Raw genomic sequence first — 58,743 nt, 5'->3', positions numbered from 1 at the left:
AATTTAAGGTCAACTTTGAAGTGACCTTGAGACCACACCCTTTGCCCCAGGATGATGCCTTGAACAATTTTTCATCTAAAACCTATCCTTATCTTGATCCATAAGTTTGGTGATAATTTGCCCAGTGGTTCTTGAGAAGAAATTTTTTTAGCAACCACTACTTTTGTTTGTATTTTCCTCATTATCTCCCCTTGTTAAAGGGTCACAATCCTAGTTTTAGTTTAAATAAAAGCCCTTGGGTCAAGGATACCCTGTGACAAATTTGACAAAAATTGGCTAAGGGGTTCTTGAGATATAGCCCTTTTCCCAAAAAGTTGACGCATACCTCACGCTAAACATAGCCTTCGGCTCAGAAGAACTAAAAATCAACAGACCGGGACCAAATTCAAACTTGGTCTGTAAATTGTTATGGCAAAGTAATGTATCAAATATGAAATGAATATCTGCAAGCACAACCAAAAAAGTCCGGAAAACTGATAATTCACGCTATATTTCTACGTCCAAGGGCTGTAAGTCAGTGAAAAATCAACGGACCGAGACGAAATTTGAACTTGATCTGTAACTTATTATGGCAAAGGAACCTACCATATATTTAATAAATATTTGAAAGAACAGAGAAAAAGTGCGGAAAACTGGACGGACGGAGTGTAAACCTAAAGTCCCCTTCGACTTCGTCAGTAGAGGACTACTGGACTTTTGCGAGAACGACTGACTTTCACAGTCAACGGCTGACTTGGACATTCAAACCTGAATATTGTATGCACGATATCGTTAAATATATGTAATGTCGAATTGTTGGAAAGTATATAGGGAACTTCTGCCTCGCTCTTGAGCTAGCATGTTTAGTGATTTATCTTGATCACGCAAGTTAAGGAAAGGCAAGCGTGTTCAAACCGCTGCACGTTACAAAATGGTGACAGTGTAGTGACTGGTGTTTGGCTGTCCAGAGGCTTGCTTCAGGTAGAGTACGTTTGGAACTCTGGGACTGTGTGTCCTTATACGCACGTTGTTTCGTCCTGGGACGACGACGGTTGTCGTCGTGAACGGCAGATGCTTTTGTAAAGAGGTGCCAAAAATCAGAGAAGACCCATGCTAAGCTTCGGGACGAAGCTTTCCTGAGCGGGGGAAGTGTAGCAGACAGTATGTAGGGATTTTCTACGGCCTCGCTAGTGAGCTAGCGTTTCTAGTGATATGGTAGAGTATATCTCTAAGTAACGGCGAGCGTGTTCAGATCGCTGCATGTTACAATATTATTAGGTAGGCCTATTACGTTTCAAACCATTTGAACTTCTTTCATTTATCTGACAATTATCAAAACATAAAACCACAAGGCTATTGATTCATGCATGCATACCTGGGTGTAAAATTTGAACTCGCACAGATACCTTGATTCGTTGTTTAAACTTTACGAAAAAGTCATTGCATCATGATAAATCGAATGTAAACTTATTATGCAGGAGTTTTGCGTTTTATTTTATAAAAATGTACGAAGGTCTTATACAGCTTTATTCAATCAAACATACACAGGTACAGCACAGAAGATGATAAACATTCGGAATTACATATGCATCTGCACTGATGCACATCTGCAGCTCTCTGGGAAAATATTTGGACATACCAGAGAGCTACAGATCCACCCATTATAAAAACCTTCGATTTACGGCGCAGGTCGATGTATTATTGGATCATAATATAAAAAAATTCCTAACATATTTTCCCAGTATATTTCTTAAAGCCGCATGTGAACCGAAAACTCATATCTTCAATTGATTCCGTTTGTAGAGATAGCCATGTTAGGTAGCAGTCAATTCGAACCCCGTTAATTTTTATATCTATTAATTCTATCCAATATGAAGTACGTAAATATTGAAAAGTAACTCTAGTACGTTATGAAAGTCATGAGTCTGTCCCCCGTCTCCGATTAATCTTTTCAATACTGACATATAAAAACAGGGCTTGGCGGGGATGGAACTGGAATTGTTTCATCTAAAATATTTAACTAACAAGAGGCCCACGGCATAGCATTGAAGGAGATCTATGCTATTTAAATGGTTTACACATAAATACTAATTCCTAGTTTGGCCCCATCCTGGAGTCAAAACGTCTACCCCGGATATCATGAAATTTACAATTTCGGTAGAGTCTTTCCAGCTCTACATGACCAGATCTATGTATTCAGTTTTTCTTACGAATGTAAGGAAAAATTTTTAACATTGGTCAATTTTTGCTCCAATCTTAAGGCTCCGGGGGTGCAGAAGTCCTGTAATTTATACTTTTTACCCCCTTGTCCTAAAGATGCTTCATACCAAATTTGAAAAAAGGCAGTTATCAGGAAGAAGTTAAGAATGGTCAAGTGTTCGCGCACGACGACGGATGCTGACCAAATGCATTAGGTCAGGTGACCTAAAATATTTAGGGATATTATGTCACATGGAATTTGCTGTTTTAGAAAGTGAGCGAGTATGGAAATGAACCGGAACAACTCTATAATATTTGGACAACTTGACCATTTCTGTACATTGCATCGGTTCATCGCTTATTCATGTATGTAGATGCAATGTGAAGATAACGAACAGTGATCAATCTCATAACTCCTACAAGCAATACAAAATAGATAGTTGGGCAAACACGGACCCCTGGACACACCAGAGGTGGGATCAGTTGCCTAGGAGGAGTAAGCATCCCCTTTCACGAAAAGGTTTCCGTATTATATGCTCGTGTCAAAGTCAGCCGTTGACTGTAAAAGTCAGCCCATCTCGCAAAAGTCCAATAAAATATCGAAGTATGAAACAGAAGTGGACGACTCTGCGGTGTCTCTTACTTCGAGTTCTATGAGATATATCGAATCGATGCATGAATGAAAATTATTATTATTATTTTTATTAATAGATGCTACGTCATTGATATATCTAAATGTCGAATTGAAGGCCACAGCAAGAGAGTTTTTCTTCTCACGTAGAGGTTTTTGAATAAAATCTGCATCATACGAAAAAAGATGAGCTAACAAAGGAGTACAATTCGTGTCCATGGGGATTCTAACAGACAGTTTAAAGACCTGATCACCATATATCACAAATATATTGTCCATGAGGAACTCTAGCATATTTTTTATTCCAACTTCAGAGTACTTGTGAGTGGAATCAAAGTGGTGTTTAACAAAGGAAATTTTTGGATGACTTATCACTAGATAGAATTTTGTGTTGTAGAAGCAACTGTCTATGATGTGAAAAGGTCAAATCTTTTATTTATCGTGAGTAATGGTCGTGTAAAGTGTTGAAAAGTGATACGTTTTGATGTTGAAAGGAGAAAAGTTTTGCGATTTGAAGTTTACTAAAAGTGAATTTTTAGAATCCACACCTGATTTACACCACTTCTGGCATATGTAGTCGCACAGTATGTTTGGAGTTTCTCCTTCACGGCTGTTAATATTTCCGTGAGCAGCAAAGATGAGGGCTTGTTAGAATATTTACTGGATTCAGCAATGTATCTTTGAAAGGGTTTTTATGTAGTTTAGGAATTCAGTATAGGTACGGTAACTCATATTCATCCGACCCATTGACTGGGGTATTTAATGTGTCTAACACTGTAACATGGTTTTGAAGAATTTCGTCTTTTGAAAGGGCAGTTGGAGTATAAGTACGATTACCAAAAGTGGAATTAATTCCACATTCGTTTAAAATACAGTTGTAATAATGAACCTTACAATCACACACCCCTTCCCAAAACGGAATATATCGTTTAGTGTGGATTCGTCTTCCGCTCCTTATACAAAGTTTGTCCAGTTTGTAACTTTTGTTGTCTTTTGACCTAAGCCTTTAATATTAGGTACATGTATGTGCGTATACCTTGACAAAAAGTGTATTGCGTACCATGTTTGATGACCTTTTATCTTTTATGTAAAAGTCAATATAATTTGGTCGCATATTTTGTCCGGACCATAACTTTTTTGTCCTCTTACATAGGTTGGTTGCTTGATTGATTTGATGTTTTCCGCCACACTCAACAGTTTTTCAGTTATCTGGTGACGCCCAGTTTTTATTGCTGGAAGAGGGAACCCAGATACAATGTACCTGGGAAGAGACCACCGACCTTCCGAAAGTAAACTGGGAAACTTTCTCACTTACCGGCGCGACTCTTGCATATGCTTTTGATATTTCAGTTGTGGGTATACCATGATAAGACAATGTCTCGTGTACCCTTTAGATGACCTTTGGCCTTGATCTTTTCGATAAAGGTAAAATAAATGAGGTCTAGGGATTTGGTATACCATGATAAGTGAGTGTTGGGTGTAATTTTTAATGACCTTCACCTTTAATGTAAAGGTCAAATAATTGAATTTTTGTTCTCTGGACCACAACTTCTTGGCTCAGCTGAGCTGAAAGCTCAAGTGAGCTTTTCTGATCACCTGTTATCCGTCTGTCTGTAAACGTTTTACATTTTCGACTTCTTCTTCAGATTCAATGCGCCAATTTCAACCAAACTGGGCCAAAGGCATCCTTGGGCGAAGGGCGTTCAAGTTTGTTCAAATGAAGGGGAGATAATCACACAAATACCAAACTAGGGTGGGGTCATTTAAAAATCTTCTCAAGAACTGAAATTTACATGAATTATTCATAGCTCAGATTCAGTTTTGTTAATATCATGTCCCCCGAAGGTAGGATGGGACCACAATAGGGTATCAAAGTTTTACATTGAAATATATAGGGAAAATCTTCTTAAGACCCGGTGAGCCAGAAAAGCTAATATTGACATAAAAGCTTCCCGACATAGTGCAAATTCGAGGTTGTTAAAATAATGTCCCCGGGGTAGAATGGGGCCACAATAGGGGATCAAAGTTTTAAATACAAATATGTAGGGACAATTATCTTCTCGAGAACCACTTACATGTAGACAGGAAAGCTGATATTTACATGAAAGCTTCTTAACATAGTGCAGATTCACGTTTGTTAAAATCATGGCCCCGGGGTAAGTTGAGGCGACAATAGGGGATCATAGTTTTACAATACAAATATATATCGGGGATTTTTTTAAAAAAAATCTTCTTCTCAAGAACCACTGAGCCAGAATAGCTGAGATTAACATGACAGCTAACTGACATAGTGCAGATTCAAGTTTGCACTCATGACCCCGGGGATTGGATGGGACCACAATAAAGGATCAAAGTTTTACATAACTAATAAATAGAAAAAAAATATTGAAATATATTCTCAACAAGAACCATTGGGCCAAAGAAGTTAACATTTGCACGAAACTTCCTCACATAGTGCAGATTCAAATTTGTAGATATCATGATCCCCAGGGGAAAGATAGGGCCAAAGTAGTAGGTCAAAATTTTACATACAAATATAAAGAGGAAATCTTCCGAAAAATCATTGGGACAGGAAAGTTTCTGTTTATATGAAAGTTTCCTGGCATACTGTAGATTCAAGTTTATAGAAATTATGGTTCTCGTGAGTAGGTTTGGGCTACAATGAGGATCAAAGTTTTACATGCGAATGCATAGGAAACATCTTTAGATATGAGTCAAAGTGACTCGGGTGAGCGTTGTAGCCCATGGACCTCTTGTTTTACCTTCCGATTGTATACTTCCCATAAGGATCCGGGTTAGAATTGGTCCTCAGTACCCTTTGCTTGTCGTAAGAAGCGACTAAATGGGGCGGTCCTTCGGATGAGACAGGGACAATCGAGGTCCCGTGTCACAGCAGAAGTGAGATCATAAAGATTCCTCTCTGCTCAATGGCCATAAGCGCCGAGTACAGGCCAAATTTGCAACCCTTTAATCGTCAATGGTGACGCCTCCATATGAATGAAAAAATTTCGGGAGGGACGCTAAACAATATACAATCAATCATATACTTTTTAGCTCTTCTGAGCCAATGGCTCAAAGAGCTAATGCTATGGCCATTTGTGCGGTGTGCGTAAACTTTTTAGAAAAAGGGCTATAACTCAAGAACCCCTTGGCCAATTTTTTTTCAAATTTGTTACAGGGTATCATTGGCCCAAGGGCTTTCATACATACTAAATACTAAATAGAGGGATGTGACCCTTTAACAAGGGGAGATAATCAGGAAAATACAAACAAAAGTAGTGGTTGCTAAAAAATCTTCTTCTCAAGAACCACTGGTCAGATTATCACCAAACTTACACATAAGGATGAGGATATGTTGTAGATTAAAAGTTGTTCAAGGCATTACCCTGGGGCAAAGGGCGTGGTCTCAAGGTCACTTCAAAGTTGACCTAAATTTATATTTCCTTAAATCTTTGATATTTTAGTCATTATAAGGACTAGGATCATCAAATTTTGACAGTTGATGCATCTTAGGACCTTGTGTCAAGTTGTCTCAAAAGTAGGTCACGGTAACCTACTTTTTGAATTTTGCAGGTATTTATTTTAAAATTAATTTTGATGCATATCTTGGACACTTTGAAGCCTATGATCATCAAAACTTGTCAGTTGGTGGATCATGGGACCTTGAAATTCGTCAACTGAAAAATAGGTCACCGTGACCTACTTTCTGAATTTTATGGCTTATCATTTATAGATATATTTTAAGTTGTTATTTCAAATACCGAGAGGTTTAGAATCATCAAATCTTGTAAGTTGATGCATCTTGAGGCCTTGAAACATATTTATAAAAAAAAAAAAGTAGGTCACAGTGACCTACTTTTTGAATTTTGCAGGTATTCAAATTTTACATTTTCAATTTTAGATGCATATTTTGGGCACTGTATAACCTAGGATCATCAAACTTTGTGAGTTGATGCGTCTTCAGTCTTCGGTTTGTGTCGACCAAAAAGTAGGTCACCGTAACTTACTTTTGGTATTTGACAGCTAAATTACTATATTTCAGACACTATTTGACCTACAATCATCAAACTTTGTCAGTTGATGCATCTTGAGTCTTCGGAGTGTATCGACCAAAAAGTAGGTCACTGTGACCTACTTTTGGCATTTGACAGTTATATTTATATATTTCAGTCACTAATTGACCTACAATCATCAAACTTTGACAGTTGATGCATCTTGAGTCTACGGAGTGTGTCGACCAAAAAGTAGGTCACCTTGACCTACTTTTGGAATTTGACGGCTATATTTATATATTTCAGATACTATTTGACCTACAGTCATCAAACTTTGTCAGTTGTTGGGTCTTGCATGTTCGAAGGGTTTCGACCAAAAAGTAGGTCAACTTGACCTACTTTTGGAATTGGACGGCTATATTTATATATTTCAGATACTATTTGACCTACAGTCATCAAACTTTTTCAGTTGATGGGTCTTGCATGTTCGGAGTTCGCTGACCAAAAAGTAGGTCATCATGACCTACGATTGGAATTTGACAGCTATATTTCAATATTCAGATACTAATTGGCTTAAAATCATCAAACTTTGTCAGTTGATATTTCTTGGATTCTCAAAATGTGTAAACCAAAAAGTAGGTCACATTGATCTATTTTTTTTTTAATTCTTAGGATTTAACTAAAGATTTAGAATACTAAGAGGCTAAGAATAGAAATGGTTGGGTTGTACAATTTATCAGAAGAGCGATTCTAGGCCCTTGGGCCTCTTGTTTAATTCACGATGGATGATATAAATTCCTGATCTCAATCAAAGCACCACTCGTTGTTTTTTGTTTGTTGTTGTTGGTTTTTTTTTAAATTTAGATGACGACATGCAACAGCTATAAACTTTATTAGACAATTAGCTACAGGTTAGTATTTTTATATTTGATATATTGTTCCTTTTCATGAGATTTTTCAGTAACAATCAGTACCGCCACGGGTATATATGAATCTGAAAGAAAATATGAAACAGTTAAATTTTAGTTGAATTCTGGATTGGCCTATAACATGAAGGTTGAGATACTTAATGAGTGTTGTGATTCAACTGGTTTCTTTAAATCTGAATTTTGATTGGTTAATGCTCTGAGCTTTGGGGCAGTTAAGGTTGATTGATCATCATGTGATGTCATAGGTTTTTGCAAAAATCTTAATAAATTAAACTTTGCGCATGTTAGAAATATATCTTTCTGAGGAATTGTATTCACTGGATATAATAAAAAAATCGGGTAAACTATTAATACTGAAAAAGTTTATATATTTTCCATAGATAACAATTATTTGTGATTAAAATAATTTTGTCAAGGGCAATAACTCCTATGCTGGAATTTCCTCTACTGGATGTCTATTATACATTGGTTTACCTAATATCCACAATTAATCTATACATATTTATGAATTATCAGTTTTTAAAAACTGTTGGTATTTAAATTTTGTCATTTCAACAAGTTTTTATCTATTTTTATTATTCTGTTTAACGAAAATGTGTAATTTTCTGATGTTGATGTATACTACTGTTTTTATATGTCTGACATTTTTAAAAAGGTGACAGCATATATATTTTTTTGGTTATTAATTAAATTAAACTATATTGGGTGTAAAGTAGTAGAGTTTTTCCACTTTTAACCATTAATATTGGTAAGTCACATGAGAATGGAGCTATCTTAAACGGGCATCTACTTGACGGAAAGTCTTCTATTGTGAAATCATAATACAATGACAGGAACGATAACGTCAAGAGTAAATATTTAGTAACGTATTAGAGAAACACAAAGTAAAACTCATTGAAATAAGAAGTAAACATCAAGCAAAATTGAATTAGGGAACATGACGGACCTCTGGAGATACCAGAAGTGGGATCAGGTACTTGTATTCTCATGATGTCTAGGTCCATGTGATTTGAAATTTTACACATGGATGAAAGGTGAAGATGACGAACAGTGATCAATCTCAAAAATCCCATAAGCAATACAAAATATATTTCTTAAGGAAGTATCGAAATACTAGAAAAATTGAACCTGGTTCAAACCATAAACATGTGTTGAAGATGGGCCCACAAGAATAACAAAATTCGGATTCACTATTTCACATAGGTAAACACAGTAGCTAATCATTCAATGTGGTTCATCGATCTCCCGATTCTCTTTGATGCGGTACTTTGTTGTCCTTTAGTGTTATCAGAACCTGCACAAGGGTTTTCAACAATCATGATTTGTAAACATTGAAACATTGCAGAAATTGTGTATTTTGGCACAACGTACATCCGGTTTATAGAATGGTGGATGGGCGGGCGTTCCTGTATTAGGGTAATCATTTTGTGTAACCAACTCCTCTCACATCTCTTACTTGGCATTCCTCAAACTTTGTACAGTTGTTATAGACACATTGAAGATGTGCATGTGTCTTTTTGAAAGTGATCAGACATTTTTGTCGAAACTTTGCATGTAGTTGAATTTTGTCATTTTAAAAAACATTTTTCCTACTTTGTGTAACCAACATATTTTAAAGCAACTCGGCCAGTTCTGTTGTTGAATAGATGTTGTGGTTTAAAGTTTGTACGACAAGGGTGCCTCAACAGGCCTTATCGGTCACCTGAGTATCAGTCGCACTGATCCCAAGGGCTATGGAATCTAAAAAAAATCCCTGCTCTGCATATCTAAGATAAATTCTAGTATTCAGCAACAGTAGAAATTATATGCCTTCTTAAAACTAAAATGCACCCTAGAGTACCAATACTTTTGAGAGAGATTACATGATATAAAATAGTTTGGACTCGTCCCTGGGGTTGAGAAATTGTCAATTTTGGTAAATCCATTTCTGCTTTTCCAAAATATGCATTTACTTTTTGAAACCGTACAAGAAAGCTTGGAAGTCTTTCAAATAATAAAAAACAATACCACTATAATTATGTTGGTCCTTACCCCCTGTGGTTTAGAGGGGACCCAGGTTAGAATAGGTCCTCAGTACCTCTTGATTGTGGTACGAGGCTACCAAATGAGGCAATCGTTCGGGTGAGACCGTATAAACCGAGGTCCCTTGTCACAGCAGGTGTTACTGAGGACCTATTCTAACCCAACTCCCCACGGGATAAGGGCTACCTGCTAATTCTAAATATCCATTTAGTAGTAATGGTATTAAGGATAATATTTTTAAATGTATATACATAAACACTATAACTCATGGTAGGCTACTTCGGAACCTCTACCCTAGGGATCATTAATTTTACAATTGCCGTAGTCCTTCCTGCTCAACACCACTATGCATTCAGTTTTTGATACACATGTGCAATTGTAGAGAAGATGGTGTTTTTTTTAAATTTGGTTATTTTTTCCTGTCTCTATGGCCCGAGGATTTCTGAAATTTATAATTCATGCCCCCCCCCCCCCCCCCCCCCCCCAGTCCCAAAGATGCTTCATATCAAATATGAATAGAACTGGTATGGTACATAGAGTTATCAAGAAATTAAAAATGTTCAACATTGTTAAATGATGATGAATGACGCCCGACGCTGACCAATTGCAACAGATCACACGAGTAAACTCAAAACTAAAATTTCCAAGCTAAAATTGAATCCCTTCGAAATCTAATTTTTTACAGCATAATAGAATAATAATTACACGTATATGTCACGTTCGGGCGGGCAGGGTGTATCGCATAGTTGTCCTGGTAAACACTGATATCCTTCCACGAAGTGTGATCCCCAAGGACAGCATGAAAGGAAACTGCGATTATCTTGACAAAAGAAGTAGGCGCGACAACCACCTTCTGGCCATCCGTAAAAGAACCCATCTAGGGCGCCTATACAGGGGTCTGCATCTGTCAATAAAAACTCCCTGATAAATGGCTAGAAAGACGCTAGATTAAATACCCTCTGTTTGTGTAATGTAGTGCATATGGTACAAACAATACGTCAGGTTCGAGATAAGAGCTCTCCGGTGTAGGAGGTGCATTTAGTGGAAATTTGAAAGCCTAATTGGGACAGAGTGGACGAGTCAGAGAGAAGGACGATAAAATGTATTAAAAGCGGTTTCTCTTTGAATATGTAAATGTAGGAAATACAAAATACTATAAAAAGAAATATTTCACTAAAGTGGAAATATAAAAACATGTTACATTTGCAAGAAATATCTTGGGTATATGTACGAGCAACGGAATAACGTGATATAATAAGAATTCCATGTATTTAATTACTCCCCGACTACTTATCACTTACTTAGGTTGTATATCATTCGAATTTGGGTGATCAAATTGGGTATGAGAAGCTTCCTGAACACATGCATGAAACAAGTTGGTTCGAGCCTTACTATGAACGAGAGTTCTCCAAAGAGAAATGACTCGGATGTATCTCGAAACTGGCGTATTAGAATATCAATATGGTTGTTTGAAGTACTCAACATTTGAAAATTACTACAACTTATTTGTATTTCGCTCAAAATATTCAAACTTATTGTTGAAGCTATGACGAATCTCAGGTAAACAATTATTATACGGGAACTGCAGAATTCGTGGGGACCAATTTCCTTGGAGTGCCGATATTTTATATGTACAATGTCGTTGAACAGTTATTTAGTGGAAAAGGTTTCTGTAGATTTAAACATTATATAGACTGTGTATTTCATTGTGGTAATCGATGTTACAGTGATCATAGGCGCCTGGGTCAAGGATATTACAATATAAACTATATACAAGATAAACAATGGAGAAAATTCGAGCTACGAATAAATGTTTTTCTCCGATCTATGGTGTCTCTTTTTACATTAAAAAATTATTTTCAGGAAGCTTAACTACGTGTGTCATTACCACAGATCTCTGGTATATGTGTGTGCCTTGTATTTCCATTTCACACTTGACCTTGTTGTAGGGACAGGGCTTGAATACGATATGTCTCCTGTCCGATTCCATTCACTTTGTGAATAAAATATAGTTTAAATTAAATCTGATTTTAATATCTACGTTTTAAGAAAATGTCTTGCTCCACTGATTCACAATTTACCCCTTTCGGTACCCCACGAGAGATATTTGTCGATTTAAAGTTATTATACCCCCCGCAAACGGAGGGGGGTATATAGGAATCACTCTGTCTGTCTTTCCAGATTCGTATCCGGGCCATAACTTTGTTCTTTGACATAGGCATATCATATTTGGCACACAGATGGATCACAATGAGACGATATATCGAGTACCTTCATGACCTCCATATGACCTTGACCTCAAGCTCAAAATTAAATGTTTTTACAATGGATTAGCGTCGGGGCCATGACTTCTTTGTTCTTCGACATAGGCATACCATATTTGACACAGGAGTGTATCACCATGAGACGATGTGTCGTGTACCTTCATGACCTTGAACTTTGACCTCAAGGTCAAAATTGATTTTTAAGGTTTTGACAGTCATACCATACGACATGGGTGTATCACCATGAGACTGTCATGTACATCCATGACCTCTATATGACCTCTGCCCTTGATGTCAAGGTCAAATTGTAGGTCTCTCTCATTCATTCCCGTCTGCACCACCACATTTTTCTTTCGATATAGACTTTTCTTTTTGGTGTATGTTTAAGTCTCCATAAAACAAGGTCATTCAGTCAGCATACAAATATGTTGGGGGCGGGGGTATCCTTTTTGAGTTTTATTCAGTTTTTTATACGCAGCCTTAATATTCTGCCCTCAGATAGAAGTTTATAATAATTGTGATCTCTGGAATTTCGGGGGGGGGGTACCATCCTGTAAATGTAGAGTACTATCTTTCATAGGCGTAGCTTGGGTTCGAATATTACCGAGGCAAGGGGGTCTGGGAGGCTGCGCCCCCCAGAAGCTATCGACATTTTACATGTAACAACGTAAAAGGTGTTTCAGAGCCCGATTCACTCCCGGTAATTCTGTACTGATTAAAATCCTCTATTAACAGCTGTATGTCCGTTGTATATTTTTAATATTTTTTTTCTCTCTCGAGTCATCTCATTCAAATCTCTTATCACGGAAGTGCGTAAAACAGTACAAAACTCGAAACGGAATAAGGCCTATCCGAAATGATCTTGAGTTCCGAAAGATGCAAGGGCTATGTAAACCACGTAGGATATCGGGAGTATGAGGATATCGGGAGTACTAGCGCTATATCTATCTGCCTTTGAGGTTTCCTTACCTCATTTGTTACTTATGTGAAATGATTAAAAAGGAAACAGTCACGTAGAATCAGGGGAAAGGGGGTTGGTTGGTTCTGACACGTGACCTCGGGTTTTGCTCTCATCCGAAGGACCGCCCCATTTAGTCGCCTCTTACGACATGCAATGGGTTACTGAGGACCTATTCTAACCCGGATCTCCACGATAAAGATCCATCCCTGCTCAAAGGTCCCAAGTGCAGAACATAGGCCTGAATTTTGTCATATTAACTACCTGCATAGTATAAGGAATTTATAGTAAAATTTTAGGATGAACTACTACTTCAAATTATTCCACTTACCTTGAAAGTAGGCCTTCTGGGTGAAAACACACAACAATGTCATTAAAGGCAACAGACGCATGTTGACCAAACCACTGAAACAGACGGGAAAACGTTCATTTCAGAGACGATTTATCAACAAGTGTTGTGGTTTCCAAGATATAGCGGCAGAGCACAATGTTGGCTCTTCTCTCTCTGAAACTGAATAAACTGATTGTATCTTCTTTAATGTATCTCTGTAGAATTTTGAACTCATGGTGACGTCACCAAGACCGATGAACGGCTTCACATTTTGGCCTTTGCTCGGCGCTTACGGCCACTCAGCAGTGAGGGTTCTTTATCGTGCCACACCTACTGTGACACGTCCGCGACATCCGTGACATAGATTTACTGTTTTCCTCTTAATGCAAGGTGAAGATAATGAACAGTGATTAATCTCATAACTCCTACAAGCAATACAAAATAGATAGTTGGGCAAACACGGACCCCTGGACACACCAGAGGTGGGATCAGGTGCCTAGGAGGAGTAAGCATCCCCTGTTGACCAGTCACACCCGCCGTGAGCCCTATATCCTGATCAGGTAAACAGAGTTATCCGCAGTCAAAATCAGTGTGCCAAGAACGGCTTAACAATCGGTATGAAACACATCAGACAGCATTTGACCCTTTAATTATACCCTAAACAAAAAATTGCCACACACTACTATAAGTGATATTATACAATGATGTAAATTAGCTGACTGTGGTTGTTTGAGAAGCAATTAATAAAAATACATTTGATAAAAAATAATATAACCTGGTTTATAAAATCACAACCCCCAGCGTAATAAAACGTAGCCACGGTCAACATTATATACCTATGGATGACATTACGAAAGAAATGTTAACAATTATAAAGTTAAAGTTATATAATAAACTATAACAAGCATTCTGGGAGTATTGCATAATCAATACATGTCCTCAATTAGCGCCCCTATTAATTGACGGATGCAATTCGAGATAATTCACATTAAATGCTGTTTGACCTTGAAGTGTGACCTAAAACACTGATTCGACGTCGCCACATTTACCAGAATTGAATTAGTATGATGTTTTGTTAACACATGTAGGTTTTAAAGACTAATATATAGATAGAACATTCATATACATGTAATATATCTTAAATGTAACATTATAACAATCACATGTGTATCAGGCTAGCTTAATAGCCCTTTTAAATTTCAATGTGTCAGTATCACCCATAATTCTGTTAACAATCGGTAAAGCGTGACACATTGGTACTGAGCCTTTCCCGGATGTGCCGTCGTGGAATGAAGCACGATTTTCTTAGCAGCAAGTTTGAGGTTGTTTTTGGTAGTTCTACGTGACTATTTCATAACTCGAACACGAACAAAAAAAACGTGCATTATGAATTTAGTAATGTGAAGCCGATGAAGACTCCACGAAGGACTGTCATACCACCCGTTGATGAGGTCGGGGATTACATCCCCGGAAAACTCGTCGGTGAGTGATCAGTGCAATAGAAGGACAGTCCATGAAATACGGAATTCATTGAGGGTCAAAGGAGAGCTAAATGGAACACTTTGATCATTGAGTGTTAACCATGAGCATTATGCGAGTGAGTTATTGTAAATGTATACATTTATTTTTCTGTTTGTGTAAATAAATTCATAAATTGGAACAGTCTTGAGAGTTATTTGGAGATGGCCTGACTCATCCACGGTACAAACATGGTAAATTTGGGTTTGATATACCTGATCAGGATATTGGGCTCACGGCGGGTGTGACCGGTCAACAGGGGATGCTTACTCCTCCTAGGCACCTGATCCCACCTCTGGTGTGTCCAGGGATCCGTGTTTGCCCAACTATCTATTTTGTATTGCTTATAGGAGTTATGAAATTGATCACTGTTCGTTATCTTCACCTTGCATACTATAATTATCCCCTCGCACAACTAGTTGCGGAGGGGATATAGCATCGCTACTGTGCGTGTGTCCGTGTCCGTGTTTGTCCATTACAGCTTGTGGGCAAGATTTAAAGAGAACCTTTGTACTAACGATTCTCAGCCTTCGCATACATATGTGGCATTGTAAAAAGACGAACCCTGTTCATTATCAAGTTAAGCGGTGAAATATTTCTTACAATATCGCGTCTTTACTACCTAAAAACCGTGAGATTTTATGTCGACAATACTCACTTCCGGTTAATGCAAACTGGTACCGTGTCAAGTTACGATTCTGGTCGCTTCGGTTGCACCATTTAACAGGGAGCCAGTTTAAACAAAACGAGACAGCTTACGTCTGCTGCAGGTAAGTTTGTATTTGTGGATTGTCATATTAGGCCTAGTGCACGTTGGCGTGCTCAAAGACAGTCTGTAGGAATTAAAAGCGCTATCTCTGACACTGAGGAATTAAAATAATTTGATGAACATCGCGGTTTCATTACCAGATTGCCCCACGTGCTTACAATACAGAATTAATTCAGATCACCACACGAATTAATTCTTGAGCCGTGCGTAATTCTTGAAAGCTATAAAGATATTTCACAAGATTCGTCGACCTCTTAACACCGGTATATTGTCTTTTTACATAACGAAAAAATATTGTTTCCGTGGGAATATTCTGAGTTCATGCATTCTGCATACAACAACTGTGAGGTATATTCAGGTAAGTAAATTACTGAAATTTAGTGCATACGAGATATGTTTCTGCTAGGAATAAGGGAAACTGCCCAATCACGTATGTATATGCCCCCCCCCCCCCCCCCAAGATAATATGCACCTTGATAGGTTTATTAAAATTGCCATATTAATTATCCCCCCCCCTAACCACCTAATGATGTTATAAGTATCTGAATTTTAATCAATAATAAATAGCTATATATATTTAACAAAAACCTATATGTGAATAATTATATAAAATGGGAAGAATAAGGAAACTGCACAATCACATCCCCCCCCCCCCCCCCCCCCCCCCCCCCCCCCCCCCCCCCCCATGATATGTACCTTGATAGGTTTATTAAAAATAGCATGTTAATTATGACCACCACCACCAAATGATGTTAGAGGTATCTGAATTTTAATCAATAATAAATAGCTATACAGTATAATCTGTCTAAACTGGCTGTGTGTGGTTCCAAAGAAATTGGCCGGTTTACACAGAGTACTGAGTGCAGAATGTTGAAAAGTATGAGAGTTGCTTCCCTTGTATTCGCTGTCTATTATGCATACATGTGTAATGATTACTAACGTTTTATTATATCACAAAAGAATTCAAAATGTGAAACTATAAATGTCAGTGTTTCATCGTCGAGTTCTTTTGAAAAGATTCAATTTTTATTTAACGGTATAAAAATCTGGGAATTATTATATTATATATATATACATATATATATATATATATATATATATATATATATATATATATATATTAAAAGAAATAGAATAAACAGTACACAAAGTTAAAAATTTAACGCAAGCGCTTTCATTTTATAATCCTCAGGCGTTACATTTTAAAATCCTTCCTAATTGTGACTCTTATAATTTAATAGGAAGTCAATAAATGTATGAACGTATTCATAAATTAATCAGTATGCTATTTTTTTATGATTTGACTTGTATTGGGCAGATTTTTTAATTGTACGTTATATATTTCAGAAAGCACTTGCACCAGGGCATCCCGTGTAGCGGCTTTACACTTGCACCAGGGCATCCTGTGTAGATAGAGCAGTTGTATAGGAGTTGTTACTCAACACAGGGACATAATTATTAATTAATTAATTAGATAAATGCAGTAACAAGAGTATCGCAAATGGTGCATTATACACCCGTGATAATGCTTACATAGGGTGTTTTTCTTCAACCATATTTTGTAGAAATTTGCTTACGGTATTATCAGGCTGTTACATACTTTCTTTGCATAATGTGAACCAAGGGTCTTAGAAAACTGTGACAGGAGGAAGATAGACAAACCAAGAGTTCTGTTTGTAATATATTTCCCTAAATCTGACCAAGTTCAACAACCTCTCAATATTCAAAACGTCAAAGAAAATTAAAAACTATTGAGAACCATAATCCTTGCACTATGCATGTTATTTACAAAGACCCTAGCTTCTAAACTCTGAGAACCACCGCGGTTGTCTAGAGGTAGAACGTTCGCACCGCAAGCGGAAGGTTGGGGTTCGAATCCCAGCCGCGACAGATCGAAGTCCTTTAAAAAGGTAGTGTCAGTTCCATCACCAAACGCTCAGCTCACGGGTCCTTGGAGTTTATCTTAAAAACGGATATCCCATGTCGCAGTAGGTGTGACACGCTAAAGAACCCTCGCTGCTTAATTGCCATAAGTGCCATGCATAGGCCTAAATTTGAAGCCCCTCGCTGTTCTTCGTGACGTCTCTATATGAGTGCAAGTCCTCGAGAGGGACGTTAAACAAGAAAAAGTCAATCAATCTAAAGTTTAAAAGAAATTATAAGGACAAACCATGTTCTTTATTTAATATCATGTACTATCTATGCAATGATTCCTCAAACTGATTAAGTAGAATAACCTGCGATTTTCCCAACAATTAAAGAAAATGAAAAACCTTGACACTAGCATCCCTCCAATACTCATATAAACACTTTGTAAGATAAGGAGATTTTCACTTAAAAACTGGCAGGAGTTCACCGAACAAATAATGTACTCTCTTTGTAATATTTCCTGACAACGGACAAAGTTCAGCAACCTGTATTTAAAAAAGAAGAAAATTAAAAATTGTGGGAGGAGTTCGCCGGACAAATTATATACCTTCCATATAACAACCATTTTCAAATAAAGGGGCATAACTCCTACAAGAGAAACGTAAATGGATCAAAATTGCAACATTATCTAGAATCATTCACAAAAAAGCTACATAGCAAGTGTCAGCTTGATATATGGCAGAAATGAAATGAGAAACAGAAAACCCCGAACTGTAGTACAGACATCGCTGTACCATAATACGCCCGTCTGAAGACGAGCGCATAAAAAGTAGTAGTCACTACAACCTTTTTCTCCAGAAGCATTGCTAAGAATTTAATCATTTTCAGTCTTATGTCAATTCTATATATCCCTGTGAACTCGAAATAAAAAAAACTCAGATTCCTCCACATCTGATTCGAACTTACATGATTTTTTAAAAATGAATGTTGAAGGAAAACTAACAGCTAAACTGTATGACAAACGGGATAATTTCAGCTTCTCCATCGTCAACTTCCCATATTTTTATGTAGCAACATTCCATTATCATCTGTATTTGGTATTTCTACCTCCCAACTGATCCGGTTTGATCAGGGTTTTTTATGTTAGAGGGGTTTCAACTGTCTCGTTGAAAGTCAGCATTTCGCAAATGATATTCTATGGTCGTTATAACGATTTAATTTGCCTATACAACCTATCATTGGGTAAAATGTTGTCTGACGTGTTTCATGCCGAATGTTTGGCCGTTCTTGGCACACTGGTGTTTTGTTTTTTGTTGTTATACCCCCCGCAACAAGTTGTGGGGGGGGGGGGGGGGGTATACTGGAATCGGGTTGTCCGTCTGTCCGTCCGTCCGTCTGTAGACGCAATGGTTTCCGGACTCTAAAGCATTATCCTTTCCACCTACCGTCACCATATCATACATATGGACTACCCATGGGAGGAAGATGTTCCCTATCGATTTTGGGGTCAAAGGTCAAGCGCACTGGACATTGAAGTAGTAATATGGTTTCCGGGCTCTAAAGCGTTATCCTTTCCACCTACAGTCCCCATATCATACATATGGACTACCCATGGGATGAAGATGTTCCCTATCGATTTTGGGGTCAAAGGTCAAGCGCACTGGACATTGAAGTAGTAATATGGTTTCCGGGCTCTAAAGCGTTATCCTTTCCACCTACAGTCACCATATCATACATATGGACTACCCATGGGATGAAGATGTTCCCTATCGATTTTTGGGGTCAAAGGTCACGCGCACTGGACATCGAAGTAGCAATATGGTTCGGTATGTCATGCCATTTGTTTTTTACACTCAGAAAAGAGGTAGTTTATACCTATTACCAACACCAATACCCTTTGGGAGATTGGGGTAAGCGGGGGGGGGGAGGGGGGCATTCTTAGTTAGCATTGCTCACAGTACCTCTTGTTTCTTCTGTTTTTAAGTTTAGATAATATAAGTACATGTAATGTCATTAATACAATCCTTGAAAACATTTTATAATACTTCAAATGTTTGCTACGGATTTGATGGTTTTCATAAAAAAAATTATTTTCCTTTCTGTTGTAAGCAAGGTGAAGATAACGAACAGTGATCAATCTCATAACTCCTACAAGCAATACAAAATGGATAGGTGGGCAAACACGGACCCCTGGACACACCAGAGGTGGGATCAGGTGCCTAGGAGGAGTAAGCATCCCCTGTTGACCGGTCACACCCGCCGTGAGCCCCATATCCTGATCAAGTAAACGGAGTTATCCGCAATCAAAATCATTGTGCCAAGAACGGCTTAACAATCGGTATGAAACACGTCAGACAGCATTTGACCCAATGCGAGGTCGTATTGACGAACTAGATCGTTATAACGACCATAGAATTTGCGAAATGCTGACTTCAATCGAGACTGTTGAAATCCCTGTACCATCAACTTGTTTGTCAGTAGCTTACCTCGATTTAAAAACTGACTATACCCAGAACAAGCTCTTGCATATCGAATTAGTTGAGATATATAAACACCATATGCAGGTGATAATGGAATATTGCTACATAAATGTGGGAAGTTGACGATGGAGAAGCAGAAATCATCCCGTTTGTCATACAGTTGAGTTGTCAGTTTGCCGTTAATGTCTACTTTCAATAAAATATCTAAGTATGAAGCAGAAGTGGACGACTCTGTGGTGTCCTTTATTTCGAGCTCACAGCGATATATCAAATCGACATATGAATGAAAGCTATCATTGTTAATAGACAAAACGTCATCGATATATCTAACAGTCGAATTGAAGGTCACAGCGAGAGATTTTTTCCTCTCACGTAGAAGTTTTTGAATAAATTCTGCTTCATATGAATATAAAAGCAGGTCAGCTAACAAAGAAGCACAATTCGTGCCCATGGGAATTCCAACAGACTGTTGGAAGACCTGATCACCAAAGACCACGAAGATATTGTCAATGAGGAACTCTATCATATTTTTTTATTTCAACTTCAGAGTACTTGTGCGTGGAATCAGAGTGGTGTTTAACAAAGTAAGTTTTTGAATGACTGATCACTAGATATGAGTATTTCCGTTTTCCGTTTTTGTTGAAGAAGCAACTGTTTATGATGTCAAAAAGTCTAGTCTTTAATTTATCGTGAGGAATGGTCGTGTATAGTGTTGAAAAGTCATAGGTTTTAATGCTATTGATTTGGGAAAAATTCTGTTGTAACTTCGACAAAAGGTCGTGGAAACACTCAATCAATTCAGCAACTATCGAATTATTTCATAAAATTAACTTGAAACACTTATCATTACATTAACAATTTCCTATGTACAATTCATAAATCTAGAATTACGAATTATTTTAATATATGGCAATTACTATGACCATCACACGTAGATAAACATCTGTTGATGAAAATCGACGGAATGCTTGAAATTCCCTCTCTAAATAACAATATATAAAGATAGACACTTTGTATCGATGCCAGAAACTTGTTACAATGCTTCATGTTCTTACTTCCGGTTTTGTCCTCTGTGATGTTCTCTTATGTGGAGGTGCCAGAGGCCTTCTTATTGAAAGCTCCATTCATAGATTTGTGTCTAAACGTGCAGGTAAGTTTACGTCTCTGTTACCAGATAAACCCTCTAAAAGTTCTCATCATACAAGGTATTCATTCACCGGCTGCTGGTTTGATCATACAATGCAAAAATGAAAAAAGTACTCTGTTGTTTGCTTGTTGTAGGAGTGTTTTAGAAGTTCCTGTAGGTTGTGATAAGCCCGTGGTGACTATCAGTAGGTTGTGATCAGCCCGTGGTGACTATCAGTAGGTTGTAATCAGTCCGTGGTGACTATCAGTTGGTTGTGATCAGTCCGTGGTGACTATCAGTAGCTTGTAATCAGTCCGTGGTGACTATCAGTTGGTTGTGATCAGTCCGTGGTGACTATCAGTTGGTTGTGATCAGCCCGTGGTGACTATCAGTGGGTTGTAATCAGCCCGTGGTGACTATCAGTAGGTTGTAGGTTGTGATAAGCCCATGGTAACTGTAACTGTCTGTGCATTGTAATACAGTAAAATTCAGAGTTTGATGTTTTCCGCCACACTCAACAATTTTTCAGTTATCTGGTGGCGCTTTTTATTGGTGGAAGAGAGAACCCAGATACAATATACATGGGAAGAGACCACCGACCCTCCGAAAGTAAACTGGGAAACTTTCTCACTTACCGGCGCTAGCGGGATTCGAACCCGCTCCGACCATAGGTGAGAGTCCGTGTGATTTTGAGCGCGATGCATTACCCACTCGGCTACAGAGGCCCAAAATTCAAAGAAAATCGATGTTAATGTATAAACGACAGTAAGATAGCGTAGTGTTTCGTGGTGATTAATTTCTCACCGTTGAGACTCATGTTTACTTTTCGGGATCGGCAGTGGTGTATGTGAGAAGGTATTGTAGTCAGACACTCGGGTCGGGATCGGCAGTGTTTATGTAAGAAGGTATTGTAGTCAATCTTGAGACGTTGTGTATGAATTAAAAGTACCATTCGTCAGCAAGCTGTGGGTGATTAAGATAATTTGATAAACATCGCAGTTTCATGGCTACTGGTGGCAGTTAACAATATAGAATTAATGTGTGAGACTTTGAGATACGTAATTCTTCAAAGCATAAAGTCACTGGGAAATGCGGGTTAGAATATATCCTCAGTACCCCTTGCTTGTCGTAAAAGGCGACTAAACGGGGCGGTCCTACGGACGAGATCGCAAAAACGAGGCCCTGTATCACAGCAGGTGTGGTACGATAAAGATCCCCCTCCCGATCAAAATTTTGCAGCCCTTCACCAGCAATGGTGATAATATACAGAACAAGCTTTTTGCGTATCGAATCAGTTGAGAGAAATAAACACCATATGTAGATGATAATGAAATATTGCCTCATAAATATGGAAAGTTGACCTCGGAGAACCTGAAATCATCCCGTTTGTCATAAAGTTGAGTTGTTAGTTTACCGTTAATACACATGCACATATCCTTGTAACTATGAATAATTAATGCAAATTAGGTGACCTATGACGTCGCAACATGGAAGCGGGTCGTATATTGATACGACCCTATCAGGTATGCGCATATCTTTTTTCAGACGGGATTTTCCCGTTGCACATGCGCACTGATCAGAAATTGAGAGAATATAAATAAGCGCTTCGTTGGGGGAAAAATTATAGAAATTGACCAAGAAATGAATTTTTAATGATTTTTTGAATATTTTCGACTGGTTGTGATTAAAGAGATTGATATACTCCCAGCTCGGTGATTAAACTAATAATTGTTATGTGGATATTTTGATTTGAATCTTCGATTTTTGTAAGTAGCTTGAATTTCCTCTGACGATTAAGTTGCAGTAAGTCCGATTCAGAGTTTTTCCTCATTTTCTGGGTAAATCCTATTTCCTTACAGCGAATTTTGCGAAAAATACTACTTCCGGTTGATTTATTTTCATTATTAAACGTAATTTTTCGTTAGATTTTACAAAATTTCTCGGCTTTTGAAATGATATTTCAAAGAGAATTTGATTCAAATGTGCAGTCTTATCTCTAAAGTTTTCAAATTTAAGGAATACACTTCATTTTAGTTCCCATTTTTATACAAACCTCCATACAATAAAAGAAAATCGTCAGTTATCTTCGTCAAGATTCAAGAATGACTTGTTCTGGCAGATGGGGCAGTGCCTGTCTGAACTGTTTTACTTATTGCCCTTACACCACAGTCAACAATGTTTATTGTCCACTTGCTTTCATTTCTATCAAAAATTTAAAAATCATCTGATGTCAGGGTTTTACCCAGCATTTAGATGTTACTACCCATTTTATATTTAAGGTTTTTTTTTTTTTTTTAGAATGCAGTCATTGAGCTTCCAGGGGATGGTGGTGGGGGACATCCATGGAATATAATATCCACAGATTATAACAGCCATATAAATTGATTGATTACTCATTTTATATATATTGTAAGTCTGATAATTATAGAAAATGATTTGGAATATATAAAAAAAAAATGATTGTTGTTGAAAACTTTCATACAATTTTGTCAAGTTTCTACAAATGAAGGGGATTTTTTTTATCTATGGAAGGGGAAATATCCAGTTGTTGCCAAAGGGGAAAGGTACCTTATACCGGTAGTAAAAACAACCTAGTTAAATCCCCATACAATATTTTGTACAAAGACTTCAAGCTCTTGACTGAAGAGGAAGAAATGCTGATCCTCAAGAGATTATTTTGCCATATTTGTATTGAGACATCAGATTCCGTAACAAGGAAATTAAAATTTGCTGAAAGGTCAGGATGATTCTTTGATTCGTTTGGCACCTAGCGCCCCCAATGAGCATGTAACTAGATTACTTCACCGTTTGATAATTCTTCTAGTTTTAATTTCATATATGAATTTCCTTCTTGAAGTGGATAATTAAAATTCTTCATTTCCAATTCTACCTTGCGCCGTGAACGTAGCCTTACTAGACTCAGGGAAGGTAGAAATCGCCAAGACATCGTTTACTGAAAATTTATATACACGTGCTTCCGCTTCTAAAAATACACCAGATGTTGATATTTTCTTACCCATTTACGTATGGCACATGCCCAAAAACACGCATATTAAGTACATCCGGTAGGAGCATGATTAGTTCAAGGAAAGTTCTATGTGACATGTATCTACTTTCAATAAAATATCTAAGTATGAAGCAGAAGTGGATGACTGTGGTGTAAAATAACGGTATTTGTACATTGACCCATCCCTCATGCAGTATACAACTGTATCTAATATTTCTTTATTGCAGTGAACCTGACGTACGATGGCTGTGAGTACTGTGTGACAAATAAATTACAAAATCTGCCACCGTATCCGGTTGGTATTTTCCGAGTGATTACTACACCCAACTTTGCCTGTTCGTATATCACACTCAACTGCACACTCAGGTGATGTATTGCGATATTATTTTGGTCGCCCAGTTACATTTGAACATCTCTTCGTGTTCATCTTAAATACCACCGAACCAATTTCTTTCTATACAATTAAGTGCCTATTGTTATCTGTTTTTGTCGTCGTGCGTAAACTTTTCACGTTCATCTCTAGAACCACTGGACCAATTTTAACCAACAGCCACCAAGCATTTTTGGGGTATTTAAGTTTCTTGATGTGAATGTGATTGTTTCCATCCAAGGAAAAATAATCAAGAAAATTCTTCTCAGGAACCACTGGGTTAGAATGTTTCCTGACAGTGTATATTTAAAGGTGTTCAAATCATGGATATCTGGATTGAGTGGACCTAGCTAGTTATATAGCTGCTGTTCTTGCTGGTCTCAAAAACTAAAACGTATAGCAGTAGGTCACCTGAGTGACTCGGGTAACTGAAATGTTTCAGAAACGTGTATGCTCCCTGATACAAAATTGAAAAAAAGGTTATACACATGTATCATTTAATTGAAGACAGTGACAAAACAATTCAAGATATTGAACGGACAATTAGCTTCCTATGTCCAGAGGGGATTCACCCTCGACCATGTGACCTCAAAATGAATAAGGGCAATCTACATTGTACTTCTTAGGATGTACCATCTTTGCTGTCATATTCTCAAAATATAGAAACAACATGTACACTTTGACCATTGACCGAGTGAACCCAAAATTGATAGGGTTCACTTTCCCCATACCATGTACCAAGTTCGATGTCTGTCGACGAAAGGGGTTTAGGATATTGAGCGAATATCTTCCTATGTCCATAGTGGATTGACCCCTAACCTCAAAACCAATAGGGTAATATACTCTTGAAGATGTACCAAGTTTGATGACTGTCAAGCGGATACGACTTGGTCTACAGCCCGACAAGTGTAAAACAATATGCCTCCTCTTAAACAAAGCGGGACATAAAATAGCTCAAACGTTGCGTGTGACTTTAAAATTATTTCCTCTATTGAATATTCAGAAGTACCTATTACAGAAACTGCTTATAGTGCTGATAAGCAAAGCTTCAGATACTAAATTGTAAAAACCGGTCGTGGTAACTGTGATCGGGGCGCTCGTTCTGCAAAAGGGGCATCCAGGTTCGATTTTTAACAACGGCGGCATGGGTAAAATAATCTTTTCTCAAAAGCATCCCCTGCCGACCGGCCATGAGCCCTATATCTTGATCAGTTAAATGGAGTTATCCATAGTCAAAATCAATGTGCCAGGGACGGTCGAACAATCGGTATGAAAAAATTGCATATGACCCAATGATAGGTTGTAATGGCAAACTAGATTGTTATAACGACCACATAATTTGCAAAATGCTGACTTTATACGAAATTTTTGAAACCCCGGCACCATCAACTTGTATGTCAGAAGTCAGGCTTCGATTTGAAAACTAACCTTACGCAGAACAAGGTCTTGTGTATCAAATCAGTTGAGAGATATATACATCATATGTGATAATGAAAACATAGAGCAATTTTCATTGAATTTAAAATTTGGATATTAAAAATATTAAAAATGGTGATATATTGAAATATTTTAAACATCTCATAACTCCTATAATGTTTACAAAATTAAGAGTTGGTTAAATACTGACCCTTGGACGTACCAGAGGTAACATCAAGTGCCTAAGAGGAGTAAGCATCCACTGTCGACCGGTCACACCCACCTTGAGCCCTAAAGCTATATATCGATCAGGTAAATGGAGTTATTCGTAGTCAAAATCAGTATGTTAAGAACAGCCTACCAATCGGTATGATTCGCGTCAGACAGCTTTGACCCAATGACAGGTTGTTTCGGCAAACTAGATCATTATAGCGAACATAGAATTTGTGAAATGCTGACTTTTAAGGATATTGTTGAGACCCCGTGTTTGTCAGTAGTCTATCTCGATTTAAATAAAAACTGATCATATGCAGAACAAGCTCTTGCGTATCGAATCATTTGAGAAACTTAAACACCATATGCAGGTGATAATGACATACTGCTACATAGATATGAGAATATGGAGATATTGTTGGTTTTACGACTTAGTTATCTTCATGATTAGCGCAAATGTTCATAGATATATATAGTCATTTCTAGACTTACTGCAGATCAATATATAATCATACCGAATAGTATTATTATAAAAACAAACCATGAACATACACATTATGAATGGTACTTTATACATTGAGGAGAAAGATGGAGACAATATTCAAGATCGATGTGACCGAGGTATTATTGGATATATGATACCAAAATAATGACTGTCTTGCTGAAGTAGGTTGATTGATTGGGGTTTTACGCCGTTTTGGTTAACTAATTCAATTATGTTTGGTTTTGAGTGTTTGAGTTTCCCTGACGGCCCCCATTGAGCCTACTCTTTTTCGAACATCAGGGAAACGATATTTTGCGTGCCAAGGGGGTTGTTGATCCTTGACACGGGACACCCTTTAACGTCCCATCCGATGGATATAAAAGTTAAAAATACATCTATGTAAACAGGTTAAAAAACAAAAAAATAATTCGTGTATATAAACAGTTGCATTTTAAAAGTTTTCAAATGTTTCTGTAAAAGTCGCATTCTTGTAAATATTGTATAATATAATGATTGTCGATATTTCTTTCATTGATTGCACACCACTAAAAAGTATATTTCGTATGGGCGTAAAATCACTACATTCTAAGAGAATGTGATGAATAGTTAATGTACATTTACAAGATATGCATTCAAGCTGAGGTTCTCTGTTTAGTAGGTATGAATGTGTCAATTTCGAATGTCCAATGCGTATTCTTGAAATAATCACTTCGTCTTGGCGTTTCATTACGTTGTTACACGATTTGTTTACTTTATTATACCCCCCGAACGAAGTCATATAGAGGTCATGAAGGTACGCGACACATCGTCTCATGGTGATGTATGTTCCGTGGTCATTCTGGTTAGAATATGCCCTTAGTGTTCCTATAGTGTAGCATGTACACATTCAACAAAGTCCCATAACTCCTGTAAAATTTGTCGAATCAAAATGGCGGTGCTCCATTCGGTGACTCAAAAATCCTACAAGATTTGAACCAAATCCGTTTAGCGGTTTCGGAGGAGTTGCGTCCACAAAGTGAAGAAAAGAAGAAAAATTTACAGTGAAACAATATATCTCCTCCTGCGAAGGGGAGAGACAATTGTCCATTGTAAAATGATTGACCATGTACGATGAAGTAAATTCCAATGTTATGCATTAGTTGGGACAAAAACAATATTTTTAGTTGCGTTTCGACATCATATGGAATGTTGATTATTCAACTGTTATTCGATTTGTTGCTCTATTCAATTCATTCAAAATGAAATGTACGCGTCTGTATCGCTATTTCGCGGTAGCTCAGTGGTAGAACGTTCAATTCGTTGCCAGGAGGTCAAGACACGCTCGTGCTAAGCCAGGTAAAACCTAAGACATAGGTTGTGATTGCTTCTTCGCAAAACGTTCAGCATTTAGAAGCGACAATCACGACTCTTACGTATATGACCTTAAAAATGGAGGTGTCGTGTCGCGGCAGGCGTTAGCACGTCAACGAACACTCACTCCTACGGCCCTGGGATCATATTTACTAAAGTTCGTAGACGTAAACGTAGGATTTATGTCTGACTTAAGATTAGAGTTACGTACTCGTGAAATGGTATTCACAAAACCGTTCTTAGCCGCAAACGTAACTTACGAATTCTTAAATGTACAATTGCACGTACGCGTGCGCAATGGCTATTTTCACTTCAGTCGAAAACAGTAATCTAACGATAGGCCTATCGTCTGACGATCTTAAGCATGTCGAGCAAGAAACAGCGGAAACCGACTTTTTCTGATCTGGAGGTGGAGGTGTTGGTGGACGCTGTTTCCATTAATTACAGCATTCTATATGGGAAGTTTTCCTCCTCGCTGACCAATGCGGAAGACTGCAACTTGGCAGCAAGTCACTGACAAGTGGGATTTTACTGATAATGGGTGTAAACTATATTCAATACAAAAACAATTTGGCACTTTGTAATGCTCCAGTCATCACTCCTGTTCACGATTTTCTGATTACGTAAATTGTGAATGTTCCAAGCAATTTTAAATTGGGCTTATTACTATTAGCACATTTGGCATAGATCTAGGCTTGTGTAGAAAAATCATGACACTCACCTGTAGGGGAAAAAAATCTAGGGCTTTTTTTCATTTTTCTATGCAAGCCGCTGTGACTTACTTAACTTGCTACGGAAGAAAAATATACTTCCAAACCACAGGTGCTTGGGTCATAATATATTAATACACATCTAACCTTATACAAATGTTAATAATCAATATGTAAATAATTATTTGTGTATTCATATATTAAGACCCAAACATAAAAATGGTCAATAACTAGGCCTAGTATTAGAACTGATGAAGTTTATTTTACAATTTCCACAATACATAAAAAAAATAATGTGCTGTAAAAGTGCATGGCTCCTTGTATCAATGCTTGTAGGAGTTATGAGATTGATCACTGTTCGTTATCTTCACCTTGCATACATATATCAGAGTAAATGCAGTAAGTCTTCAATGTACGAGAGATGTGGTTGAAGTCAAGAAGAAATGGCAGGACCTGCAGTCAGCTGCCAAAAAAAAAGGAAGCAGAGAGGAGAAAAAGATGATGCAGACTGGGGGTGGTCCATTGGACCATCCATCAATGAACCTGTGGGAAGAGAAAGTGTGTTTACGAATATGTTCGTTTTTAATGTTAATTTTTATTTATATGTATTTTGTTTTATGCACATTTTTAAAAGCATGTTTCAAATAATGATGGAAATTCATGGAGAGTCTTGACCAAGGAAGGTAAGTTGATTTCATATAGCATTTTAATACTGTTAAAATGGTGTAAACTTGCACATAGCACATCTCAAATTAAAAAAAGGGGGGGGGGGTAGGGGAATTATTCATTTGGGTTGTCAAATTAACCATTAGTAACTAGGTAACAAAATTGGCAAACTTGGTATACATACTGATACAAAATTTCCTAGTATAAAATCCTTTCACATCTCTTTGGTTATAAACCAACCAACCTACCATGGTGTAAGAAGACTATATACATAAGCTAGATGCCATGATGTGAAGTTTGAGTCTGCCTCATGTTTTGAATCACTCAACATACTAAGTAGTTCTTGGATTTTTGTAATAGCGTCCTTGGTTCCCCGAAAGTTTGGATCTAACTGTCTTAGGAGATCATGGGTTCAATTCCCATCACTACTTCACTGCCAGTAGTGTTAAATGGTAGGTCTCCAGTCATTAGCTAATGAGCCATTCTTGCGAATTATGAACAAGTAGTTCAAGTGTTACTGTAATTGGAATTATGTGTCATACTAACCGCAAGATCATACTAAACCCAGGTCAGTATAATTAATTCTGGGACTTTGTTGAGATGTTTTGTATGTTCCTCCTTTTTGTGACTTCTAATGATTTAAAAAGAATCTGTTATCAAATTTTGAATGTTGAAGTTAAGTTTTGAAATTTTTATGCAATGTTAGTAGAGATTGACAATTTAAAAAAACCACTTTCTCAAAAATTCTATCAAATTGAAAAAATAAACATGTATAAATAGATGAATTATGTCAATTTAATCACTGATTGTAGGATATGTGGTATTAAAGTACATTGCATACATAGAACTTGTTTTAGGTTTTGCAGGTTATTCCTTCAACTGCCATTAGTGGCATCACTGATACTAATGAAACAACCACATCATCATCAGTCCAAAACACATCAATGTGTACTGCATCAGGTGATGGAAGTATTCAAGGGTTGATAATCACAGAAGGTAAATGGTAGGAGAAGACCTAGCCAGTCTTGGAGGAAATAATATATTAAGAAGTCAAAGTGTTTTCTGTCTGTCAAGCAATCTCCCCAAGTAAAAACATTATGAAACAGCAATTTTGCAAATACTTCTTATACCGTTTTGTATTACACATATGACTTCGTTGTACATGTCAGAGTTTGTTTTCTAATATTACCATTAAGGTTTTATGTACCTTTCCTTGCAAACAAAAAACTACGTTTTGTTTCGAAGTAAAGGGGAGGGGGAAGTCAGACAATACAGATTTTTATTGTGCATGTTTAAATCCGTTGTTTTCAATTTCATAGTTTAAAGGCCTATCAACTTAACAGTATTCCATGGTGCAATGTGAAATTAGAAAAGAAATAGTAGTGCCGTATTGTTTGTCTAGGGGGGGGGGGGGGGTGTCCCCATACCAAGTTACATTTATATGATGTAAATGAAATTTTTTAAGGGTGCTCAGCCAATGAAATTGTGTGTTACAAATAAAATTAAATTATTCACTATTAAATCTATAGGCATAATAGAAGATATAATACAAGATATGAATAGTACTGGTAGGGCTTGTATAATCAAATCAACACACTTTTCAACTACCGATGACAGGATATGTATTGTAATGATATAGTGTTTCTACATGTCTGTTTTTTTTGTAAATCTTTTCATTGCTAGTAGAATTATAAAATTAGTTTAGTGCCAGTTGAAGAACTTGTGTCACAAGCCACAGGAAGAACATGCAATGATACTGACAAAGCAACTGAAGTGGAGGGTTAGTATCAATATACAATTATGGACTGTTTAGCAGGGAGACATCACAAATTATCAGGTCTTAAGTTAATGATTAACGATCTTGCATACTATCTTTCTTAATTGTCTTCACAAGAGCTTTCTCATTTGTGCCATTAGCAGTTATCTTCAAAAGGGAGACAGCCCAGTTATCACATCATGAATTGTATCCCTTCACATGACCAGTCCTCGACCAATAAATTGTATTATTATGAAAGTTAATAATACATACCCGGTATTGTGAATTAAAAAACCATGATGTACAACTTTAGCAAGAATATTATCCTTTTTTGACACCTATGTTATATTGCATGAATCATCCTTTAATCATTCCTTTCACTTTATAGAGACAAACTCAGTTGTTCCAATGTCAACAAGTAGAGGTATGGAATTATGGGTGTAGTTTACTATTTGTCTGTATATCTGTTTAAATCGCTGTATATTTTTGTCTTTTGGGGAATTTTTAAAAACTGTGTGATCTATGTAATTGGATGTCATTAACTTATTTTAAACCTTAGGTAAAAGAGGGTACTCCTGCTCTGATGAAACCCGCCGCCTTCTTGATTTTGAGGAAGAAAAGTTGAAAATCAAGAAGCGTCATCTTGAGATAGAGGAGGAGAAGTTGCAAGTCTTGAAAAACATTCATAACTTGTTGCAAGAAAATTGCAGCAATCCTATTTATGGATTGGTCTCCAAGGAAATGTGAACAAAATATATGTCACTATGTTATTAAGTATTGTTAACTTTTCTGATAGTCCGTCATCTGTTTGTCCATCTGTCTCTCTGTGACCTTCTTTCTGATATTGAGTAGATTATTCCACTTTAGTGGGGGGCCACAATGGAGGATGAAAGTTTTATATCCTGATATATTAACAGACTGTCCAGTGACTCTAAAATTCTTTTTGGAAATTCCTGATGTTTTCAGTTTTGCTAATGTTCTTTTTAAAATAAATTAAGGGGAAATTCTAAAATAGTTAAAAAGGAAAAATAAGTTCTAAATTTTCATGTTAATTCATATTATTAAATTTATTATACAAATTGTATCATATAGATATATACATTAATCCTTTATTTTAGAAATTATATATGTGTGTGTGTGTGTGTGAAAGGCAGTTGACCAGTGGACCCATGTGTCAAGCTTGTTTATTGGTGGTGACTTGGTGACAAATATGTAACTATTTAAAAGGTATCTAAATTTCAATATTTGTAAGCAATATTTTCCCTGTGAAGATTATCTGAGGGATAAGTTCATGCTCCTTCACTGAAAGTGTAGCATGCAGTACACATATTTACATATATAAAGAGAAGTGTTTTGTTTTTACTTTAAAGAAGCTATATATAGTAAAACTATTATTTGTGTACACATCAATGAAGCACTGATTGTTACTAGGGTATATAGCTAGTGGACAACTTTCCAAATTCTATGAAAGTCTTATTTTAGATTGTGGTTCTCTTAATAAGAAAATAATAACATGTTTGCATCATTTTTATATTTCAGGTTATAGCCAATATAGCTGAGACAATGGAACCCTGGAAGACGCCCTTCCCTCACTAAAGTATTTTTTGTAAGATTTTTTATTGATTTTCTATGGTATGTCCATTTAAATTCTGAAAGAGCTTTAGTTACATGTAGAAGTGCTTTAGGCTAATTGCCTTCATTAGATAAAGTGCTATATAAATGAAAGGTGAAGATAACGAACAGTGATCAATCTCATAAATCCCATAAGCAATACAAAATAGATAGTTGGGCAAACACGGACTTATACTATAAATGTTTAATAACGATAATAATAATAGTTTAGCTAAAAAAATATTTATTATACCCCCCGCGAACGAAGTTCAGGGGGGGGGGGTATATAGAAATCAGTCTGTCTGTCTGTGTAGATTCGTGTCCGGGCCATAACTTCTTTGTTCTTTGACATAGGCATACCATATTTGACACATGAGTATATCATCATGAGATGATGTGTCAGGTACCTTCATGACCTCTATATGACTTTGAACTTTGACCTCAAGGTCAAAATTGATTATAGGATTTTGACATAGTCATAGCATAAGACATGTGTGTATCACCATGAGACTATGTGTTATGTACATTCATGACCTTGCCCTTTGATCTCAAGGTCAAAATTATAGGTTTATACCATAAAATAGGTAACACTTTCATATTTTGTGTGTAGAATCTTTATAGCAAAACCTTATTAATCTGTAAAGTTTAGCCTTGACCTTGGGGTTGAGCCTACATTTTAAAAATCTGACTTATTCAATATCTTCTGAACTATTTAAAGGGACTGATTCACTATTTACCCCAAAATCTTGTTTTTCAATTTCAGATGATCAAATTCAACTGTCTAATGTGCTTTAAAGGTTTTACGAAAAATATTAGATCATAAATCATGACGAGGTTCATTATAGAGAGTTTATTATTTGTTGTGTAAAAAAGATTGAGCTACATGTTATTGTTCACAAAATTTAGATAATTTCAATAGTTTGATTGTAAACATAAAAATGATTTGAGTCTTGTTTACATAACACAGAATTAAAGGTAAGATATTTCTATTATCCTTGCATTAATAAGCTCTAAATGATATATTAACAATATTTAACATCAAAAATAAAAACAATATTGTATTTTTAAAAAAATGAAATAGTCCCTTTAAATGAACATATTAGAAGTAGTTCTGTTATCAAGAACAATCTAATCTCCCTGTTTGTCTAAATTACTGGTAACATGATTATTAAATTGAAAATTAGATAACAAATTTAAATGAACTATTTACAAGTTGATTTAATTCAGTGATATTGTATTTAGTGAAATTTAGTACTGACTGAAAAGTACAAAGTTGATTTAAGAGAAAGAAATGATACAATGGGATCCCAAAATGTGTTTACACACACACACACCCACCACTTACACACACACACGTCTTAAATTTCAGGGACGAGTGACTACAAGATTGTTGTTTGCTGTTCACTGGTATGTATGAAAATCCTTCAATTTGGAGTTTAAAATCTCCTAATAATTAAACCCCTTATGTTTGTTGCATTGGCAGAATTTTCACTGTTGGAGATTGCGGTGGCATCAGAAAAGAGAGGACTGTTTCCAGCCACAGGTGTAGGCAGTCTTTCTCCAATGGCCTTGTTGTGCAGACGGCAACAACACTCAATTAACCGGACACACTTCTCAGGAGCATAAGCCAAAGCCCCACCAGAAATAGGCATTAAACAGCTTCATAATAAAGATGGTTTGATGGCCTTGATACATCGAAGGTCAGTAACAGTGGAGCCAGCTCGTGAATTACTTTGTCGTGATGTAGCATTTGAAATACATTTTAAAGTTTGATTAGATAATATAATTGGCAGTACATGTGATATTCATAGTAAATACATCTGTTAATGAAAAAAATTGTCATTGTTTTGAAATTTGTTTAACAGTAGCACAGAATAATGTTTACCGGAATCTAGACTTGAGGACACCAAAGGCTCTCTCGACACAGTTCCTCGTCTTCGCGTGACTGGCATTATACCTTTCCTCTTGTGGTGTTGTCGGGTGAAGAATTGGCGTCATCAGCCAGGGCCCTAATGGATAGCCACTGTCTCCCAAGAGCCAGCCTCCCCCTTCCAGTCTATCCATTAATGCAGGAATGCCTGAGTTAGTAAGTATGTAGGAGTCATGTGTGGCACCACCATACTTACTTACTATGTTGATAAATCTAAAGAAATGGATGAATTGATATAATATTAATCAAAAATCATGCATTGTCTGTCAACAATTGAACATTTTTAGTATCTTTTTGATAACTACCATTCTAATTCTTTTCAAATTTGGTGTGATGCATATTTGGGACAAGGGGGACAGAAATTGTAAATTTCAAGACCCCTGGCACCCTTGCGACCTTAGGGGTAGGACAAAAACTGTCCAAAATTGACCAATTTTCAAAAATCTTCTCTTCAACTACACGTGTAAGAAAAACTAAAAACATAGTGATGGAGACCAGAGTGGGCCAAAACTTTGTATTAAATAGTATATACATGTATGTGTAACACATTCAGATATCTTCTTTAATGCTATTGATTCTGAATTGAAACTAAATAGATATTTAGAAGGAGTAGATTGACCGTTACCAAAATTGTAAATTTCATGATCCCAGGGGTAACAGTTTTGGTTGCAGGGTGGGACCAGAATTATAAAGTTTTTATTTTGTCTTTTTCATTGATATTTGCTGTATGGTATAAAAACTAACTGCATATTTAGGAAAAGCAAGAAGGGATATACCAAAATTATGAATTTCACAACCATAGGGTTAAATGGACTTTAGGACATGATTGATTGTATCTTGTTTAAAGTTTCACTCATATGGAGAAGCCACCAAGACTAGTGAAGGGCTTCAAATTTAGGCATTTACTGGGCGCTTACGACCATTGAGTAGTGAGGGTTCTTTAGCGTGCCACACCTACTGTGACACGAGACATCCGTTCTTAAGTTCATCTCCGAGGACCCGTGACATTCACACCCAATGCCAAGCATTTGGCGATGGAACTGTCACTACCTGTTTTAACGACTTAGGTCTGTTGCGGCCGGGATTCGAACCTCGGCCTTCTGCATGCGTGACAAACGCTCTAACCTCTAGGCCACCACAGCGGTCTTACACTCTAGGACAGGTCCAAATTAGTGGTAATGTTACATATATTATACTATGTAGAGCCTTTCATCAATAAAAGCACTTTTGAGGGCATTTCAGGTTTAAGAGCACATCTTCTTTTATATAACATTTGGATATCAGTAATGAATTTTGCCTTTTAAATAGAATCCTACAATTGAAAGGTAAAGGGAGCTTTGTCCCACCCACCCTTCCCAGTTCTCTGTAATTTCATGAAATGAAGAAATGGGCATTATCTGTACTTGGGTACTGCTTCTTGTCCTTGCCTGACCATTCCACTTTAGGTCATATTGATAGTAAGGGAAGAGTAAAGAAAGAGGAGAGCTTGGGCAGAACTTGCTTATCCTAACAAGTTCATACCTTCCTCTTGCTAGATAGTAAATAACCCAATCTATCTTTAGTAGTTTCTATATATACTCAACATGTATCATTTTATGTTAAATTATATTTGTGGAAAAATTGTAGTGTATTGTTTTAAAATATTGCTTACTTCAGGTCTCCAGTGACGACACCTTGGACGTTTATGGCATGAAAACCTTTTCGTGAAACAAATACATGTTCATCATCCCCTGACATCCCCATGATTGGAATCAGTGTACCATCTATTGCGCCGACAACATTTGGGAAGTTGGCCACACGCGTAAACTGCGCCTTGATGTTTAGAATTTCATTTGACTCTGAAGGAAAGTTGATGTTGAGTAGGGAGCAGTTGAGAGCATCTACAACATCCATTAAAATTCTGCTCATCGATGGTTGAGAGATGCCATGTAAGTCAGCCACTTCTGACTGAAAATCACCCTTTGTGATAATTCTTAGTGTTGACAAGACCTGTGGATTAAAGATATTTCAATGGTTGTCCTCTCTTCAGTTAAAAAGTGAAATCGTATATGTATACAGATAGTAAATAAAAACTTTTAATTCTTTCTTGGCTCTCATTGCTTTATTATTTGAGTGAATCCTAGCAGATAGAAGGTTGCATATGGAGTGACAAATTAACATGAACTCAGATAATTGAAGCACACAACCATTCTGTTAAAGATTTCTTCAGATGATTAATGATATCTTTAATTATGAATTCTTGCACACTTTAAAGTAATTATTCCCTCCTGTGATGTCATCAGATTTTGCAAAATCAATGATTTATTTATTATTTAGAGGTATGCATGATTGGAACATAAATTTTGTTGGAGTCTTTTCCGATAGTTATTTTTAAAAAATCTGGTTAAAAATGACCCATTTCGAAAGTCTGCTATTAAATAGTCACTCATAACCAGTTTTTATGAAATTTTGATAACGCTTTTTATGGAAAATTGCAATTTTCTGATGGCGATATGCTGTTTTTCGCCACACTCGACAATTTTTCAGATTCTGTAAATGTATGTCTCGCAAACTGTGATGACATATATATTTTATTTGATATTTTTAATTCTAATAAATGCAAATAAAAACTCTTTAAACTTGTATAAGATAAAATTGGGAGAATGGTGTCACCGTAATTGAATTATTTGAAGATATCAATTCGATTATTGCTCTCTTAATTGAATTAATGCACGCATTAAATCAATTATTGCTCCCATCAATTGAATTAATGTTCACTTCAATTCAATTATTGCTCTCATCAATTGAATTAATGTGTGCATCAATTGAATGAATGAGAGAAATAATAGATTTGGTGCATGCATTAATTAAATTATTGCTCTCTTTAATTGAATTTATGAGAGTATCAATTTCGTAGAAATATTGCCCACAATAATTAATTTAGAGCTCGGTATAAATGATTTGATGATCTCTTTAAAAGTCTAAAAGTTACATTTACGGAATAAATGCGCAGCGGAGCGAATAACATGAGTATATACCCACGCAAAATGTATATCTTTCAATAATTAAAGACTTTTTCGGGTTTTTAAATATTTTAATGCAAGGAAATGATTTTGCGTCGGTGCATGTACATGTATATTTAAGAAATAAGGTATCATTTTAAAATATTTATCGGGATATATATACGGGTTGGTCACGTGATCAAATTCCATAAAGCCCGAAGGGCTTTATGGAAAATTTGATCATGTACCAACCCGTATTTATATCCCGATAAATATTTTTAAATGATACCTTATTACTTATATTTACATTTTTGGTTGGTAACATTGCTGAATTGTGTTAACAACACGTTTCCATACATTTCAAATTGTTGATGTCCACAACGAAGCGTCATAGATGTTCAAAATGACGACAACACAAAACAAAGTTATATAAAATGAAGAACTGTTTTAATTATTAAGACGCTAGAAAGCAAGTATATCAACATATACTTATACATTAACTCGGGAGTATATAATGGAAAACTCTTCCATATGTCTAATTTTAGGGAGTGGGGGAATTATGATTTAAACGGGGATGCGCAGTGTTACACTTAGAGTTGTGATGCGCTTTGACTTTTGAAAAGTGAAGACGTTGAAGACCGACTTTGAAAGATATTCTGTGGATATTGCGGAGTTATCAGAAGACTGAGATGGAGGAACATGAAGAACAGGGCGGCAGTCGTCAGGTGTAGGCAAATCTTTTATAGACAGGACAGAGGACGCAGCTCAGATGAATCTCCGGAAAGAACTGAACATCGCAGAGAATGTGGAACTGCACGAAGGTAAGGGACGGTTTGGATTTGGATATGTAATTGTTGATAAACATGAGCTCACTGAACGCTTCTTTTGACTCGATAATTTTTTGTAGTAGGTTTTTAACGACGCCTCGCTTTGATGTCCCGACATAAACTTGGAAACCGACATCAAGCACTATGGCTGCTTTGGCACGGAAGCAGTGTGGTGTGTAGGTCTTAATGCACTTTGACGACTTATCGGCCATACATCCTGTGAATGACCTTTTTGCTAAAGCATAATGTCATCGTCTAGCAGTAGGTACAATTCCGCATCACCGATGACCAGGGTGAAGTTGTAGCAGACGAAATTTTAGACATACATTAGGCCTAGTAGGCTAGTAATTAAAGACATTGTTTACAGAAATGTTTTTATCAATTATTGATGAAAGTTCACTGCTTGGAATACAAATAAAACCGTAAATACATATTGTGATGTTGATTTCATCTATTGAAAGATTTCTGTAGTAAGTGAGAGCGATTGATAGATGTGTATTGCCTTAGTAAAAGTAGTACCTGTTACCTACTTTTAACAAATGTTCATACGCACAGCTGTTGACCCCGTAGTAGATTTATCCAGAAATAAATACGTATTGCTCGTAATAGTGTTATGTAGGAGAAAACAGTTGCAAATGTAAATATATTCATGTTATTCGCCCCGTTTTCATCGTGGTTTTTACTTAATCCCCCCCCCCCCCAAAAAAAAACCACCCAAGCCCATTTTTCTCGGTTTTATCCCCCAAAGAAACATTTTTTTTTCCGGGGAAACTTCCCCTCTCAACGTCTTTTAGAACGTTGTCTCTGTATATATATACTCATGTTATTCGCTCCGCTATTTGTTTTATAATCCATGTAGCGGAGACCACATACAGCCAACTCTCATAATTCTAATGAGCAGCGGAGCGAACAATGAGTATATACCGACGCAAAATGTTTATCTTTCAATATTCAAAGACTTGTTCGTTATTTGTTTTTTTAATATTTCAATGCAAGGATATGATTTTGCGTCGGTATATACTCAGGTTATTCGCCCCGCTTTCATCGTGGTTTTTACTTACCCCCCCCCCCCCAAAAAAAAACCCCAAGCCCCATTTTTTTTATCCCTCAAAGAAACCCTTTTCTGGGGGGAACTTCCCCTTTCAACGTATTTTAGAATGTTGCCTCTGTATTACTCGTATTATTCGTTTCACTATTTGTTTATAACCCATGTAGGGGAGGGCGGTGGATAAAAGATAGAAAAATGTACTTTCGTTAAGTTGACGTGTTAAAAACACCAATGTCTTCATTGTGGTATATATCTCATCAGGTAAGAAACACACTAATATCCTTAATAGTGTAAATTGACGTTAACGTCTACAACGTCAAACTAATTCGATCCGCGGAGCGAATAACTGATTATGCCATTTTCATTTGGGGACTGATTGCACAATACTATAATTAGGAGGAAAAGAAGAAAATAAATAACAAAACACTTTTTTGGCATGTAAATGAAGTTTTTAGATCCGCCAAAAACAGATCGGGTTCAAACTTTCAAGAAAAGAAAAAGTTGTTTACCATGGAAGCGGACGAGACCTTCCTGTCGGTCTCTGCAGCTGGTTTTCCACCAGATCCATTAAACTTAAGATTGTCTGGGAAATCGATATCTAGTAATTAACTGCTCGTCAGTGTACATGTCAAGAGGGTTTGTCCTATCCCTAAACACCCGTTCACGTCGAAATGCTCTGTCTGCTTGTATGCAAGGTGAAGATAACGAACAGCGATCAATCTCATAACTCCTACAAGCAATACAAAATAGATAGTTGGGCAAACACGGACCCCTGGACACACCAGAGGTGGGATCAGGTACTAGCATAGCACACGTAGAGTTACGCTTATTTCTGACGTAAATCTACGTCTACGATTGTTAATGAATACCGTCCCACACGTAAACGTACGCTACGTCTAGATTTACGCTACATTTACGTCTACGAACTTTAGTAAATATGGCCCCTGAGCGGCTAATCATAGATCTAAATTTGTGGTACTTCACCTACAGCTGGTGACCTCTCCATATGAGTGGGAAAAGTACAGTAATGATCAACATATTCTTCAATTACGTGAGCGGATCTAACATCTAATTTTAATTACATTGTGGTATCTGCCTCATTTTTAAACCTATAGGAAACAAAAACCATAAACACCTCTCTTTTGTAATACTTTAATTGTACACTCCGATTTTCACATTTTCTGTACGAATGTTTATTACAAATACCCTAATCAGCTAACCTGTTGTTTTAGTTGTCAATAATTATCAAGAGGCCCAAAGGCCTTATCGGTACTAGTGAAAAGTATCACTACTCCCACGGGCAAGGGAATCTAGAAAGAAAAAATCCTGTTCTGAATATCTAAGCTAAATTCTAATGTTCAGCAACAGTATATAACAAGATGTGTTCTTAAAACTTCATTGCCCTCAACAGTGCATACACTGATGATTGTTTTGCTGTTTCCGCCACACTCAACAATTTTTCAGTTATGTGGTGGCGCCAAGTTTTTAATGGTGCAAGAGAGAACCCAAATACAATGTACCTGGCAAGAGACCACCGACCCTCCAAAAGTAAACTGGGAGACTTTCTCACTTACCGGCACGAGCGGGATTCGAACCCGCGCCGACCCGATTGCATTTAGATTTTATACAGTATCAAAAAACTTAAGTAAGTTCTTCCAAGCATTAATATAATTTTGACATCACCCTGAAACCAAACCCTTAACCCTAGGATCATGCGGTTTACAATTTTGGCAAAGGACCTTCTCCTTCTAAATATCCATTTAGTTTCAATAATAGAATTAAATTCCGTGAGGATCCGGGTTAGAATAGGTCCTCAGTACCCCCTTGCTTGTCGTAAGAGGCGAATAAATGGGGCGGTCCTTCGGATGAGACCGCAAAAACCGAGGTCCCGTGTCACAGCAGGTGTGGCACGATAAAGACCCCTCCCTGCTCAATGACCATAAGCACCGAACATAGGCCTAAATTTTGCAGCCCTTCACCGGCAGTGGTGACGTCTCCATATGAGTGAAATATTCTCGAGAGGGGCGTTAAACAATATTCAATCAATTAATCAATAGAATTAAAGAAGATGTAAATTAAATGTTTTACATATAAACACTATATACAAAGTTTGGTCCCGCCCTTGGGTCAAAACCCCTAACCCGAGGATCATGAAATTAACAATTTTTGTTGAAGCCTTCCTGCTCTACATCATTATACATTTAGTTTTTCTTAAACATGTGCGATTCTTGTGCTTTAGAGAAGGCGAATTTTGAAAATTGGTCAATTTTGGACAGTTTTTGCACCACCCCTAAACACCGGGGTGTAGGGGTCCTGAAATTCACAATTTATGCCCCTTTGTTCCAAAGATGCTTCATACCAAAATTCGAAAAGAAAATAATCAAGAATGAGTTAAAAAATTATATTGTTCACACATTTAATAACTGACCGTTTTGGCCCCACCCTAATACCAAAACCCCTACCCCTGGGATCATCAAATCAGTTTTGGTAAAGGACTACCTACTCATTCTAGATATCCATTTAGTTTCAATTTAGTATCAATAACAGTAAAGAAGATGTTATTTAAGTGTTTTACACATAAACACTATACAACAAGTTTGGCCCTGCCCTGGGGTCAAAACCCCTACCTCGGGAATCATGAAATTTATAATTTCTGTAGAGGCCTTCCTGCTCGACATAGCAATGCATTTAGTTTTTCTTGCACGTAAGCGGTTTTAGAAAAGACGAGTTTTGAAAATTGTTCAATTGTGGGCATATTTTCCCCCGCCCCTAAGGCCCAAGGGGTGCAGGTTTCCTGAAATTTACAATTTATGCCCCCCTTGTTCCAGAGATGCTTCGTGCTAAATTTGAAAAGAATTGGAATGACAGAAATCAAGAAGTTCATAATTTCTATTATTCATATATTTAATTAATAATATTTAATTACTGACCATTTTGGTCCCACCCTAATACCTACACTCCTACCCCTAGGATCATTACAATTTACAACTTTGGTGAAGAAATAGCTACTCTTTCTAAATATCCAGTTAGTTTCAATTTAATATCAATGGCAATAAAGTAGATGTTATTTAAGTGTTTTACACTTAAACACTATATATTAAATTTGGACAGCTACTGTAAACTAACCTACAGACAACCAGAGACAGCGACTGTAAACTCACATATACATCCAAAGACAGCTACTGTAAATTAACCTACAACCAGAACAAGCGACTGTAAACTAGCCTACAGACAACCTGAACCAGTTACTGTAAACTTACGTACAGACAACCAGAACCAGCGACTGTAAACTAACCTACAGACAACCAGAGACAGTGACTGTAAACTAACCTACAAACAACCAGAGACAGCGACTGTAAACTAACCTACAAACAACCAGAGACAGCTACTGTAAACTAACTTACAGATAACCAGAACCAGCGACTGTAAACTAACCTACAAACAACCAGAGACAGCGACTGTAAACTAACCTACAAACAACCAGAAACAGCGACTGTAAACTAACCTACAAACAACCAGAGACAGCGACTGTAAACTAACCTACAGAGACAGCTACTGTAAACTAACCTACAGACAACCAGATACAGCGACTGTAAACTAACCTACAAACAACCAGAGACAGCGACTGTAAACTAACCTACAAACAACCAGAAACAGCGACTGTAAACTAACCTACAGACAACCAGATACAGCTACTGTAAACTAACCTACAGACAACCAGAGACAGTGACTGTAAACTAACCTACAGACAACCAGAGACAGCGACTGTAAACTAACCTACAAACAACCAGAGACAGTGACTGTAAACTAACCTACAGACAACCAGAGACAGCGACTGTAAACTAACCTACAGACAACCAGAGACAGCGACTGTAAACTAAGCTACAAACAACCAGAGACAGCGACTGTAAATTAACCTACAGACAACCAGAGACAGCTACTGTAAACTAACCTACAGACAACCAGAGACAGCGACTGTAAACTAACCTACAAACATCCAGAGACAGCGACTGTAAACTAACCTACAGACAACCAGAGACAGTGACTGTAAACTAACCTACAAACAACCAGAGACAGCTACTGTAAACTAACCTACAGGCAACCAGAACCAGTTACTGTAAACTAACCTACAAACAACCAGAGACAGCTACTGTAAACTAACCCACAGACAACCAGAGACAGCGACTGTAAACTAACCTACAGACAACCAGAGACAGTGACTGTAAACTAACCTACAAACAACCAGAGACAACTACTGTAAACTAACCTACAAACAACCAGAGACAGCGACTGTAAACTAACCTACAGACAACCAGAGACAGTGACTGTAAACTAACCTACAAACAACCAGAGACAGCTACTGTAAACTAACCTACAGGCAACCAGAACCAGTTACTGTAAACTAACCTACAAACAACCAGAGACAGCTACTGTAAACTAACCCACAGACAACCAGAGACAGCGACTGTAAACTAACCTACAGACAACCAGAGACAGTGACTGTAAACTAACCTACAAACAACCAGAGACAACTACTGTAAACTAACCTACAAACAACCAGAGACAGCGACTGTAAACTAACCTACAAACAACCAGAGACAGCGACTGTAAACTAACCTACAGATAACCAGAGACAGCGACTGTAAACTAACCTACAGAGACAGCTACTGTAAACTAACCTACAGACAACCAGAGACAGCGACTGTAAACTAACCTACAGATAACCAGAGACAGCGACTGTAAACTAACTTACAAACAACCAGAGACAGCGACTGTAAACTAACCTGCAGACAACCAGAGACAGCTACTGTAAACTAACCTACAGACAACCAGAGACAGCGACTGTAAACTAACCTACAAACAACCAGAGACAGCGACTGTAAACTAACCTACAGACAACCAAAGACAGCTACTGTAAACTAACCTACAGATACCAATTTTGATGCACCAGATGCGCATTTCGACAAATAATGTCTCTTCGGTGATGCTCAAGCCGAAATTTTAGAAATTCGAATTAACAATAAATTTGTAAGAGCTAAAAGGTAAACTAGAGTGCCAAAAATTGAGCCAAATTTGTCCAAGGATAAGAGCTGTGCAATGTAAAATGCATTATTGGTTCATGTCAATACAGGAAATATTTATTTTTTGTCATTGAATCATTTTGGTGTAATATACATGTAATGCCATAATGAGATATAATGCATTTTGCATTATTATTTAAAACACTTTGGACGTTTCCATGAGTGAAAAATTCCCAAGAGGGAGGTTAAACAATATAAAATGAACCAATCAATAAAACACTTTTGTGTTCATCTGATATCACCTACAGCAGGTGACAGCTAAATTCCCGAATGAGACAAAGAGATATATACAAACAATGAATTTATAAAATTGCTCTCTATTAAGATATATCAGGATGGATACAAGTGAGCGCAAAATAAATAATACATCGGATGCAGATGTTAAATTTCTCATTTTCAAATCAATACAAACACGTACCTGTATTATATAATTTTATTGTCGGATAAGCTTTGTCTGTAGAATAATTTCAAAGGAACTTGTTGTACGACAACAGAGTGAATTTAATATAATATCAACAGCTCAATATGTTTGATATTAAAGGATTCCGAATGTTTTGTATATCTGCGGTTTTGACAATTGTAAAAGTGAAACATGTCGCTGCACTTCAATATGGATGTGGGACGTCATTTGAACGAGACGCGGTGTCTGATAAGACAGTTCCGAATGATGAGTATTTCTACCTCAACTCCTTTACAGGACTCGATATAATCCGATGTTCTCTAAGCTGCCACCGTACGCGACCTAATTGTGTAGGACTTTTGTACAACATAGAGCAAATGAAATGTAAATTACTACAGCGTAACCCGAATGAGACCAACAAAGATACCAATGTCACTGAGGATAAGTGGGATTATTTCCGAAAAATTCGAAGAACGGGAGGTTTGTGTACAAATTCTTAAGTTTGCATTAGTATTTCCACTGGACCAAAAAAAAAAATTGCCCATCTCTTATTGCCAACTTCTCTTTAGTATGAAAGGTGAAGATAGCGAACTGGGATCAATATCATAAATCCCATAGAATTGATTGTTTTCCGTTTTACGCCATTTCACGGCGACTCACTAGGCTAACTGCTAAATGTTTGGTTATGAGAGTTCGAGTTTCCCTGACGGCTCCCATGGGGTGGGGGATAGGAGTGATCCTTGACAATGAACTCGTTTTATCGTCCCATCCGATGGACATAAAAGCAAAAAATGCATAAACCGGTAAAAAATATATAAACGATTGTATTATAAAAGTATTCAAATTTTCCTGTAAAATTGCATTCTTGTACAGTGTATATAGTCTATAATCATATGATTATTAAGCCTTGTAAAAAGTTCTTGCATTGATTGCATATTATTAAAATGTATATTTAGTATGGACGCGAAATCACTGCATTCTAACAGAATGTGAGACCACAAAAACCGAGTTCCCATGGCACGGTAGATATCCCTGTCTGCTCAAAGGCCGTACGCGCCAAACATAGGCCTAAATTTTGCAGCCCTTTACCAGCAATGCTGACGTATCCATATGAGTGAAAAATTCCCAAGAGGGACGTTAAACAATATATAATTCATTAAGGACGATCATATTGTTTGTTGCTGATTGAAGAGTATTGCTCCTATTACCTGGTCAAGACAGAGCTAATGGCGTGTGTAAATGGTCAAGAGGAGCTCCTTACTTCTGCAAGGCACCACCTCTTGCAGGAGTACGTATTTGCCCATCTCTTAATTTTGTATACTTTGTAGAATTTATGATATTGGTCGTTGTGAAAGGTGAAGATAACGACCTTTGATTAATCTCACAAATATCTACATCGACGAGACTTATACTTGTGAACTCTAAACAAAAGAGCAATGAATTTTCCACATGGAATTCATATTTGGAAGTTTTACTGAAGATAGACATTAACGACAACCATTGTGTATGTTACTGATTGAAGCATATTTTTCAGGATGTTGTGAGGATGACTGGACTCCTTATAGAAATCATTGCTACCGTTACAATGACACCAAACTTTCCTGGGACGATGCCAAGGTGATCTCTTTTTCTATTTTTGTAGCACATTTCCCAAAACGCCTATGTGCTGTAAGAAATTAATAAACTGCAAAAATAAATTTGGGTTTCAGACTGCATGTGAAGATCAAAACTCCTACCTTCTACAGTTGGAGACGACAGAAGAAACCTCTTGGCTGTTGACAACTATGTTACCAAACGTCGGTAGGTAGGAATTCCCTATCCTGATCAACTGTAGTAACACAAGCTTAGGTGGATACTGCAGATGACCTCTATTGTTTTAGTGAAGGTCAAATAATCATATAAACAAATGGTCTCCAGATTATGTTATACTGTATTTAAGGAATTAAAGCACTTTTTATTTGTTTTATACGATGTAAATAAGTTGGGGCAGTTTACGCATTATAAACCGCGAAGCAGTTTATAAAACTGCTTGGACTGTCCCAACTTACTTTATATCGTATTTAAAACAAATAAAAATTACTTTCATTCCTTATTTAATTTAGTAAACTGTGTTTGATATTATTTGGTGAATAGTTCGAAAGAAAATATCAATTTTATATGACGCGGATCAATTTCGCCGTAGCAACAAAATGGAAACTGAACGGGTAAACGTATTGTGACGTCATTCCTATGTCATATAGCGGGACTAAAGTGCAAGTTTGTTTATACGATATAAAACATGTTGATAAAGTGAACTATTTACATTTGCCAATGCACTTCCTTATATGACAGTACTAATGAAATTGATGTTCAATTTCGTGTGACATGAATTTGGTCATGTGATCAGTTTGTTCTTGCGTATGAATACAATCACCGCTTCAAAAAGTCAGTTCCTGTATTTTCACCTGGCTTCTTGCTTATGCAATGCAGTGGGGGATTTAGACCCCCACCCCTACCCCCCTCTCGCCACAAATTTAGATAATAGAAATAGTGTGAGTAAAATTCCAGATTAGTAAAATTCCAGATTGGCACCCAAAATGGCTAAGCATTTTGGCTAATACTTGACTTTCACACACACCCTTTCGTAACCCTAGATCCGCCACTGCAATGACATCATGACAGAAATAAACGCAGCAGGATATTTATAGTTTATTTTGTAAACAAACAAGAATTTCATCAATTTATAAAAGAGAAATATTAAACATATATCGTTCTGTTGTTTCATTTTATACAGTTTTAAATACCGTCTGCAACTTCTGCATGGCGAATTTATAAAATAAAGTTCTATGATATTGGAAGCGAAAACATGTAGGCAGAGTTATAAACCTACATGTATTTACTTCATGATGATAAGTTAACCTGTTGTTTCCTGGCAACTTCCATCACGGCTATGACTCGGCATGATTATAAGCGAGGCTGGTTTCGAGGCTCGAAAATTTTACATCTTCATGTCGGGGTACCGGCGCAGTGCGAGTCTTCATTAAAATCCTACAACAAATTTCTCAAGTGAACAAAAACTCCGTCAGTTCGTTTTTATTTTATTTTACACACACTGAAGGTAAATAAAAGACGCAACCTACCTGCACTTGGTCTAAATCTGTCCTACTGTCTTGAATCGTCTCCTGCATGGCTACAACCGCGAGTCCTAACGATGAACATACCGTTGTTTCTTTCCAAAAACCTGACTAAGAGCTTAACGTTAACTTGACCCATCATATCCACCATCAATTCTCTCAGATCCTTTGAATTTCTGTCGAAATCTGTGATCAACAATTGCGTTTTCAACTTAGTAAGCTAGACCGACGCCAGTTTCTCCATCGCTGATCGCGACCAAATCACACCACGGATGTAGTTTACTCCGCTCTTCTTGTCATTTCAGTTAACTTTACGCTCTAGATTACCTTTATTTTTACACATGTTTCGTCTTCTTCTTTTTTTTTTTTTTTACATTTTCAATTAAATATCTATATCTTATATTCTCTTTGATATTGTTCCTAATTTTTTATTCGATAAAACTCTTACGAACTATATTTTGTGTTCTTCGATCGTTATTTTGGTCATCTGCTACATAATCATGGAAGCTCGGTAAGAACACAAATCAAAATAGAAAATATAAATATAAGAAATAAAATATCACAAACACATCTTGTTTCATCCACGTTTTTAAAGGAAGTCAGCCATTATGACGATGTAGAATACCTCCTTAAACTAATTTTGAATTACCATTTATGTATGAATAGTGATGGGATTTCAATAGTTTTCAAGATAGTTTACTTAATTAACGCGAGGAATATAACGCCAGTCGACGTAAACAGTGCATTGTAACGTCATCTCTAGCTGAGAGGTGTTTTCTTTCAAACCAAAGAATCACAGCCATTTTACTTGAATAGTGAACACCAACAATTTCATAGGGGACGCGCTAATTGGCTAACTTAAAGTTCACATAAACATGACCCCTAGTCGGGTTGTGTCAGATCTCCTTACGCAGAGTATACTGCGGGGATCTAAGAAGTCTGATTTTAATTAGTTTGGATACAGAACAACCGATTTCTGATGGATATAATTTTGTACTCTGTATCTGGTACACTGCAATGATGAAATTCAATAATTTGTAGAACTAGAGTACCCTTTTGATCACCGTACTTGGGTAGGAGCGACAGATCGAGAAGTTGAGGGAAATTTTCAGTGGAGTATTGGTTATGGTGGCGACATCTCTTGGTCTTGGTATCCAAGACAACCTGACGATAACTATGGTGGACAGGACTGCCTCACTGTCATGCGCAGTGCACATTTTGATGACGCTAAGTGTGCTTCTGGAAAGGTTTTCGTGTGTGAGAAGGAACAGCCGATTTGAAAATTCCGATACATCAATGGAAATAAAAGTGCGTTTTACAGAAACACCAGGTCATTGAGTATATACGCTTTTGTGCCTCCATATCGAATGAAATATACTCGAGTGTCCCGCTCAAACAATATAAAATCAATCGAATCACATTGTTTTTCTCTGTCTATCCGATACTTTAACCCTCGTAACTAGGTTAAGGGCTCCCACAGAAAAATATACGATAATTCTTGTGGTGTGAAATTACGCCTTAAATTCGCAAGTGCAAATACTATTAATTAATTAAACACCGAAACAGTAATTACTATTAATTAATTAAACACTGACACAGTACTACCTACCTGTAGACTGAGACACGGGATCTCAAATTAGTTAAGAGATATAAACACCTTATGCAGGTGAAAATGGAATATTCCTACCATTCTCTCACCAGAGGGCGCGTTACGCAAGCTTCACTTACACCTCTGTCAACGTTTGGAATCGCGTAACAATATAATCACATGATGTAAACAGTCATTTTCGTTTCCTTCCCCTTTAAAGGTTCTGGTAACAGGTGACATAACAGCACTTTGTTAGGTACCAGTTTATTGTTTGCCTTTTATGCAAGTTTTATAGCGCTTTGGAATAGATGTGAAATCTCTCTCTCTCTCTCTCTCTCTCTCTCTCTCTCTCTCTCTCTCTCTCTCTCTCTGGAAGAACTAAGTTGTCTTGTACCAAAGTTTCATGCTCTTAGTGATAAATGATCGGTTCCAGGGTGGAGCTAAAATTATTAGTGATTATTATCATTTAAAATACTTCCTTAAGTTTGCTGATAGAGTATAAAAATCTAAATGCATCGTTAGGAAAAGTAAAAAAGGAGGTACCAAAATGGTGGTTCTAGGACGGGTCAACATTAGTAATGTTGTGTTATTGGTACATATATTATCGAGGCAAGCTACTGACAAACAAGTTGATGGAACAGGAGGTCCAACAGTCTCGAATGAAGTCAGCATTTCGCAAATTCTATGGTCGTTATAACGATCAAGTCCGTCAATACACCTATCATTGGGTCAAATGCTGTCGAACGTGTTTCATACCGTTGTTAGGCCGTTCTTGGCACACTGATTTTCACTACGGATAACTCCGTTTACCTCATCAGGATATAGGGCTCACGGCGGGTGTGACCGGTCGACAGGCGATGCTTACTCCTCCTAGGCACCCTATCCCATCTCTGGTGTATCCAGGGGTCCGTGTTTGTCTAACTATATATTTTGTATTGCTTATAGGAGTTATGAGATTGATTACTGTTCGTTATCTTCACCTTTTATATAATGTAAAACCTTTCATCAGAAAAGACACTTTCGCAAGAGCATTCAACTGTTAAGAATACATCTGGGTTTTTCCATTCTCTAATACAAGGATTTAGCTTAGATATTCAGAATAGGATTTTTTTCCCCTAGATTCCGTAGCCCCTAGGACTAGTAAACTTTGTAATATTCAGGTGACTAATAAGGCCTGTTGTCCATAATTTTAACTATGTCACTAGTACAAAACAGAAAGAAACACATAGAAATTGAACGTAGTGAAAACACACGCAATCAAACGAAAAAATGTGATTTGTAAGTTTGCGGTAACCCACGTACATACATGTATTAATTTCCTATCACGAATTCTAATTTCACACATAAATTATTGATATAGAAGGCACGTATGCACATATTTGGAATATTCTTATCGTGAAGTGCATGTGTACTGTGATGTTTCCATTGTTAAATCAGGAAAATTGGGCTGATTTCATCATTAGAGGAAGTACCGCATGCCGTACCTTCCAATCCTACATCCTGTGTCAAGGCCTTCCTTTTGAAAATTCTGTTTACCATTTCAATAAGAGCTGATTTTATTTGTTGATTAAGTAGCGAGAATAGTAAAGTGTCGACAGTGTAGCTTGACAATCCTATATAGAACGCCAGCGTATGTAGCCGTATGTCCAGGTGGTTCATGCGAGGATCTATAATGGTGAAAACGATGCATGGGAGGATCATACCCACGAACACGCTAATTAACACTATAATCGTTCGAAGCAAACGCCTTTCGTTCCTTTTTCGCCGGCCACGAACACTCTGCATTGTGTTCACCACATTTGTCCCGCTGAATTTTAGTTCCCTAAGAATTTGAAAATAACAAAATGAACTAGATGGTGTAGTTAAGAGCTTCGATCATCACGAGAAAAAAATTCGAAATATGGTGTCGGATATCAACGGGTTGAAGAAAAATCGTAGCTTGTCGTATTCAAAGTTTCCCCATACGTTCGTCAAAGGAAATAAGTGGAGGACTGGTCAGAATAACCAGGCGATCGCTAATATTATCCCAGTGTTTCTAGCGCTGTATATTCTTCCGTACGATGTAAATCTCACTATATGAACGTACTGGTTCCACTAATACAAATAAGTATATATCCAAGAAAAGGGCAAGTGGCGGATCTTTTATTTTCCACGTCTGACGAAAAAGCAAAGGACGCCAATATAGGGAGGCAAACTGCAAACAGACAAAAGTTACCGATGAACAGGTTCAGAAGAAATGTAAATGTAGGCTTGCGGAAAAGACCTCCATTAATCAAAACACATATACACATTAAATTTAGCATGGATCCCAAACCAGAGAGTGGCGTGGATAATATTTGGTGCAGGGTTCGATTTCTCGACCACTGTTCAAGTATTGTAGTTTCCAAGCTAACGTTTAAGGTCATATTTGTCCGGTCCATACACTCTTGTAAATAGTCTTATAGCAATACGAGTGTAGCTGTCAAACTGAAATAATCATATTGATGCTTCAGCGAATAAAAAAAAAATATTTATAATATTGACTGGAAGTATATGTGTGATAAGGAGAAATTGAATTTTACGATTGTCCGGGAACACCGGTTTAATCATTCCAGTTGAAGTGATATTTCCAATACTTGTGTACATAACGAGAAAGTAATCCTTTCATCTAAGTATTATTGTCATCATATTGATTCAATGTTGTTGTCTTGTAACAAGTTTTCAAGTAAGAATGAGAGCTTATTGATTAAAAAAAAATCCTGTCTCTCTTGTTTTTTGAATTTATGACACGAACGACCATAATTCTTTAATCAAACATTATTGATTGTTTGAATGCATATACATGTAGTTTGAAATCCCATGTAGAAAAATACCATCTTAGGTTCAGAGTTGAACTAAGGGCCGTATCCAAGAGAGTTCATTACTTCCGCTTTAAGATCCTATCAGAAAGATTGATGGATTGTACCTTGTTTAACGTCTCTCTCGAGAATTTTTCACTTTTATGGAGACGTCGCCAAGACCAGTGAAGAGCTTCAAATTTAGGCCTATGCTCGGCGCTTACGGCCATTGAGCAGTGAGGGTTCTTTAGCGTACCACACCCACTGTGACACGGACATCCGGTCTTAAGGTAATCTCCGAGGACCCGTGACATTCACACCTGATGCCGAGCGTTTGGCGATGGGGCTGTTTTAATGACGTAGGTCTGTCGCTGCCGGGATTCGAACCCCGGCCTTCTTCATGCGGCATATCAGAGAGACCTCTGTCTTTTATTTCCGATGCAGGACTCGTTGTGAAGGAAGAGTAAATGCATGTTTGTCTTGGATTCAAATGATGCTCATCAGTTTGTCATCTCAAGAGAAACTCAGTCATTTCCAGTCCCTTGGTGAACAATTGTGTATATTGTGTAGATTTTGAATTTTATATTAAAAACACTCCGATTTGTCAATGGTGGAACTAAAGTGAATGACAAACAATTATTACAGTTTGTTGTGAAAGCTTTTACAAATGCGATATGGATTTATTTGTAGAAAAGGTACATTCAGAATTGCACTTTTTTTCAATATGAAGATACATATTAGGCACAGATTGGCAGGATATGAATCTGCCAAACACTGTACCATGGAATATATATTTTATGGAAAATATAATGGTCTAATATACCAATACAACTTGTCATTGGGTCAAATGCTGTCTGATCGCTAATCGTTATAATAATGTTTATAGAGTGTTATTGTGTTTGGTTTATTATATATCAATCAAAATGAAAAATAGTGGAATGTTTGATTAATAAAAGATTATATGAAAACAAAATCTGGCTGTTCTATTTTTATTTCTAACAGGTGGGATAGAAGACTGTTCCCCATTCACCTGTGTGATTGGTACCTAGGGTATCAGGTTTACCTCGTTACAGCTTACCGTGAAGTAAAATTGGGATTAAGGAGGTATGCTACACCAGAGAAATTTGATGTAGATGAAAAGTGGAGGATATGTACAACAATATTTTGAAGTTGAAAATTTTCAAATTTACTTTATTTTGTCAAAAAAGACAATTTTAGTAGAAGGTAATCTGAAAAAAATTTAAAACCCCTGCTGGACTCGAACCTGCGACCTACATTTCAGCAGTCGGTATTCAAACCTACTGAGCTACTCGGCTAGGTATTTAAATGGAAAAGGAAAAGACAAATATTGCTGATATCGATTTTTTCATCCATGTTTTTAAAGGAAGTCAGCCATTATGACGATGTAGAGTACTACCTTAATTACACTGTAAAATAGAAAGAGTGTAGATACAATATCCTCACAGAACTTGTGTCATGCTGAGTCTGGGCCGAGGATTATCAGAGTTATCTTTCGTTACCTTCATCGCCTCAATAAAGCGTACCAAGATCCGGGAGTGGACTATTTATCTACATGCATGACAGACCTAGAAACATGACAGACTTATCCACACTGAAATATTCATTATATTTGGGGTCAGTTAAATGTTGAGGTGTGATTCGGGAATGGTGCTAGCCTAATCCGAGATTCCTCTGACTCTTACCCCCGCTTTTATATTTGACATGTGCGGGGGAGAGTCAGAGCGGACTCCATATTGAAAAGTGGGAATTCAGCGACACCAGCTGGTGTCGCTGCTTTACCTACCTCTTACAACTTTATTTCGCGGATCTATCTTCCAAGACGTGAGAATTCAGTTAACGGAAGATAAATCTATAAATAGATCATGATTAATACGATGCTATCGCCGTTTAAACGGCCCTAACACCGACAAATGGAGCATCACTTGAATTAGGTCGCCGCCTCGCCATTTGATTTCTTTGCGCATGACGTCAGCACATGTAAACACAAAATTCCATCGTTTAAACGGCGATAGCATCGTATTAATCATGATGTATTTGTAGAATAATCTTCCGATAACTGAATCCTCGCGTCTTGGAAGATGGGTCCACGAAATAAAGTTGTAAGAGGTAGGTAAAGCAGCGACACCAGCTGGTGTCGCTGAATTCCCACTTTTCAATATGGAGTCCGCTCTGACTCTCCCCCGAGAAGTCACAAAATAAAAGCGGGGTTAAGAGTCAGAGGAATCTCGGATTAGTGCTAGCCCTGTTATGGTATGTTTATGGAATTTAATGTACAGAAGGGCTTGGCAGTCGAGTCACTGCACTACGAGAATAAATTCCATACAAACGGAAAAAAAGTACTGTTAGTGTCTTGTGTGTGTGTCATGAATATTCATATCATGAATGCAAACATACACGCAAAATGACGTCATAAGTCTGGGCTTTACAAAAGTTCTATAAAAATCGCTACATTCGATATGGAGATCGGTGACATCGACTTTTTAGAGTTCTAAAATTAATGATTTGGATGACATTACGTTATTTCAAATATGCATTGTAATGTATGATGAAATGTGCACATTGAGTATTTGGCAGACTTCAGCTACATACAACAGAGGCCTTTTGCAGTTGAGAATCATTACGATTGTAGTACGGAATCATTATATGCATTTATATTGATATGCGAGTTTCGCCACAAATTTACATGGCATTACTTCATAACATATAGACATGATCAGGGTGAAAACATTAAAATCCTCCACAGAATATACTCAAATCAGAAATTAGATTAAAACTCCAGATTTATCACCCAAAATGGCTGAATATTTTGGCTAGTACGCCCCCCCCCCTCTTTTTTCCCCCGAAATCCTGGATCCGCCACTGTTTGATAATTGAATACATGGCTTATGCTTAATTTATTTTCATGTTGCATTTCTTATGTTTCCTTCATTGATTAATGTTACAAAATTGTTGCTTTGTATGTTCATAGTTTGGAAGTTGTTGTCCGGTTCCGGGGAATTTATTGTACAGCTAATCTCCGCCCCTGGAAGATATTGTACTTAGGATCTTTGCCAAAGGATTTCTGTCTGTTTTAAAGTATGGCTAAGGTGAAAGGGGGAAAAAACCGCAGCAAGACACAAATCAATGATATTTTGCGTTATTTACATTCTGCGTTGAACTCGACACAATATGATAGTACATTGTAATGCAAAATGTAATGATTTGGGTTGATGATATTTTGCGTCGTTATCTTAGCAGAGAATGGTGCATCCCCACTATATTTAACAGTAGTAGTGAATGAGAAGAATGCGAGTTCGAAAGTTTTAATATAATATAGTAAAAGACCCCCCCCCCCCAGCTTGTTGAATTCATAAGATCGTGAATTATCGTTGGTTTTATACCACACTCCCTGTTGTAAGTACACCCATACATTATATCATGTGTAAATACATGCGCGTTAAAGACGTTTTGCCACAATACATGTTTGTGAGGGCATATCAACCATCTGTGTTCATTCCATTCTCTACCCATCGGTGTCGCAGCTCACCAGCATCTCTATTAATATTTTTCTTAAAACGTTGTGTGGTATATCATATATGTACGTGGCGCGTGGTTACATGAAGCTATTATTGTGTATATGTGTACACTTTGTTCTCTTTTTTTCGAGCGTATACTAAATATGTTTTCAGCGAAGGAACACACACTAACCAATGCTACATTGGATTGTAGTAAAAAGAGCATGAAATTCATTCAGAATATATGTGAAAAGAAATATTATAAAACGAACTTAAAAATTCTTTTTTAAATTCAACACACGACTATAGGATGTGATAAGATTTACAAACAATGTGATAAGTTTGACACTGACACAATTGAAAAATCTTAACAAAACATAATCTTGTCGGTATTATATTCAATGTTTTAGTATATACACTTACATCTATTTACACTCATTATTTGAAGAAATAAATATACAGGCTCCTGATAATTATTTTTATATAACAAACCTTTCAATGCATTAGTATTTACGCAAAGGAAAAACGTTTGAATCATAAAGCATATCCATTGTCTCAAACCACGTCCGAAGTCCGCATGGGAGAGGATCGTATATTTTGACACCCCACTCCCCCTCTGCCGTTTGCTACATGCCGATTTAGTCAGAGACATCATGAAAACAATCTTGATTTCCCTGTCTAATAAATTATTCAACAATTCCTTTTCGGCCAGTTTCTAATGATGGATGAAGCAGAGGCTGTCTATTAACAGTACCAAAGTCAATCACTATGACAGTGCATCATCATATATAATGCCGTCAGTAAAATGTATTCATATTTTCCTGCAATTTGTTGTCAAAAAAGTGAAAGGTGTAAGATCTAATCAGTTTTTGACACAAAGTTTTTTCACTATACTAGTCAAAAGGATTACTAGAATCTATAATTTATTAGTCCTGCTGATTTGTGACTAGTCCGGCTGCTGAAAGTAGACGGCCAAGTCGTGATGCGACGAGGGGAAGAGTGCGGGAGGGGGCTTGTCCCCTTTTAAAAAGGGTGGGGGTCCGGGAAAAACTTTCAAAATCTAGATGCAAATTTTTCATTTAAGACAAATAAATGAAATATTGATGACCAAATTTATAAGCTTCTATTTTACCCGATTCTCACATCAAACCAGCATATTTATGTTTGAATATTATGAAGAATACGTCGATGCTACAGTGTAGTAGCGTATTTTGTCGAATATGATATGCACTTTTTTTTCAAGGATTCTTGGTGTGAGAAAGGGTTGCGTATTATTTACCAAATAGTTTTTTTTTTTCAGGTGAAACTCGGCAGTTAAGTAATGTTTCACTCGGAGACATATCGTATTTTTGTTCACGTTGTTCACCTAATCGATCTCAAGAAAATTACTACAGAACGTAAAATTGTAGAAAATGTTATACTTAACAATATACAAATAATTAAATTATTATGAAACAGCCAATGAAGTTTCATTCGATCTTAAATTCATATTAGATTAATCATCGTGCAAAAGTGCCACGATATCATCAGATCGAAGCCATCGTTGTGTACAAGGACTTCGTCACTTGATTTTGTCAGACACCTCTTCATGGTACTTTCTGCACGCTGCACGATTTCCATGGATCTGGGAATATGCGATTTTCTTTTGCAGTAAATGACATTTGACTAACTTACTTCATCTATCTAAATGCAGAGAAATCCTTGAGAGTTATGTTTGAATTCTTCATTTCACTACCGTCTCCAAATAATGGTAGTGTAAGATTTCAACACATCGAACAATTGTTCAATATTTTTATTTTATTTCTATACCGTCGGCTATTTAAATTATTTGCAGTTTAAACAAAGAAAATATCAAGTGTTCAAACTTTAATGCTACAAAATATTACGCTTTGCTGAAATTAATATATTATTACCGCGCTGTATCCAAATTCTTGTGCTTTGTTGAGAACTTGCATTATTTCCATAAAGATTTCGAGTGAAATTGAATAAAGTCAAGAATACCGCTTGGTTAGAATGTTTACATTAATCCCCGGTAATTATGTAAATTGGGAAAAGGATATAAAACAATCGTTCCAGTTTTATACAGATGATTTCATGATAATATTGTGATCTGGTTCTGTCCTCATTACTTTGCGCACAAATTACATGCAACTTTAATTCTAGAGGGGAGGGGGTGTCCGGACCTCCACTCTAGATCCGCTCGTGATTCGGATATAGTCCTTAAGCGATGTATTGTGCACATGCCACTAAATGCTAAGTGAACAATGGTATGTGGGATAGTTAGAGTGTAAATGCAGGAAAAGAAAGGTCTCCTTATGTGTGAAAATCGCGTTCTACTACTTCAACACCAGTTCCACGATTTAATGATGAAAATAGTAACCAATGACTAGTTATCATGTATTTTTAAATAAGACTATGTCACAGAACACGTGCGCCAGTTATCGACAAATGTAAGGTGATTCTATTAACAAATAATTATTACAGCCACGTAGCAACAGGAGAATTTGGCCTACAAATTATTTTGTTTTGTTTAGAGAATATATTTTTTCCATACTTTTGACATGCGAATTTTGATTTATCACCCCCCCCCCTTTATGGTAGTACTGAATGCTTGCGAAAATGTAGGCATGAAACATGGAGTCAGAATCGTTCATTTCCACTAAAAATGTTTTCTTAAGATGGTTTTTTTAATTTATTTATTTTACATGCAATGATCGGGGTTCACCGGATTTTGTCCTCTTGCAACACACAATACAAGCGTATACTTTATCTTTTAGACTACAAATGAGTAATA

At 37.0% G+C, this 58,743-nt stretch overlaps 2 protein-coding genes, 1 long non-coding RNA gene and 1 pseudogene across 3 annotated transcripts; 3 read left to right on the top strand and 1 right to left on the bottom strand.

The window, feature by feature from the left end:
• The first annotated feature begins 28,271 nt into the window (after positions 1 to 28,271).
• Positions 28,272 to 31,786, top strand: LOC125663045 (myb/SANT-like DNA-binding domain-containing protein 4; annotated as a pseudogene).
• Positions 31,787 to 32,184: 398 nt separating this feature from the next.
• Positions 32,185 to 36,327, top strand: LOC125662042 (uncharacterized). Its single transcript, XR_007365239.2, has 4 exons — positions 32,185 to 32,645; positions 34,134 to 34,350; positions 34,516 to 34,736; positions 36,237 to 36,327. It is a non-coding gene; the product is annotated as an uncharacterized LOC125662042 (long non-coding RNA).
• On the bottom strand, positions 34,532 to 36,480 carry LOC125662036 (putative nuclease HARBI1). Its single transcript, XM_048894216.2, has 2 exons — positions 36,232 to 36,480; positions 34,532 to 34,793 (listed from the first exon to the last, which is right to left on the bottom strand). Exons 1-2 carry the CDS (start codon positions 36,471 to 36,473, stop codon positions 34,532 to 34,534), a joined length of 504 nt encoding a protein of 167 aa, XP_048750173.2. The 5' UTR covers positions 36,474 to 36,480.
• A 10,165-nt stretch (positions 36,481 to 46,645) lies between these two features.
• On the top strand, positions 46,646 to 49,343 carry LOC125662034 (echinoidin-like). The gene is made up of 2 exons (XM_056147289.1): positions 46,646 to 46,717; positions 49,072 to 49,343. The coding sequence occupies exons 1-2, from the start codon at positions 46,702 to 46,704 to the stop codon at positions 49,308 to 49,310; spliced, it is 255 nt and encodes an 84-aa protein (XP_056003264.1). The 5' UTR covers positions 46,646 to 46,701; the 3' UTR covers positions 49,311 to 49,343.
• The last annotated feature ends 9,400 nt before the right edge of the window (positions 49,344 to 58,743 follow it).

The sequence above is a fragment of the Ostrea edulis genome, chromosome 8 (assembly GCF_947568905.1).
Source record: "Ostrea edulis chromosome 8, xbOstEdul1.1, whole genome shotgun sequence".
NCBI classification, from domain to species: Eukaryota; Metazoa; Mollusca; class Bivalvia; order Ostreida; family Ostreidae; genus Ostrea; species Ostrea edulis.
This window is presented reverse-complemented; position numbering and strand designations above follow the sequence as displayed.

Excerpts from the sequence above, each read along its gene's own strand:
- LOC125662036 (XM_048894216.2), bottom strand. The coding sequence starts at position 36,473 with ATGGATGTTGTAGATGCTCTCAACTGCTCCCTACTCAACATCAACTTT. Across the intron at positions 34,794-36,231 it reads GTCGTCACTGGAGACCTGAA|ATTTATCAACATAGTAAGTA; the intron begins GTAAGCAATATT and ends CCATTTCTTTAG.